Source organism: Myxine glutinosa, chromosome 3, assembly GCF_964187855.1.
Source record: "Myxine glutinosa chromosome 3, kmMyxGlut1.1, whole genome shotgun sequence".
Classification (NCBI taxonomy): Eukaryota; Metazoa; Chordata; class Myxini; order Myxiniformes; family Myxinidae; genus Myxine; species Myxine glutinosa.
This window is the reverse complement of record NC_136263.1, coordinates 94,157,007-94,229,095: the sequence shown is the minus strand read 5'-3', so window position 1 is coordinate 94,229,095 and position 72,089 is coordinate 94,157,007. Positions and strand designations below refer to the sequence as shown.

The 72,089-nt window shown below is 43.0% G+C and overlaps 3 protein-coding genes across 11 annotated transcripts in view; 1 reads left to right on the top strand and 2 right to left on the bottom strand.

Moving 5' to 3' along the window:
- Window positions 1–5,430, top strand: part of POLR3K (RNA polymerase III subunit K) — a 14,600-nt gene extending 9,170 nt beyond the window's left edge. Inside the window, exons 2-3 of the mRNA XM_068110448.2 lie at window positions 876–963; window positions 4,599–5,430. Of these exons, the coding sequence (XP_067966549.1) occupies window positions 876–963; window positions 4,599–4,726 (216 nt within the window). The 3' untranslated portion in view covers window positions 4,727–5,430. The remainder of the gene's footprint in view (window positions 1–875; window positions 964–4,598) is intronic.
- Window positions 5,431–13,330: 7,900 nt separating this feature from the next.
- Window positions 13,331–46,342, bottom strand: SLC16A6 (solute carrier family 16 member 6). 9 transcript variants are annotated; one of them, XM_078774267.1, is made up of 7 exons: window positions 46,031–46,209; window positions 36,657–36,723; window positions 27,874–28,126; window positions 26,667–26,829; window positions 22,523–22,651; window positions 16,211–17,125; window positions 13,331–14,347 (listed from the first exon to the last, which is right to left on the bottom strand). In XM_078774267.1, exons 4-7 carry the CDS (start codon window positions 26,797–26,799, stop codon window positions 14,112–14,114), a joined length of 1,413 nt encoding a protein of 470 aa, XP_078630393.1. In that variant the 5' UTR covers window positions 26,800–26,829; window positions 27,874–28,126; window positions 36,657–36,723; window positions 46,031–46,209; the 3' UTR covers window positions 13,331–14,111. The 9 variants fall into 9 exon arrangements, with proteins under 9 accessions (XP_078630393.1, XP_078630388.1, XP_078630389.1 ...); XM_078774262.1 differs by having other exon boundaries at window positions 26,667–26,810; window positions 46,031–46,203; XM_078774263.1 differs by having other exon boundaries at window positions 26,667–26,810; window positions 36,668–36,723; window positions 46,031–46,168.
- On the bottom strand, window positions 34,629–36,587 carry LOC144891145 (uncharacterized). The gene is made up of 2 exons (XM_078773516.1): window positions 36,167–36,587; window positions 34,629–36,021 (listed from the first exon to the last, which is right to left on the bottom strand). The coding sequence occupies exon 2, from the start codon at window positions 36,008–36,010 to the stop codon at window positions 34,637–34,639; it is 1,374 nt and encodes a 457-aa protein (XP_078629642.1). The 5' UTR covers window positions 36,011–36,021; window positions 36,167–36,587; the 3' UTR covers window positions 34,629–34,636.
- Window positions 46,343–72,089: the final 25,747 nt, after the last annotated feature.

Genomic DNA, 72,089 nt, shown 5'->3' with positions numbered 1-72,089 from the left:
GCGGCAGAGTTTTGAACCTTTTGTAACTTATCCAAGAGAAACTGAGGGCAGCCAGCATACAAAGAATTACAATAGTCTCGCCTTGAGAGGACAAGGGCACAGACCAGAGTTAGAGCAGCTTGAGGAGTAAGAAAGTGGCGAATGGATGCGATCTTTCGCAGCTGAAAGTATGCTGATTTGCAAGTTTGAAGTACTTGCTTGGAAAATGTCATGTTACAGTCGAAAACCACATAACACCATGTACTTGTTCTACCTGTTCTTGGCCGAGGAAACAAAGTTTACATCGGTTTCACCAACATGAATAGTGGTAGGAAGTGAACATTGTAGAGGACATCTGTGCGATCTTACAATCATAGACTCTGTTTTAGCATCGTTCAGCTGAAGTTTGTTTTGGGTCATCCACGCCTTCACGTCGGCAATACAGCCTTCTAACACTTCAACAGTGGGCACACAGATATTAATAGGAAATGATAGTAATTTGACACCTCACATCCACGGATATTTCATTTGTCGTATTTCCCAAGTTTCCATGAGTCCGTTTTGCATTCAGGAACACAACAATTATGCTTAACCACATTGGAATTGCCACTCTTTCATTTAAATGCTGAAAATTATGTTAAAAAGACTATTTGACACAGATTTCACGATGGAAACGGCAGGTTAAAATTGCGCGCTAAGAAGTCATTTTGAAAGTCCCGTATTACTTCTCCTTATATTACACGGAATTTGAGCGTCTTGCAGATTGGACTTTTTATGTTTCATGTACTCAAACATAAGGTTGCCATTTCTAATGGTTAGATATGGTCGTAATAATCTGTATCAATTATTCTGGATTGTGCTACAAGTCTTGAAAAACCTTTGCCTTTATTTTCAAGTTGGTGTTCAGGAAGTATCCAAAACTGAAGGAGGTTGACGATGTGCTGGGAGGTGCAGCAGCCTGGGAAAATGTGGACTCGACGCAAGGTTGGTTCGGGCTTGGTCAATACGAACATCAACCAGGGATGTTCACCCCACTGAAGTGCGGACTATCTGATTTTGTTTGCTATGGTTTTCATTTTTTCACCTAAACACCCATTCTTTGCAAACCCCCCCATCCCCTGTTTTTACAGCATATTATGACTTTCATTGTGTCATGCTTATTATGAATCTATTATTATTGGTGGAATGTAATGTTAAGTTTCACACTTGAGCGTATAGAAAGTTAACTTTCACTCAAGATTTAGAAAAGGAACTTGTGGCATATCTTTTAACACCAGGTAGTTAAAGGTTGGGGGACATTTTCTTATTTTTTTACAAACTAAAGGTGCACCCGGCGTTGCCTGGTGATGTTATAATCGTGTTGGCATTGTGAAGAATTACAATTTCGTTTTTTTTCCTATTTTTTATTGGGGCCTAAAACTTCCATACACCCACTAAGGAATGGGGTCGGGGATCATTTAATATCACTTTTCACAGAGCTACAAAGGCTTAGGCATTATCGAGCGATAATCCATCTTTAAAAAATATTTTTGGCCTAAAACACTCCTCAACACTCACTGATGAACCTCTGAAGGTTTGACGAAGATCCGTTTGGCCATCTCTGGAAAAAAAAAAAGGTGACACACACACACAACACATGCAAATGGCCCTCTTATAGTATAGATGCCAACAGGTAAGCTTGGTAAAATTCAATTTTAAAAATTTTTTAACAGGTAAAATTGATGTTTACTTTTTGAGTGTTCACATTTTTATCGATTTAAATTTTAAGGATTACGTAAAACTATGGGGCGGGGTCCTGCGAGGGACAGAGACTTATTTAATGACTATACAGTACACATTGTATCAAAATCTTTAACGATTTTTAAAACATTTAAACACAAACATTCTACATAACATGTCAAACTAGAACGCCACTCAGTAGAGTGCATACTCCCGCCGTGGGTCAAGTTGGAATAGTACGATTTCATAAAAGTTTGAGGGAGTAGTTCAGTGACAACACAAGACAGACACTGCACAGATATATATTTAGAATATATAGAAGATAATGTTAAAAAAAACAAGGCAATTTCACTTACATTTTCGAATTCAGCGTTCAATTCCAAATAAGTGAGTGTATTTTGAGGCATGTGTCACTTCAAATAAAATTGTAAGCCAGGAAAAACGTTCGTTTCATTCCTTGGGGATACAACATGTAAAACTGGCCCAAACGTGAAAACAAAACTTGCTCATTTTAAGTCGTACAAGCTAATGCGACCACTCATTCTTCTGGGAAGAATCCCGTGCACATGCTTGTCACACTTATAACTCACCTAAGTCTTTATAAGCTCATCAAATACTGACACCGCGATTGACATTCGCTGAGGTAAAACTAAATGTTGATATCTTGTTGGAATAGTACGATCGTTTGATACGAACGTAAATGATACGTTACGTTTGATACGTAATGATACGTTTGATACGTTACTTCTGAGGTAAATTTAAAAAAATAAAAAAACAGTTTTAAAGCATTATACGTTCGTATCAAACGATACATTTTATGAAACGGGGAAACCTAATACACACTTTGGTGGTTTTAAAATGACAGAATATGTCTTTATTAGAAAGAAAAAAAAATGAACATTGAAGACGACGCTGCTAAAAAAAATACACCGCTCTAACGCATCACCACGAGTTTAAACTACATTTACAAACAAATATGAAAACTATTTTCATATCACAATGTTAAATATAGAATATATAGAAGATAATGTTTAAAAAAAATGAGCGCTATCTTCCAATGGTAAAAAAAATCCTTCAAAAAATTCCTGGATCGGGAATAATATCCTGAGCTTCACCAAAAACTAATCAATTCTTCCTCATCCCAAGGGCTATCATCCCACCAACTTTCATCCAAATCCGTTCAGAACTTTTCCAGATATCTTGTTCACAAACACACGAACATACACACACACACACACACGGACGGACACGATCGAATGCATTACTCCCTAGCGGGAGTAAATATCAAAGTAAGTATCCTTAAATTACAAACCTGCTTTAAATCACTCTGTTGATTAGTTTTTGGCAAAAATAAAACAAAGTACGAAATTTAAAAAATGGAAAAGTGAAAAATAAATCTTGGGTTTTTTCTTGCAGCTTCTGTGGTGTTTGTTTGCTACGGGCAGCACTGCTGATTCGTGTACCATGCTCCCTCCATACAGAGCGTTGGTTCTGTCGAAACAGTTTATTGGCTAGCGTTACAATCCTGAACAGGTTGCCACACCAACACAGGAAGACAGGGTAGAAATTACGAATTTGTTCATTGTGCCCTCGATAGCTCACCTACTCTTCGTGAAGACCCCAGGGATCTTTAACGTGCACCAACTAATGCCAGCGTGTGGGATTCCCAGTTTAACGTCCATCTGAGGGACGGCGTACACATTGATGAATCCCCTGCCTGCGTCACTGCCGGCTGCAGACTAATCCAGTTTTCCTGATTTAACCACCCATGAAAAACCGAGCTGCACATGGTCTTTCTCACCTTTAACCCCACGTGCTCACTGTACACTGATTGCTTTCTCCAAGAGCCAGCGGTTTCACAGAGATATATGTGTACCTGCTTCCCTCATCACAATTTTCACACATTAATGGAACTCCAATAAGTTTTTCATTCCATCATTTTAAATCCCTTTTCTATCAATTTTACCTATTAATCATGGAAATGTATTTTCATCGGTCTGAGTGGGATCTGAAATCGGCGTTTATCAATATTGACTGATGAAAATTGAATCCTGCAAGGCCAACCTGTCGGGCTAAATTTGAACTCTCTCACCTTTTGCCAAAGCCTGGTGTTGGGCTAGCGGCTAGGGTGCCGGCTTAGGATCCTAGGATCCTGGGTTCGAATCCCGGTCAATCGCTGAATTAACGCCAGGGGGGTTGACTCAGCCTGTCATCCTTCCGAGGTCGGCAATTTGAGTACCAGTTCACTGGTAATTCCCTGCTTGTCGTTAAAGGCGGCAAAAAGGGTTGGCGTCAGGAAGGGCATCCGGCCGTAAAACATTGCTTCAAAAAGGGGACCGAAAAACAACAACAACCACAGTTCCCGAAAAAGGCCAACCCCCGCTTGCGGGGAAAAATGGCCTCTAAAGGTGGTTTTTTTTTTTTTTTCACCTTTTGCCAAGTGTGCTCTGTACATACACCCCGACCTTCTTTCCCCTGACTACCCACTTTTCCCAATATTCTTTCCCTTCTATCACCACTCACTTACTCTCTTTTCCCTCCCTCCTGGCATTCTTCATTTTCTCACTTTTCTCAATTTTAATTTTCTCAATTTAACCATCTCCAACACCATGCGTACAAAATAAATAGATAACCCTTTTTAAATGGATGTTTTATGTTTGTTTTAAATGGATGTTTTATGTTTGTTTTAAATGGATGTTTTATGTGATCCACAAATCTGAAATGCCAAATAGAATGTCTGAATAGGTTGTGGTACAGCATTTGAAAATATTCACTCCATCTTGTCACCTCTAAATCTGTCACCACCATCTGTGACACCATCCATCTGTCACCCATTTTACCATCCATCTGTCACCCATTTTACCTTAACCTTTCACTTCCATCTCGTTTTCCCCACGCAGAGAAATGCCCGCTATGCGAGCACCCCCGTGCATACTTCTTGCAGATGCAGACACGTTCGGCTGATGAGCCAATGACCACATTTTACAAATGCTGCAACCCGCAGTGTGGACACCAATGGCGTGAATGAACTTTGAGCACCGTGCAGCAACGGCCCCTTTCCCCCCATACTCAGTCTGTTTTCATTGGAATCCCAATGAAGTGTTTTTGTTTCAACCTCAATGCAAGTGTTGAACTACTCGCAACATGTTACGGTTTGCATTGTTACATTTTTTGTGACTGCTTTGTTTTTGTTGTAAAGTATATTTCAACGTAATAGCAACGGTACCCGCCCTACCGGCGGGGCTTCAATTGGGAGGCCCAAATGAAAAGGCTAAATATCATAAATTGAAGGCTTTTTTTCTTTTAAACGATTTATATAAACATCCGTTAAATCTCGATTGGTGCAGCCGTTTGTGCGGCACCCTGGAAAATAACGTCATGCGGAAGCAAGTATCAGCAGGATGTGGCAGTGTGGGAGTCCACGTTTCTGATCCTCCTTCATGCCGAAGTAGCCCACCACTTCTCCAAGCATTCCGCTCTTCAGATCCGCCATGACAGATATAAGCTTCATACTGAAGACGCGTGCAGTTAGTCCTCCCGATGTCGTATGTACTCCCGATACATGTTTCCTTCATTGTAAAAACTACCAAATCAACAGTTAAAAGGATTTTGAGCCGATAGGTGTTACGGCCTTGGCAAGATCGACGGAGACAGCGATCTGTTAGCGTATTCACCGCCCAAATAGCTATGTGGAATTCTCTCATGTGGAGATTAAACGTCGTTTGAACTTTGGCCGAGGTCATTATTTACTTTTAAGGATGTTTATATATGAATAATGTTTAATGATGTTTATATTGGTTTTGGGTCGTCCTTTCCGCATATCTCTCCGCATATCTCATGGGATTGTGAGTTGGAGAGACGGCCGTGATGGCGGGGAGGGGGTTGGAATTCTCTCAAGCAGGGATTCAACCCATGTCCTCATAAAAGGTCTTTGTCCGAGGTCACGGAGTCCGATCGGTGCAGCCGTTTGTGCGGCACCCGGGAAAACAACATCGTCACAATGGAATCATCGTCACAATGGAATCATCGTCACAATGAACGTTATGCGAACGCGAATGTTATGCGGGAGTCCAAACCTGAGAATGCTGAAGACCAAAGCTGAAATTGGAAAAACTAAATTGCCTATTTTACTCCTGGAGATCCCAGGATTACCCACCCAAAATATCGTTGCGATCGGTTCAGCAGTTTTTACGGTACCTTCGAACAGATAGACAGACAGACGGATGGACATTTGGTGAATTATAGTAAGATTGCTGAAGTAGCGTGTTAACCAACAGAATGGAGGAGGAGGAGGAGGAGGATCTAGAAGATGGAACAGATCAGGATGTAACAGAACAACTCGGAGCAGTAGAAAAAGAGGAGGGAAACACCAACAACAGCAGGGATTAGGGACAAAATAGAGGGAGACTTGGACAAATTAATGAATGTGGGGAAGGGCACAGGGGGTGGATAAGATGAACACAGAATGAAATACTGGAAATATGAAAGGAGAGGGTTTGGGGGAGGTGATTGATGGGGGTAGAGAAGACCATGGATTAGGAATGATCTGAGATGGTAGTGAAGACCTGGAGGGAAGAATTGAGATTGTTCATAACATTAGTTCCGGTGCAGATGATATACACTTTAATTAACTAATTTACTTTGCAATGGAAAAGCAAGTCTCCAATCTCCGATTAGGGACAATTATCTTACACCATGATCACACCCTGTAGCCTCGATTGAGTCCATCCAGATTCCACATGGATGACTTTCATAGTCACAATTCCAACTTGCTTCTGCATTCATCATTCCCTAACCAGCCTGATATCAAAGCGGAGGCCTTTTCGATCCCCTGATGACGTCAGCTCGTGAAAGACCCCACACGCACTCCAGATTGGTCCAATGATCATCCAAGCATTCTGGATGTATTTCTCACCACACAATGCCCAACCTCTCAATTGAATCGATTTAAAAAAAATTGTGACAGATCTAAACAAAATATCCCATAATGACAAAGTGAAAACGTGTTTTTAGAATTTTTTACAAATTTGTTACCCTCCACCGAAGGTGGATGGACGTTATGTTTTCACCCCTGTCTGTTTGTTTGTTTTGTCCGTTTGTGAACAAAATATCTCAAAAGGTTGTGGACGCATTCGGACGAAATTTGGCAGACAGGTAGCGCATGTGACACCGACGAAATGATTCGATTTTGGTGAAGATCCGGATTCGGATCCGGCTAGTAGAATTTTTAATGTGATTCTTCACCATTGGGAGATAGGGCCAAAAACGATACATAGCAGGATATCTCAAAAAGTTGTGGATGGATTTGGACGAACTTGGGGGACAGGTTGGGTGTCTGACAAGGAAGAATCGATTCGATTTTGGTGAAGATCTGAATATGGATTCGGATATGAGAATTATTTAATTTTTTTAAGTGATCTTCACCATTGGGAGATAGGGCTAAAACCAACATATATCAGGATATATTACTTTGGTTCATCTCCACACAATGTTTACTTTTGGAGTGATACTAATCCACATTATGTTGAAGAAGTGCAAGACCATCCACCACATGTTATTGTTTGGGTGACATTATCTGCCACCTAATTGGTCCTTACTTTTTTGATGTCAGTCAACCAGCACTCATATCTGCATATGTCGGAGAATTACCTCACACCTGAACTTGAACGACATGGACTAGCTCATGAGATTTACTGTATTTCAAGAGTGATGAGACACCTGCGCATGATGCATAGTGTGGTACGAAATTACCTCAATCAAATTGCCCCAACCGTTGGATTGGCAGGTCTTTGCCAACACTTCTGTGGCCACCGCACAGTCCTGACCTGACCACTTGTGACAATGCTATGAGTATGTCGAAGCGAAGGTTGTTGAACATCGCATGCCATCTGTTGATGAACTGAAACAACATATTCAGGAAGAATTTGACACCATAACACGTTGTATTTAGGCACCTTCATACATGGTATTTTGGCACCATAAACACATGGTATCTTGGCACCAATGCATATGGTATTTTGGTACCCTAATACATGGTATTTTGGTACCCTAATACATGGTATTTTGACACCATAAAACATGGTATTTTGGTACCCTAATACATGGTATTTTGGCACCAATACACATGGTATTTTGGCACCCTAATACATGGTATTTTGGTACCCTAATACATGGTATTTTGACACCATAAAACATGGTATTTTGGTACCCTAATACATGGTATTTTGGCACCAATACACATGGTATTTTGGCACCCTAATACATGGTATTTTGGTACCCTAATACATGGTATTTTGACACCATAAAACATGGTATTTTGGTACCCTAATACATGGTATTTTGGCACCAATACACATGGTATTTTGGCACCCTAATACATGGTATTTTGGCACCCTAATACATGGTATTTTGGCACCATAATACATGGTATTTTGGCACCAATACACATGGTATTTTGGTACCCTAATACATGGTATTTTGGTACCCTAACATGGTATTTTGGCACCCTAAATCAGGGGTCGAAATTATCGACGGCAAAAGCCGGCGTGCCCAAGCTATTTGCCGTGCTGCCCCCGAACTTTTCATGATCACTGCGGCAGAGAGTTGCAGTGCCCTTTTTCTTCAGTTGCTGCTGTGCCATTTTTGTCAATAAAGCATAATAATAGAGACCATAAAGTATGAATAAAGTAATGATGAAACCAACAAACTGACTTCGTCGGCTTTCGCCAGGTGGCAATGCCAGGTGGCATTCTATGAGTGCATTTGGACGTAGGCCTGATACTACACCCCTCTCCCCCAAGGGTGATTGAATTGTAATCATGTATACCTGACTCAAGACTGAGTCAGTATTGAGTAAAGATGATGTGTGATGATGATGATGAAAAAAGTTCAACTCTGTCAAACAAAAGTTAAACTTTGTTACATGGACATGATGACAATGCAGTTCTGACTGAGTTGAGTTGAGTTTTGAGAGAAATCAAATCTGAAACTGTTATTGAGATTCAAATTCTAAAAATACATTATTTAAAAGTTTAAGTTGATTTACTTGTTCTGTCAGTAACATTTCCCTGCCTGTTTAAGTTACCGACACACTTTGCCTTTGTGCCCACAAGAATAATTCTAGATTGCCTTGGTGCCCCCCAAACGCAAAATAAAATGCCTTGGTGCCCCCCAAACCCAAAAGAAAATGCCTTGGTGCCCCAAAAAATTTGAAGTTATCAAAGGCAAACATTGCTGTGCCCTCCCCACAGAGTAATTCGACCCCTGCCTAATACATGGTATTTTGGTACCCTAACATGGTAATTTGACACCCTAATACGTGGTATTTTGGTACCCCAACATGGTAATTTGGCACCCTAATACATGGTATTTTGGTGCCCTAACATGGTATTTTGGCACCCTAATACATGGTATTTTGGTACCCTAACATAGTATTTGGGCACCCTAATACATGGTATTTTGGTACCCTAACATGGTATTTGGGCACCATAATACATGGTATTTTGGTGCCCTAACATGGTATTTTGGCACCCTAATACATGGTATTTTGGTACCCTAACATGGTATTTTGGCACCCTAATACATGGTATTTTGGTACCATAACATGGTATTTTGGCACCCTAATACATGGTATTTTGGTACCCTAACATGGTATTTTGGCACCCTAATACATGGTATTTTGGTACCCTAACATGGTATTTTGGCACCCTAATACATGGTATTTTGGCACCCTAATACATGGTATTTTCGTACCCTAACATGGTGTTTTGGCACCCTAATACATGGTATTTTGGTACCCTAACATGGTATTCTGGCACCCTAATACATGGTATTTTGGTACCCTAACATGGTATTTTGGCACCCTAATACATGGTATTTTGGCACCCTAATACATGGTATTTTGGTACCCTAATATGGTATTTTGGCACCAATACACATTGTATTTTGGTACCCTAATACATGGTATTTTGGCACCCTAATACATGGTATTTTGGCACCCTAATACATGGTATTTTGGTACCCTAACACGGTATTTTGGCACCCTAATACATGGTATTTTGGTACCCCAACATGGTATTTTGGCACCCTAGTACATGGTATTTTGGCACCCTAATACATGGTATTTTGGTACCCTAACATGGTATTTTGGTACCCTAACATGGTATTTTGGCACCCTAACACATGGTATTTTGGTACCCTAACATGGTATTTTGGCACCCTAATACATGGTATTTTGGTACCCTAACATGGTACTTTGGCACCCTAATACATGGTATTTTGGTACCCTAACATGGTATTTTGGCACCTTAATACATGGTATTTTGGCACCCTAATACATGGTATTTCGGCACCCTAATACATGGTATTTTGGTACCCTAACATGGTATTTTGGTACCCTAACATGGTATTTTGGTACCCTAACATGGTATTTTGGCACCCTAACACATGGTATTTTGGTACCCTAACATGGTATTTTGACACCCTAATACATGGTATTTTGGTACCCTAACACGGTATTTTGGCACCCTAATACATGGTATTTTGGCACCCTAATACATGGTATTTTGACACCATAAAACATGGTATTTTGGCACCCTAATACATGGTATTTTGGCACCCTAATACATGGTATTTTGGCACCCTAATACATGGTATTTTGGCACCATAATACATGGTATTTTGGCACCCTAATATATGGTATTTTGGCACCCTAATACATGGTATTTTGGCACCCTAATACATGGTATTTTGGCACCTTAATACATGGTATTTTGGCACCCTAATACATGGTATTTTGGCACCCTAATACATGGTATTTTGACACCATAAAACATGTTATTTTGGCACCCTAATACATGGTATTTTGGCACCCTAATACAGGGTATTTTGGCACCCTAATACATGGTATTTTGGCACCCTAATACATGGTATTTTGGCACCCTAATACATGGTATTTTAGCACCCTCATACATGGTATTTTGGCACCCTAATACATGGTATTTTGGCACCCTAATACATGGTATTTTAGCACCCTAATACATGGTATTTTGGTACCCTAACATGGTATTTTGGCACCCTAATACATGGTATTTTGGTACCCTAACATGGTATTTTGGCACCCTAACACATGGTATTTTGGTACCCTAACATGGTATTTTGGCACCCTAATACATGGTATTTTGGCACCCTAATAGATGGTATTTTGGCACCCTAATACATGGTATTTTGGCACCCTAATACATGGTATTTTGGCACCCTAATACATGGTATTTTGGCACCCTAATACATGGTATTTTGACACCATAAAACATGGTATTTTGGCACCCTAATACATGGTATTTTGGCACCCTAATACAGGGTATTTTGGCACCCTAATGCATGGTATTTTGGCACCCTAATACATGGTATTTTAGCACCCTAATGCATGGTATTTTGGCACCAATACACATGGTATTTTGGCACCCTAATACATGGTATTTTGGCACCAATACACATTGTATTTTGGTACCCTAATACATGGTATTTTGACAACATAATGCATGGTATTTTGGTACCCTAATACATGGTATTTTGCATCGTGTTTTGCACCACACATGGAGAAAAATTATCTTGTCATGACAACAGATGACATCATACAGATGCACTCGCTGTCTGAGGAGGTATTGTAATTACTGTTATTACTGTAATATGTTATTAGTCCCCTACCGGTGTACACCGGAGGGGACTATAGGTTTGCACGCCGTCCCTCCGTCCGTCAGTCTGTCAGTCTGTCAGTCCGTCAGTCCGTCACGCAATGAAGAGTTTTCCGGCCTTTTTTTCTAAACGCTTAATGCTAATGATTTCAAACTTGGCACATCGTTTCCAAATGATAAGTTACAGATCAAGTTCGAACTTCACGACGTTTCGATCATTTTTGACAAAGTTATGGCACTTTGAACTTTGGGAATTCTGATAATTCTGATGATCCTTAACTCAGTGCCATTTTAAGTTTTAATTTCCTTTAAAAACCAATTTCTCTGCAATAATAGGACCGATTGAGATCAAATTTTCACCATAGGAGGGACTCGGTCTGTAGAATATTTTAATGGTAATTATGACGTCACAGGTCACGTGGTTCGGGCGCCATATTGTTTTTCGTGAAAACACGAAAACCCCTTTTTCCCTGCAACGGCTGAACAGATCGAGGCCAAACTTTGCAGGCGGAATCGCATACCCATGACGAACAACAAGGTCAGCGAGTATGACGTCATGCATCACATGGTTTCAGAGTTATGACGTTTTTAAGCATGAGCCTTTAAAACCGAGCCCCTCCCTCATTTTTGATCCAATCGAGGGGAAACTTCACACATCTGTTCCGCATGTCAGTCTACTAAAATGTCTTTTTGGGATTTGCGATAGCTCACGTGGTTTGGCAGATATCGCTAATTAAACGAAAATATTTTTTAAAATGGATATCTCTTGAATCGCATTATTGATCGACGTGAAACTTCATACTATAGTAGAAGTCATGAAGAGTAACAAGTGTGCAAAATTTCAAGATGATTGGATGTGCGGTCTGGAAGCTGGAAGTTGTTATTGCGTGAAGAAGAAGAGGCATCAAGTGTGCGGATTTAATTATTTATCACATGTACAGACTGAAAGCATCGTTGGACACGACCTGTCGCGGTCATTTTAACCTCAAATAAACTTCTAATTTAAGATTTGTCAATAGTTGAGGTATATTAACAAACGAATAAAACAGATTTGGTCAAATTCTGACTTTTTTAAACTCGATCGCATTTGACAGAGTTGTGACAAGCTGAGGAAGAAGAAACCTCGCATTGGCTTCTCCAATGTGCCATAAAAAAATGGATATCTCTTGAATCGGTAGTACCTCAGATGTGAGTTGGTAATAATTTATATAATTCACACAGTGCAATACGTGCAGGCCGCTCCACGGAGCGACCTTGGGGGCTTATCAACGAGGCGAGGCGTGACACACGTGTGTCAGCATACCTCAGATCAAGTTTGAAAACCAGCATCAACCGTGCATAAATTTGCATATTCGATCATTTTTGACAAAGTTATGGCACTTTGAACTTTGGTAGGGGACATGTATTGCAGCGCAATACTCAGAATGCTTGTTACTCCTGGGGCTTATGGATCACCCTGGTTGATGGTGTAAACAAATATTGTACAAGCAGCTGTCATGGGACTTATGATTCACCCTGTGGTTTTCATTTACATTCCTGGCCTGATTACCAATCCCAAATCCAGGATATCCACCTGCTACTGGTAGCATACATATAGTACTGCTTGGTTATGTCTGCTCACGAAGGACACCGTGGGATCTTTAATGTCCACCAACTAATACAAGTGGATGGGGATGCCCTTTAAGCATCCATCCGAGGAATCGCCTGATCACCTGAAACTGATGAATCACCTTGCTTGTGAAACATCGAGATGACTGTTATAGGTGGGTCAGGATTCGAACCCAGGTTCGACAGCTTAGTAGTAAGTGTGCATAACTATTGTGCATCCTGCGAGCCCATGAGTGAAATCTGACAATGTAAAAAAAAAAATTAAAAAAAATCAAGAGTAGTGTCTGTACTCGCATTAGAACAAAATGGTAACCAAAGACTCCACAAACAGATAAAAGTTGAGATGCATCTTTATTGTAATGAAAGTCATGATTCAAGTTGCAATATACCCGGAAACACGTGCAAACCCAACGTTGCACAGCATTCAGAAACCCGCAGGCGACAAGGAAAACAAACAAACAAACAAAAAACGAAGTGAAGGAGGACCGCACAAACAGAACTTACCCAGACAATAGCAAGTTACCAATTGGTTGGTACTTCACACGATTAAAACAGGAAGAAAGCGAAAAAAAAATCCCGCTGAGTGGCCTGAAAGTACATTCATCCAGCCAATCACGACGAGGGTGGGGAAAAAGTAGAAATTGCATCTACACGGTCACAAAATCGTTCAACATCACAAATCCAGTGCAAAATGAAAAGCACAATGTCTTAGGGCCAATGAATGTCTGGATATAAATTTCGAGCAGGCATGGTCAGGGTATGAACAAAGCATCGGCCCTTCCTTCATGCTAATGACTCCACAAGTAAGCAGCTCAAGTTCATGTTAGTACAAACCTATCTTCTTTCCTACTCCTTTTTTACAAATTCACGACGATATCAAAATCCTCCTCATATAAGATATTCGCACAACCAGTACTAAACAAGCGAAACGAGTAGAGTTTAAACGTCGTAGACAACCCACCCCCACCCCCTCCAACGAACTTGCAAAAATAAAAAATAAATACAATCAGCAAGTGGTCTCAAGGCTCTGCGGAGACTGTGCGGTTTCAGCGGAAAATTCAATTTGCTCGGATAGTGCTAGGCCTCCACTGCTCATATGACACTCGTGCCCGACTATAAGAAGGCGTCTTCCTTGTCAAAATGTGCGACGACAGGAAGCGTCACCTCGCAAACGTCCCGCCGGTCCACGACGACAGCAGGCTTATGGGAAGTTGTGCACGAGGAGCTATGGCAAATACCCAGTTTACAAGGCCTCACGAGGGCCAGGAATGCGGAGGCAACGATGAGACCCGTGCCAGAACAATAAAACGCCATGAGGTAGTTCCCACCAGCCATGTCCACCAGCCAGCCTGCGGTGCAGAGGTGAAGGTTAGAAAATGATGATACTTACTCGGTTATTTTCATCAACAAGAAAACCAAATCAACCAAAGTTGTAACATTGCATCATGTGTTATTGAGAGTTGTAATAAGAGCCGAGGAGCAGACATTCAGGCCGGTCTGTTTAGCGTTGCTATCTGAATATATATGACTCGATTCTTGGAACTCGGGTTGAAATCCCATCTACACGATACGCATTTGTCTGTGCTGGCAGGATGGCCTAGACTAGAGGTACGCACACTCGCTGCTGAGCAGCCTCGTCCAGCATAGAATCTCGGCCAAGCTATAAACTGTCAACTCGGTGGTTCGCGGACAGGGAAGGCATTCAATGCGTGGTGCCGTCCCTCGGATGGACGTTAAACTGGCAGCATGAATTGCTACATGTTAAAGATCTCACGGTGTCCTTCGCGAAGAAAACGACACTTATCGCCGGCACCGTGGCCAAATACCTACCCGAAAGTGCAAGCAGCAAGTTGTCTGGTCTTATTGGGGGCTCCCTGACATCAGGTTACATTGCTTGCTATCTTGGTGTTGTTGCTGTCTGGGTAACAGCTCATACGCGACAGACAAAATTGACCGGGTAACTCGCACGTTTCATGTGAGCGGCATTCTTCAGATACAAAGACCAACCAATTGTAGGTATTTGCCGACTGTCCTTGTAATTCACACTAGAGTACACTACTAATGGAGACTAGGGAGTCTGTCAGACTCGGAGTCAGGTTCACTGTGTTAACAAATATAATTTCGTTCAAAATTTTGGTAGATTAGCAAAACTATACATTTTTGGAATATTCAGAGCATGAGGAATCCAAAAATTAATGTTTACATTTGCGTAGACACCTTTGCGAAAATGACACTCAGGACAGTGATGAAGATAGTCAGGTTCACTATGTTAACAAATATGATTTCTTTCAAAATTTTGGGATTAGCAAACCTGTACATTTTTGGAATCTTCAGAGCATGGAGAATCTGAAAATCAATGTTGGCATTTGCACAGACACCTGCATGGCCGCCATTTTGGATTTTGAAAATGCCGCCATAAAATACATATTTTGCGCTATCTCAGCTTCTAGTCAACCTAAAACTTAATTAAATATGCTAATCCTATGTTTTATGGGTCAAGGAATCCAATAAAGGCCTCAAAATAGTGCTCAGGATTATAGAAAAGCGACAAACAAAGGTAATTGAAAACCATTGTCTTTATATTTGTGATATAACTCTATTACATAATACATGATATTGCAAGTCCTTTGAAGTTATAGGTATGGGTTTATAAAGCAAGAAAGCAGCCTTGTTAGTATCAGATTGAACTATAAGTCCTATACACAGGATCTACTAGGTCTATACCGTTCAGGAATATGCTTTTACAGATCTTCATCACTATCCTGAGTGTCATTTTCGGCATTACAGTCTGCGTCATTTTCACAGTCACTTCCACACAAACAAAGCTCTGTGCAAGCCAAGTTGTTTCTCCTGCATAGGATTAGCATATTTAAATAAGATTCCAGGTTGACTAGAAGCCGAGATAGCGCAAATTATGTATTTTATGGCGGCCATTGTGAAAATTCAAAATGGCGGCCATGCAGGTGTCTACGCAAATGCCAACATTAATTTTTGGATTCCTCATGCTCTGAATATTCCAAAAATGTATAGTTTTGCTAATCTCCAAAAATTTTGAACGAAAAAACAGTAAACCTGACTATAGGGTCTTCATATCCCACATGTGATTTATGTACAAGCTCCACTACAAGCCTTAAATTAATGCAAATATATATATTATTTAATAAGTGATAGCAAAATATCTCAGCATGTTAGAACAACCATGTCATACCTACCAGCCAGCGGTGGACCAATAAGGCAGGAGAAGCTCTGGATGCAGATGTAGACACCAACACCAGAGGCCATCCTCAGAGGTCCTATGATGTCATCTTCTGCAAGCAGTGGGATGTGTGTACTTGCTACAGCCCCAAAAACCAGACCAAATAGGATGCTGCAGGCCATGAGTCCGGTAAAGGTCGTGTGCGCAATAGGAAAAGCAAAAAGGATCAACACCAAACTACCAGTGCAGATAAGCTCAAGATGTACCCGAGAGAAGGCAGGCCGATTAAAGACCAAGCCAGCGGCAAAGCGACCGAGCAACTCGGCCCCAGCCATGCCAGCCAAGAGGTAGGTTGCAATTTTTGAAGGAACCCCAGAGGCTACTGCAAGTGGCACAACAAACATGCCCGGTGAGAAAAAGCCGAGTGTGGCAAAAAGTCCAAAGAGCGAGTAGCAGATAAAGCTTGGCTCACGTAACACTGAAAGGTCCAGAAACTTTGACATTTTGCCTTCTGTAGGTTTCGGCTCATTCGACGGTACTTCATAATCTGGGTCCTCCGCCTTTTTGGACTGTGGTTTTAATGACAAATCTGTTACATATAATGCATGGGCCTCAAGAGATTCGTCATCATTCATTTGTGCGTCGACATCTTTGCTTTCCAAATCATCACTATCCGTAATATCCTTGCACACATCTATGACAAAGCGGCCCTCTGCTTGCTCAAAGATGCCAGAATCCATAGATAGCAGTGTGTGCTCGTTCTCCTTCGTACATTTCTCTTCATTTTTCTTCTCAAAGATCAACGGTTCCTTCTTGGGGAGAATTGAGATTGGTCGAAGTAGAGCTCCACAAACAACAATCGTTAGCTGTCCCGCAGCTACGACACGAATTGCTCCCCGCCAGCCGATGTGCTGTTTCAGTATTTCAAGTCCTGAAAGATGAGGCAGGGTAGGAGAGGTTGCAATGCATTAAGGCATATACCAGCTAAAATATTTGCCTCATGTAGTTCATATAACAAAGATGAAGTTGACAGGCTTCAGTCAGAGCCTATTGTTCAACTTTGAAGGATGATATATTTAATTTTTTAATCTCGATAAAAACTACAAAAGACAGATGTGAGACAAGTACAATGGAGTTCAAAACAGACTATAAAAGCAGCTACTAGAACGCCATTCAGAAGAGAGCATACCTCCGCCTGGTTGGCCATATCACTCAATGGTGAAGAATCACTTACAAAATGCTACCAGCTGAATCTGGATCTGGAATTTCACCAAAATTGAATCGATTCTTCCTCGTCACGTAAACAACCTGTTCAACAAGTTTTGTCCAAATCCATACATAATCTTTTGAGATATCCTGCAATGTATCAGTTTTAACCCTATCTCCCAACGGTGAAGAATAACCTATAAATTAAATAATTATCGTATCCGAATCCATATTCAGATCTTCACAAAAATCAAATCGATTCTTCCTTGTCAGACACCCAACCGGTCCACCAAGTTTAGTCCAAATCCATCCACAACTGTTTGAGATATCCTGCTATGTATCGTTTTTGTCCCCCGTCGCACAGCGTAGCGAAAGGGGGACTATGGCTTTCCCCTCCGTCCGTGTGTCCGTCCGTCCGTGCGTGCGTGCGGGCGTGTGTGTGTGCGTGCGGGCATGCGTGCGTGCGTGCGTAAGCGAAGGACCGCATTCAAATTTGGTGTGTGGGTGCAACCCACGTCAAAATCCAAGATGGCCACCGCCATGTATGTCTGAACCTTGTGAGATGGATATCTTGAAAAATAAGCGAAGTACCAACTTCTAATCTGTTGTGTGGGTGTATCTCGGCATAAGGACGAACGCTGTTGACAATTGGGTCGCCACGTCAAAATCCAAGATGGCCGCCACCATATATATGTCTGAAACTTGTGAGCGAAATATCTCGAAAAATAAGCGAAGTACCAACGTCTAATCTGGTGTGTGGGTGTATCCAGGCACAAGGAAGAACGCTGTTTAAAATCGGGTCGCCACGTCAAAAGCCAAGATGGCCACCACCATGTATGTCTGGTTCCAGACTTCCAGCAAGTCTGGAACCTTGTGAGATGAATATCTTGAAAAATAAGCGAAGTACCAACTTCTAATTTGGTGCATCGGTGTATCTCGGCATAAGGAAGAACGCTATTGAAAATTGGGCCGCCACGTCAAAATCCAAGATGGCCGCCACCATATATATGTCTGAACCTTGTGAGCGAAATATCTTGGAACAATAAGCGAAGTACTAACTTCTAATCTGGTGTGTGGGTGTATCTAGGCACAAGCAAGAACGCTGTTTAAAATTGGGTCGCCACGTCAAAAGCCAAGATGGCCGCCGCCATGTATGTCTGAACCTTGTGAGATGAATATCTTGAAAAATAAGCGAAGTACCAACTTCTAATTTGGTGTGTGGGTGTATCTAGGCACAAACAAGAACGATGTTTAAAATTGGGTCGCCACGTCAAAATCCAAGATGGCCGCCGCCATGTATGTCTGATGCCATGTATGTCTGAACCTTGTAACCTGCATATCTTGAAAAATAAGCGAAGTACCAACTTCTAATCTCGTGTGTGGGTGTATCTAGGCATAAGGAAGAACGCTATTGTAAATTGGGTCGCCACGTCAAAATCCAAGATGGCCGCCGCCATGTATGTCTGAACCTTGTGAGATGAATATCTTGAAAAATAAGCGAAGTACCAACTTCTAATTTGGTGTGTGCGTGTATCTCGGCATAAGGACGAACACTATTGAAAATTGGGTCGCCACGTCAAAATCCAAGATGGCCGCCACCATATATATGTCTGAAACATGTGAGCGAAATATCTCGAACAATAAGTGAAGTACCAACGTCTAATCTGGTGTGTGGGTGTATCTATTGGGTCGCCACGTCAAAATCCAAGATGGCCACCGCCATGTATGTCCGAACCTTGTGAGATGAATATCTTGAAAAATAAGCGAAGTACCAACTTCTAATTTGGTGTGTGGGTGTATCTCGCCATAAGGAAGAACGCTATTGAAAATTGGGTCGCCAAGTCAAAATCCAAGATGGCCGCCGCCATGTATGTCTGAATCCTGTGAGATGAATATCTTGAAAGATAAGCGAAGTACCAACTTCTAATTTGGTGTGTGGGTGTATCTCGGCATAAGGAAGAACGCTATTGAAAATTGGGTCGCCACGTCAAAATCCAAGATGGCCGCCTCCATGTATGTCTGAACCATGCGAGCGAAATATCATATCATAGCATGTTTTCTGCGTGTTCTACTTTGTCAACTCACATCACTTCCCCGACGGGGGACCTAGGCGTAACGCTTGTTGGCCCTATCTCCCAATGGTGAATAATCACTTTAAAATTATAGTAGCCGAATCCAGATCTTCACCAAAATAGAATCATTTTGTCCTTGTCACATGCGCTACATCTCTGCCAAATTTCGTCCGAATCCGTCCACACCTTTTTGAGATATTTTGTTCACAAACGGACAGACACACAAACAGACAGACAGACAAGGGTGAAAACATAACCTCCATCCACCTTTGATGGAGGTAAATATTCTTCATTTCAGGACCTTGATGAGGAAGCTAGCAAAACAAAACAGGCATCTTCTCATAACATTTTTGTTTTGTATTCTGATGGATTATGTGGTTGACATCACTAAGTTTTCTTTAAATCCCAAGTCACTCTGGTTTTTCATTTGGTAACAGTTTGGGAAATGACTTGGATACGGGTTTAGAACCAGTCTTCTTTTTAGTCTCGCCAAAGGGGTTGCAAGACTTTTAACGTGTGTCTGTCTGTGTTTGCGTGTGTGTCCTTGGTTGTTATCTCTATATGCGGGTTTCAGAATGTCTCAAACTTGTCTCCCTCCCCCAAATCCTGGTGGCGTCCGGTCAAGTCTATGTCTGGTGTTTGTTCCCCTTCCATCCCCCCCCCCTATTTCAAACGGCTCCACAGCTGACACTGCACGTGAAAAAGCTGAATGCCTAAACTCTGTGTTTGCCTCAAAATCTTGTGTCCCAAACCCATCGCTCTCTGTACCCACCTTACCCAGTTGTACCCAGCTGCTCCTGGACTCTGGGTACTTCTCTCCTGACAAGGTGGAAAAGTTTCTGTCAAACCTCGACTCTGATTCTGCAACTTGACCAGACGGCATCAGCCCAAGGGTCCTAAAATCCTGCTCTGCCGCTCTATCTCACCCTCTCTCTGTTCTTTTCACCCTTTCTTTTGCTCAAGGTCATCTACCATCTGCTTGGAAATTAGCCAACATTAGCACTTTACACAAAAAAATGTGCAAAAACAGTTCAATCTTGGTTTCATCAGACCACAGAATCTGGTTTCTCAGTCTGAGAGACCTTTAGGTGTTTTTTTGCAAACTCCAAGCAGGCTTCATGTGTCTTTCACTGAGAGGCTTCCGTCTGGCCACTCTGCCATAAAGCCCAGATCGGTTGAGTGTTGCAGTGATGGTTGTCCTTCTGGAAGTTTCAACCATCTCCTCACAGGATCTCTGGAGCTCAGCCAGAGTGACCATCGGGTTCTTGGTCCCCTAATTTACCAAGGCCCTTCTCCCCCGATTGCTCAGTTTAGCCGGGCGGCCAGCTCTAGGAAGAGTCCTGGTTGTTCCAAACATCTTCCATTTAAGAATTATGGAGGCCACTGTGCTCTTGGGAACCTTCAATGCAGCAGAGATTTTTTGGTAGGCTTCCCCAGATCTGTGCTTCGACACAATCCTGTCTCTGAACTCTGCAGGCTCTGCAGGAGTGTAGATTGATGAGGGAAAAAATGAATTTAAACGATTTCAGCATAAGGCTGAAACATAAAATGTGAAAAAAGTGAAGGGGTCTGAATACTTTCTGAATGCACTGTATATAGGGTGATAACATCATCAGTGAAGTGATATTCCTGCCATAATTGGTTGACTCAAAATCCTTATCTGAAAAATCTGAAACTTCATATCACTTCATATGATCTATGACCCGATGTGAGTGAAGAATTAAATTTATGACATCATCGGTCACGTGGTCTGGAGGCCATATTGGATTGAAAATAAAAACGTGAAAAAATCTTCATCTCCAGAGCTGCTTAACAGATCAATGCGAAGCTTTATACACATGATCAACTAGCCATGGGGAATATAGTTTGAATTGTTTTTTTCATATCCATCTTCATTGAAGCAATTTAGCCTTAATGTGCACAAACGTGGTCGTTAAATACCCGAATAATCCATCAATATAATCAATCAATAATCAATAAAGCTATGGATAATGGCAATGTACATGACATAATATAGTGCAGGGATGATATGGGTATATGAGTCATTATAGCAGTGGACCATAATAGTAGGATGTTCACTGGTTCAGCTAACGATGGTACTTTTGTTCAGAATGGGCACACAAGGTGAGACTAGGTGTTCTCCCAAGTGCCGTTCTAGTTTTTTCTGAACACCTGATCTGAAAATTATCTCGTCTGTTGATTTCTGCTCGACTAATAATCCTACTGAATTGACAACAAAAATTCATAACGTCGACGCTCATCAATTGAGGTTAACTGCGGCAACAATTTGATTTTGTAAAGAAAGCATTAGATCAGACTCTAACACTCCCAATGACACTGCCTTGAGACACTCTAATTCCATATTAAATGTTACGTGTTGATTTTCTATGGATACGCACGATCAATTCGCTAATTCTGTTTACGGTGTCTGAAGATTGAATATTCATCGGATGTCCAGCGTGTCCTGCAATACTGTTCTTCGCAGTGCCAGGCACTCTCCACCTTGGAACTGTACAATGTAAAGTCTTCGAGGATCGTTAACATCCACCAACTAATGCTGGCAGATGGGATGCCCGGTTTAACGTCCATCAGAGAGACGGGACACACACATTGGTGAATTATCCTGCCTGTGAAACATCAGGATGACAGTTTATAGCTGGGTCGGGATTCAAACCTAGGCTAGACAGCTTGGTGGTGAGTGTGCGTACATCTAGGCCATCCCACCGTGCCCTTCAACCATCCAAGATTTTTAAACGAATTTTTTCAAAGCGGGTTCATTTCTGTGGCTCGCCCTGTACTTTTATTTGCAACACCAGACCTGGATATTTTCAATTTTCAAAGGGAAGCCATTTTTATCAGCAAGCTAGTCACTGACTGGCTCCAAAAATTAAATCACGTGTGTGTGTGTATGTGCGTGCGTGCGTATGTATGTATGTATGTATGTATATATATATGTGTATGTATACATATATATATATATATAACCTTTCATTCCACATTCCAGGATCTTTTTTTTTTTGAGATACAAAAAGAAAGATGCTTATTGTTACCTGGAGCAAAGATCAGCATTGCGAAGCATTCTCCAGTGGAGGCCACGGCCATTACCAGTGAGCGTCGCTTGTCAAAGTACTTTGAAAGTGAGGTGAGGCAAGGAAAAAGGCTGAAAGAGAAGCCCAGACCTGCAAGCAGACACCCAGCACCGTTTCACAAATACACCGAAAATATCCAAGCCACACAATTTACATCACCGTCACATTTGCACACAGGTTATGTGAAATGCAAGACAACAAACGTTATGCCTTGGTCCCCCGTCGGTGAAGTGATGTGAGTTGACAAAGTGGAAGACGCAAGGCGGCCATCTTGAATTTTGACGTGGCGACCCAATTTTCAATAGCGTTCTCCCTTATGCATAGATACACCCACACACCAGATTAGAAGTTGGTACTTCGCTTATTTTTCAAGATATTCCGCTCACAAGGTTCAGACATACATGGTGTCAGACATACATGGCGGCGGCCATCTTGGATTTTGACGTGGGTTGCACCCACACACCAAATTAGAATTCGGTCCTTCGCTTATGCACGCACGTACACACGCACGTCCGCACGCACGCACACACACACGGACGGAGGGGAAAACCATTGTCCCCCTTTCGCTCCGCGGTGCGACGGGGGACAATAAGAGGGTCATCACATGGAAATCAGGAACGAAGGTCTGGAAATACCAAAATTCAGAAATGGGAACAATGCAAACAACATCAAAATTTTAAATAAATCTATGCAACAGTTGGATTCTACCCTTGCGAATTGCAAAATGATGAACATCAACAATTGCATTTAGAGCAATTCACGCTGGCTTGTGTTCGCCCAAAATATAAATAAAAAAACAAAACAAGGAAGCTGTCTGTTGACGTGTGTTTAAAGCAAACAACAACAATAGAACCCAACAAACTGTGGGAAGTCTGCGCCATGTCCTGACCCTTGAGATCGAGTTACCATTTTACATCAGGGATAGATGAATAAAAGGCCTAGTGCCGTCCATCTTATTCCTCCCAGATTAAACATGGTGGGCCCCAGTGACTATACTTACCAAAGGGTTGACAATTTTGACTCAAATTTAATGCACACTTCTTGTGTTTGTGTACAGTATACTATACTTAACAAGAGCGAAAAAAGTGAGCGGGAAAAAAATTTACACAGGGAAATATGATATTTTTACAGGAAGTAAAGGCCAAAGCAATACAGATTTATTTTGTCAAGGGCACATGTGTTGAGAAGATCGATTTACTGGTATTGCCTGTTGGACTTTGTCATATGTAATATTAACATTGTTATTCTTACACGCTATAAAAGAGATAAACAGCAGGGGTGGTTTTCATTGCATTATGCTGCAACACAGACAACACGCCACTTAAAACTTTGATGCAACATTGCATAAGCATTATGCCTTTCAAAATAGCAACTATAGAGTCTAAAGCAAATTCAAATATTGTCCAAGTTTCAACTTTTTGAATTATGGTTGCAACTATTTGTTATAGGTACAACATGAAATAATCCACCAGATGGCCATGTCACATTTTTTTTCTCGTCATCATGCTTATCTCTAAGCAAGAAAGACAAGACGCTGAGTGCCAATGCGAATAGGCCCTGATAAAGCTGTGGTCCGAGGAGTCTGCACACTATTCATTAGAGCAAGAGCACACCATCACAAATCCCCACGCTTCCTACCAAAATCAAAGTTGACCCCTGTGGCCATAAGTCCCCACCCCCTGGGGCATATGCATTGGGATCAAATCCAAAATATCATTACATATTTCATGTGCCCCCAATGTTGATTGCCCATACAAAGTTTCATTTAAAAATGTTTTAAAATGTGCCCGTAATTGCATTTTTTGGTATTTGACCTTTTGACCCCATCCCAAAAGGCAGGGCCCAAAACGACTGTCATTGCACCTTCTTGACATGTTGTGATCACAACTACCAAGTTTGGTGAATTTCTGCACACCTGTGTAGGACAGTGTTTCTCAGCCGGATTTAGCAGACGACCAACCTGTCCTGGTATTTGGTCACCGCAACCCGCTGTTTGTTATCCCCTACAAGGGTTGAAACAAAAAAAAGACCGGAATAGGGATTTTGAAAAAAACCCACTTTACTGAGAAAGTACTGGGTTTATTCAAGTGGGGGTTTTTAACCCAGGTGGGGAAAACTGGGCTGGGCCCAATATTGCCAACCCTGACTACAGGAGTAACTAAAAGGCTGGAAGCTGGGCCATTTTTTATTTCCATTTTGCACACGTGTCAATTTGGGAAATAGTCTTACTCAGTGAACATTGTAGCTTGATCTCGACATCAAACAGCCTGATTCTGCCTTTAGTCTTGATCACTACCAAGCCTGAGAATGTAAGTTCACATGGGTAAGTCATTGGTAACATCACTAGGATTTGAGTAACTACTTAGAGCAGAGAGCTCGTGACCCACCCGGAATCCCACTCATGGCCACCTTGGGGGTCACAAACCACCGTTTGGAAAACACTGGTTTTGGAGATAGCCCGGCGGACGGACAGACAGATGGAGCCAACTACAATATCCCCACCTTATTTATTAATTTTTTTAACATGGGGATAATGAAGATCAAGTAAACATAATGCAGCTGCGTCTTTCAAAGTGTCTCAAGAATTGCGCCTTCAACTCTTTTCATGGGGACAGGCTTATTTATGTCAGTGGGAGCGGTTGGCAGCATCAGGAGTAGGATTTCCCCTCGGTGGTCATGGGTAAGCAGACTGTGCTTTCCTGGCAGGATATTGATCAAGTTCATCAAATATTGTCTTTGCAGGAACGCGTGTAAAAGACAAAAGTAAAGAGACCATGGACTAGTCTGTCGGAAGCCAATGCTTATAAACCAATGGCATCTTTCAAATTAACATCATTGTCAGAGAACAACACTGTTAAGATCTCAATGCAACCTTACCATGACAGGAATCACACAGATGTATCGTGCAGTTGTGCATAAACATGTCAAATACCATTTTGACATGATTTGCAACGACTGTGAACAGGAATTGCTGAGACATTTTGATACAACTTGTAACAAAGAAGACTTCCACTGCAATCTGCTCACCATTGGCACCAAATGTTTGAGTGACTGAAAGTCACTTCATCATATATATTTGCGCTATTTGGTTGAATCGGCCCTGTTCCACGCCTGCATGCAGTAATCCTAATCCTGATGAAGCATCACTGACACGGAAGGAAGGAAGTTCAGTCACTCAAACCTTTGGGCTTCACCCAAAGCTATGATCTTTCTTGGGCAAACCATATATCTAAGTTGGCCTTCAAAACCAGTCACCGACTGGGCATACTCCACCGTACAAAAACTTTCCTTGGCACATCTGAACTTTTATCCATCTTCACGTCCTTCATTTGCAGCTTGATGGAGTGCTGCTCCCACCTCTGGGCTGGCACCCCTGCCTCACACATCGACGCCATTGAAATCAAGGTCTTTAAAATCATTGGTATCTCCCACAATAAAACTGAGTCTCTGGGCCTATCACTTTGACATCACAGACAGGTCAGTGGTCTCTCTGTCTTCTATCACCTCCTTTTGTCTTGAACCCTCCACCCTTTCCGTGCCTTGGCTCCCCCCACCCATGTTTCCACAGGACACACAAAATTCTGCCAGTAACCCACTTCTCATGAAATTCCTAAAATCCAGACTCTCTGCTCACCCTCACTCATTCATTCTTCTTGCTTCTCACATGTAGAACCAACTTACTCAGACTGTTCAATCTCATTAATCCCTCCAGAGGTTCAATACAGTTGTTCACCACCATCACCCTTTCTACTCCCATCAAATCCACCATCCCCCGCCCCCCACCCCCCCACCACCCCAAGCCAACCTATTTCTGTGTTTCCAGCCTTTCCTTTCACTTCTGTGACTGAGTTTGCAGATGTATCCAACTTGTTCACCCCCTATTGCTTTCGTTCTTCCCAATGTCCCTTATCCCTCCAAGTCTCTCTGTATTATTGGTGTGCTCCCCTCCCCTCTGTCTACTGTTCTTTTTGTTCCAGTAAAAAAAGAATGAATGTATTACATTAACATACAGTCAAGGCAACTTGACAAATGGCAAAAGTAAAAAAGGAAAGAAAGAAAATCAAGACCAAAAGGCATTCGGAAGATGAATGATAAAAGCTCTCACCAGTGACAAGTCCCAGTGAGAAGTACATAGCAACAATACTCGTTGAGAAGGAAGCTGCGAGCGTGCCGGCGCTGCTCAGGATCCCTCCAAGCATAACGATGGGACGGCACGTGAATCGGGTGCTTAGCACCATCGACAAGGGGGCTGCACACACAACAGCAAGCTGTACCAGGCAAAGCAAACAACGATAAAAAATGTGGGTGAGAGCCTTGTAGGTAGAGAGGCGTGTCAAGAAACACCAAGAAACCAGTCCGCCATTGAAATGAAAGCCAAGAGTCAATCGTGTCCCATTTCTGTTGCTGTGACAAGATGCTCGTGTGACAAGATGCTGATGAGGGGAGTGTCGTTGAAGCCGAAGGGAAAGGTGTATGCTGCATGTGTGAGAAGTGTTATGATTTATGGGAGTGAGACATGGGTAATGAATGTAGCGCAGCAACGAAGGCTGGAAAGGGTGGAAATGCGAATGGTTCGGTGGATGTGCGGAGTATCGTTGAGAGAGAGGAAGACAAATGATGAATGGCGAAAGATGATGGGAATAGAGCCTGTGATCGATGCTGTGAAAAGGAACAGGTTGAGATGGTTTGGTCATGTGTTGAGGAAGGATGAAAGTGACTGGATGAGAAGAGTGATGGAAATGAATGTAGAAGGAAGTAGAGGACGGGGCAGACCGAGAAAGACTTGGCTAAAGATGGTGGAAGAAGAAATGCGGGCAAGGGGGTTAAGGAGAGATGCAGAGAATATGGCAAAATGGAGAAGATTGTCATGGGGACCGCAAGGCTAACACCCGCTCTAGCAGGGAAAATGGCCTTAAAATGCATGTTGTTGTTGTTTGTTGACAAGATGCTCGTGTGCACACCTTGCGTTGTGTACAAAACGTGGTCATAGCAGGCTCATAGGGTGAAACAGGCACATATGAACAAAGCTACAAAATATAATGTGTTCATGATGTGATAACCATGCATTCAGTATATTTTACAAACTGCATTGAAAGAATAAATGCAAATTACATTTCCACATTTACATGCATTTATCATTTCCACATTTGGATAAAGGCTTTCATTTTAACTCAGCTTTGGATTTACATCAGCTGTTTATTTATTATCAACAAACTGAAAATGACAAAAGTTTTATCCCAGAAAAAAACCCCAAAACAAATACAAGTGTCGTTTTACTCGAAATAAATGTCCAAATCTAGCTGATGACGCACCTGTAAATGTCATGCAAAATATACAGATGGAGGCTGCCCAGGAAATGGAGCTCGCGTTGGTTTCAAAATGCTTCATCAGGTCCTCAAAGAAGACCCCGAACGATTTGATCACACCGTAGGTGAATGCCTCGATGAAGAAAAATGCTGCCATCACCACGAATCCCCAGCCTCCATCGGGGACTTTGGAGTACTCTTTGGGAGATGTAAGCTTGAGGCAAGCAGCTGCCATGGCTGCAGCTACTCAAAATGGTACCTGTCATCAAAAATAAAATGAAATAAAAAAAAATATAGGTCAGACTATGAAGTGGAAATGTTCCACTCAAAACCACATAAGAGACCATGCATATAATACATATGCATACCTCTGCCAGGCTGAACAGTTTACGTTTTGTATCCCACTGATAGGCCAGATCTGGATTCGGACTTGAACCACCCAACCTGTTCACCAAATTCGTTCATAACTTTGGGATATCCAGCTCACAGACAAACACACAAGTAGGGGTGAAAACATAACCTAAAACATAGCCTTTAGTGGCGGAGGCAACAATGGAGAAAATTTGAGTCGTCATTGTGTGCGTTTCACAAATCCTCGCTCCCTCCCTTTACCTAGGTCTCCCCAAAAACTTCCCTTTTCTTCCTTTCCACTACCAAACTCAGAAACTTCTCTTTTCCTTGTGTCAACCGCTCTTTTCAACATTGTATTCTTTTAAATTTACACGAATCCTCCACGAATCCAAAATTTAGTGCATAAATATGCAGATGACCCATGAGGTGTACGAAGGGCATTTATCAATTCAGATATCTGAAAATACTTTAATAAAGGGCCGTGAGCTTCTTCAACTAAAATCAGATCAGTTTTGGGAAGATAAACGAGCGAGAACTTATGGTGAAAGGGCAAGGGAATGCGCGTCAACATTTTAATCCACCTTTGCGTAGGTAATACGGTTGCGAGAGGACGCTGGCGTTGCATATTCGCCGCTTCTCCGACTGGATGGATGTACAGGGTCTGCTTCTACTTTTCTGACCTGACATCTCACACCTGTCCTGCCTTTTCACACCCGCACGTGCCGCGTGTTCTCCGGCTGGATAACGGAATCTGCTTTTGATGGTACGGAATACGGAATCGAAAGGCCCGCTCCCGTTGTTTGTGGCCGTGGCCTTGTTTGCCGGTGGCCTTGTGGTCTTGGTGGCCTTGTGGCCTTGTTTGCCGCTGTGGTCTTGATTAGCGGCTGCAGTCGTTTGCCGCTGCGTTTGCCGCTGCGTTTGCCGCTTTGCCTCCTCGACCTTGGCCTCGTACTCGTCCCTTCGCTCCTGCCTGGCATGGCTCTGAAGTACTCCGCCGCAAGGCTTCTTCTGCTCAATACCCGCTCCACCCCATCATGCATCTCTGCCATCAAATCAAATGGACTCCTCCGACGACCCAGGTACATTCACCGTGGCTCCGGTCGCAAGTTTGTTTATTTGCAATCAGGTCACTCCATCCCCGTCCTCTGGTCGGCTCAGCGCACTCTCACTCTTCGTCCCAGCGCACCTGGTCACAGCAACCCACACGATCGCACCTCTTGCCTACGAACCCTGGCTAAATCACCTGAATTCATCCCTGCTGTTCAAAACAACATCAAGCTCACCCTGTTCAACACCCGGTCCCTCAACAATAAATGCCTCATCCTGAACGAATACATCCTGGATAACAAACTGGACTTTCTCTGTCTCACCGAAACCTGGCAACAACCTCTGGACTACTACACACTCAACCTCACCACACCCAATGGATATTCCTACGTCAATAAACCACGCTCGGAGGGCCGAGGTGGTGGAATTGCCGTTATCCACCGTCAAGACATCAAGACCAACCTCATCTCCATCTCATCTGCTCCATCATTTGAACACCTGGCTTTAAAACTCTCTGGTCACACGCAGTCAGTCATGGCTGTCGTCTACCGCCCTCCCAAACCACACCCATCATTCCTGTCTGACTTCTCCTACTTTCTGACCCAGCTATGTTCCCTCTCCCCCTCAATCCTCCTCCTTGGTGATTTCAATATCCACATGGACTCCACTGACTCCACAATAACCACTGACTTCACTGATTTACTCACCTGCTTTAACCTCACTCAACATGTCGACTTTCCTACCCATATCCGTGGTCACATTTTGGACCTTGTCTGCTCCACTGGATTAAATTTGCACCATCTCTATGGCTCCGACCTCACCTTCTCTGACCACTTAGCCATCACTCTGACCATCAACATCCCCGCCCCAACACCAAGGCATTATCGCACAATCAACTTCCGTAAGCTAAACGCTCTTTCACCTACCTCATTCTCATCCACCCTCTCTGAAAAAATGTCCACTTCTCCCTTCATTGACCTCCACACCCCTTCCGACCTCACTGACTACTACAACCACACTCTCTCCTCCTGCCTTGACCAGCTTGCGCCTGTAAAAACCAAAACAGTTTCTTTCACCCATTCTGCTCCCTGGTTTACCCCTGAACTCCACCTGATGAAAACTCGTGCTCGCCAACTTGAAAGACTCCGCAATAAAACGGGTCTCACAGTTCACTCCCAAGCCTACAAGGACCACATACAACACTACAAAGATGCCCTCTCCCGCGCCCGCTCTGCCTACTACTCTCAAATTATCCACTCTGGCTCCGGAAACCCAAAAGCACTCTTCTCGACAATAAACAAACTCCTCCGCCCCCTGAACACCACCACCCAGTCATTCACAGTAGACAACTGCATCTCCTTCCTCTCTTTCTTCCAACGCAAAATTGACAACATCTACAACAGCTTGACCACCGCCGCACCCGCTCCCCCTCCAACCACCTGCCCCCCCTTGTCCTGCCATCCCCTGTCTCGGTTCTCCCCAATCTCTCCTACTGACCTCTCTGAACTCCTCATAGGAATGAAAACTGCCACCTGCACTCTTGACCCCATCCCCTCCAGCTTTGTCAAAGCCTCCCTCCCTGCTCTCTCTCCACTTATCATTGCAACAATAAACTCCTCCCTGTCTACAGGCATCGTCCCACCTTCCCTCAAAATTGCTGCTGTTACCCCCATTCTAAAAAAACCTGGTCTAAACCCTGACACCCTAAACAACTTCAGACCCATCTCCAACCTACCCTTTCTGTCAAAAGTTTTGGAACGCGCTGTAGCCACTCAACTCAAACATCATCTCTCTGCCAATAACTTGTATGAAACATTCCAATCCGGATTCCGCTCCAACCACAGTACTGAAACTGCTCTCCTCAAAATCACCAACGACCTTCTCCTCTCCTCTGACGCTGGCAACCTCAACATTCTCGTCCTCCTCGACCTCAGCGCTGCCTTTGACACCATCGATCACACTATCCTCCTCACCCGACTTGAATCCACCTTTAACGTCACCGGCACTGCCCTCTCTTGGATTAAATCATACCTCTCTGACAGATGCCAGTTCATCTCCATCAATAACTGCAAATCCCCCACTGCTCCCCTCCCCCAAGGTGTCCCCCAAGGTTCAGTTCTTGGCCCCCTCCTCTTCATCCTTTACCTGTCCCCGCTCGGTCACTTAATCCGCCGTCATGGTCTCCAATTCCACTGCTTCGCCGATGACATCCAGCTTTTCATCTCCACCAAGTCCGTCTCCACCGACACCCACTCTATCCTGACAAACTGCATCACTGAAATAAAATCCTGGCTTCAAATCAACTTCCTCAAGCTTAACTGTGATAAATCTGAAATAATCATCATTGGCCCAAAAACGCTCACAAAATCCACCCATAACTTTGCCCTCAACATCGACGGTATCCCAGTATCCACCTCCCCTCACATCCGGAATCTTGGCGTCATCTTTGACCAAACCCTTTCCTTCGACAAATACACTAAACAGATCACAAAGTCAGCCTTCTTTCACCTGAAAAACATTGCCCGTCTCCGCTCATCCCTCTCCTCCACGGCTGCAGAAACCCTCATCCACGCCTTCATCACCTCCCGTCTGGACTACTGCAATAGCCTCCTCTATGGTTCACCCTCAAAAATCACCAATAAACTCCAATACATTCAGAACTCCGCTGCCCGTCTACTCACTCATTCCCGGACCCGTGACCACATCACCCCCGTCCTTTACAAGCTTCACTGGCTCCCCATCCCCCAGAGAATCCAGTACAAAATCCTCCTCCTGACATACAAAGCCCTCCATAACCTGGCCCCATCCTACCTGGCTGACCTCCTCTCCAGACACACTCCCACCCGCAACCTCCGCTCTGCTGGTACCAACCTCCTGACCCCCTCCATCCGGACCAAATTCAGATCCTGGGGGGACAGGGCCTTCTCCATCGCTGCTCCCACCCTCTGGAACTCACTACCTCACACCATCAGAGACTCCTCCTCACTCACCACATTCAAAACATCACTAAAGACCCACCTGTTCAACGCTGCATTCAACATTCAACCCACAGCATTTAACCCCTGACTATCTCTTCTCCTTCTCCCTCCTTTTGCTTTAAATATTTCCCTATTGATTCTTGTCTTGTCTTTTTGATTCTTGTCTTATATATATGCCGTATATCGCTGCTGTTTGTTTTCTTGATTCTTGTCTTTTTGCAATTGTTGTTTTCATGTATTGTTATGCATTATGTTTTCCACTCTGTCAAAGCGCCTTTGGGCTTCTGGAAAAGCGCTATACAAAATAAATGAATTATTATTATTATTATTATTAATACACCTTGCTCCAAGTGGCATGTGTGACATGCAACACTGAAGGTCAGGGTTTTACGACATTAAACATGAACATGTAACAGTAAGCCGGAGACAGGGCAACCTTGCCTTACCCCCCTTTGAACCTGTATGGGAGAACAAAGCTCATTGTTCACCTTAACTAAACTGAATATATTGTTGTACAATAAAGCAATATAAGTTCTGAAATTATCTCCAAATCCACAGGCTTCAAGCACACGATTCAAAAAGACATGATCGATGCTATCAAAAGCCTTTTCTAAATCAAGAAAAATTATACCAAAGTCATTCTGCACACAGTTGCCATCTATGAGATCTCTAATGAAAATATGTTATCATACATAGATCTACCTGGAATACAATAACTCTGATCAGGGTGAACCAAATCGCAAATTACCCTTTTAGCTCGATTCGCCAAAACTTTTGAAAGGATTTTATAATCAGTGCATAGATGAGAAACAGGTCTCCAATTCTTCATGTGTCGCAAATCACCAGCCTTTGGAAGAAGGGACATCACCGCTCTTCTCAAACTTAAAGGCAATTCTCCATGAGTCAGTGATGATTCAAGAACATGCATCAGTTCTGTACCTAATAGTTCCCAAAATTCCACATAAAATTCAGCCGGCAGACCATCGATTCCAGGGGCTCTTCCCGAGTCCATTCCAGCCAGGGCTTGCGTTAACTCCTCGAGCGTAATTGGCGAGTCCATATCCAGCCGCTGGGACTCAGTTAACGAGGATAGGTGAGAGGTTAAAAGTCTCATTGTTTCATCACAAACAACCTGTTTTGAAAACAGTTTGGAAAAGAAGTCTTGAACACATAACCGTCTGTCTCTGGGATTTACAACAACAGCTCCGCCAGGATTAATTACAGAAAAAATGTTCTTGGGTGCTTTACTGACAGAGTCCAGACGAAAAAAAGCTTTACTAGGGGTATCTAAAACCTTTAAGTTCTTAACCCTCAGTCTGAGCAACAACCCTGCTGCTTTCTCCTGGATTAACTCTCTCAGCTGAGTCTTCTTTTCTAGTAATAACTGGAAGTTTCTTGCATTATTCTTTTTAGCAAGTTTACCTTCGAGCTGTACAATGTCAGCTTCCAAACAAGTCATTGTTATATTCTTAACATTTGTAATGTTTGCTCTAAACTGTTGACAAAACACCCGAATCTGGGCTTTCGTATTGTCCCACCAAAGATTAACTGAAGAAAAAGAGGGCTCTTTGGATTTGATTAGCCCAGAAAACTTGGAAGACTTCTTTAAATAGACCATCTTCTGGAAGACTGGTATTAAATTTCCAGTATGCACTTTTATTTATTGACTGAGGAAAAAGAAACCCCATGGTTACTAAATTATGGTCTGAGAATATTGACGGAAAATAATCTGGAGAGACTATAGCGTTTCTAAAAGGTGAGTTTATATACCATCGGTCGAGTCTCGCAAAGGACACTTCCTCTGGTGATACGGCTCCAGGTAAACTGAGGTTCATTGGGGAAAAGTACCCTCCATACATATAGCAAACCAACCCGAGAAAGGAAAAGGGATAAATCAGTACATGATTCGGGATGAGGTTCTGCCGAGTTCCTGTCCATTACAGGTTCAAAGGTACAGTTGAAATCACCCCCGATACACACATATTGGTTTAGATCAACTGTCTGCAGGTGATTAATCACAGACGCAAAGAAAGCTTTCCGTTCTGTGCTCTCACTTGGTGCGTACACATTGAATAATGTGAAATGGAAATTATTAACCTCCAGTTCAAGAGAGCTGAATCGGCCTTTAATGATCTCCTGGAAGAGGATTGACTCAGGTACTAGCCCTGGTCGAAGTACGAAAGCAACACCTGCCAAAAGGGAAGACAGGTTGCTAAAAAAGCACTGTCCCCCAAAAACGCGACACCAATCATATGCTACGTTTTGGGTGATGTGCGTTTCCTGCAATAAAAGTACATCGACATTTTTGTGCCGAAACAAACTTTGCACTTGAGTTTGGCGGTTTGGGTTTGCACCTCCACCGTTAATGTTCAAGGTGCCAAAGGTAATTTGCTTCATTCTTTATCAAAAGGCTTGATTGGGTGTTGCGAAATCTCAAGACTGGCTTTTGTAATAATTTTCCTGAGTCGGTGAAATTGTGACCTTGTTAGTGGAAATTCTTTGCCCTTTCTTGTTATTTCCTTTGCTGATTGAATAAATGGACCTAAATCAGGAAATGTATCCCTGATAACTACATTCCGCTGTCTGTAGGTTTCATTCAGAAAGGAGAGTACGAGTTGAGGAGATATCATTGGCTGACTCAACTGAGACTGAGACAACTCGGGCACCTCGTCATCCTCATCAGATTCCGACAAGTCTGACAAGGTCCCTCCAGGATCGAGGATGTCGGCCACTATGATGGTCACTATGGGAATTGTCAGTATCTCTGGGGATTCGCTGGAGAGCTCCACTGTGCGATCCACGATGCCATGGTGATATTTGTGCTCGTCAGAAGTTGAAGCCTCGGTTTCATCCTCTTGTGGAGCACAATCTACCGAATCGATGAGCGACTCGGTAACACAGTTTTGAATCTGCATCGGTAGAGCAGCACTGTAGAGGGATGAGTCAGTCACTGTCTGCTCGTTCACAGTGACTGATGTCAATGATCGTAATGGTTCGTTCGAGGGTTTATCAACGTATTCAGCGTTGCAACTTATTTCACCCATATAGCAATTTGCGTCCACAGAGTTTGTACACAAACTTTCAGACATATTATCCTCAATTGCAGCACCCGATTCACCATCCTTTTTTTCAAACCCGATGGAAGCATGAGGAACACAATGAGGTGTGTGTTCAGCTACACAGGCCTTCTCCAATACCACCTTTTTTGGATTACTGGTAGAAAAATTATCAACCGACGCCCTTCGTTTTTTAGAACCAATAATAGGGTCCTCCTCCATTCCTTCACTACATGAGGGAATCGCAGCAAAGGTTGTGCGAGTTGGGGTCGCTTCGGTTTCTGTGACAGGAAGTGAAGTGCGATCGTTTTCTAGACTCGGGATATGCGCATCGATGCTGCTATTGTTCGTCTCACTGCAGGAGGGAACAGCAGGAACCGGTAAACTCACAGGATTAACTCCAGTCGGTTGAATAGGAACACGAGTATTATCATTTTTACAATCGGTGTATGCGTGGCCATTTTCCCCACACTTTGAACACGAAACCTTGGGACAAAAACGTTTAACGTGACCAAAGGCTCCACAGTGAAAGCACGTTAGTGAGGCTGACGAGGCGTACATTTGATACTCCCGATTGTCGGATTTTACTTTTAATGAAATATTTAACCCTGTATCATCACCACGATCGAGAAGTACCATGTAAACTTGGCGACGGAAACTCATAACGTGTTTTATCCTCTTGTCTCGGCTCTTCAGAGGGATCATGGACATTCTCGACACAGCTGTTCCATAACGAGAAAGGACTGACATTAGTTTGTCATTTGATATAAATGGTGGTACGTTTGATACAACGATTTTCATCGCTGGAGTATCCATGGGGGACGCTAACATAAAAACACCACCTTCTGTGGTTAAACCTGCACTCACGACATCGTGAACAAAGTTTTCTTCGGACACGAAAATAACAACTTTTTCATTCATTCGTGAGGCAGCTCAGACATGCTCGCACCCGATTATTTTCCCCACTGCGAGTACCACATCCTCAGTGAGGACTCCTTCTGGTGGAACACACACAAATGCATGCTTCCTCGTTAGGCTATCGAACGCCTCTAACCGAGCGCATGCATTCGCCATACCAGCGAATTTAACACCCCCCACTTGTCCGAACCGGACAAGAAGGTATCAAACCTAAATAATCGAACTAAAGTAAGTAATAAACGTGCATTATAAGCACAAAAATGGCTTACAAAACGCCGTCAAAGCCAGTAGGCCGCACCCAAAATGGGCCCGCTCTCAATCCTCTCTCTCTCAAAGACAAAGGTGTAGAACGGATGAAAACAAAATGCCAAAGTACACAGGATGGGAAGGAGAGGGGGGGGGGGGGGGCAGGGGAGGGCAGGAGAGGAGGAAAACTCACAAAGAACTCACTACAACACAGAGCAGTTGCTCACAGCCGCCATGACGCCACGCCCACCACAAACGGCCTGCAGGGGGCGACAGAGAGAGAGAGATAGAGTTAGAGGCAGAGTCAGAGGCAGAGTCAGCGACAGAGTCAGCGGCAGAGTCAGCGGCAGAGTCAGCGACAGAGAGAGAATTACTTAATTCTAAAGGGTTATTCTAAAGGGCAATTCTAAAGGGTTATTCTAAAGGGCAATTCTAAAAGGTTATTCTAAAGGGTAATTCTAGAGGGTAAATTCCATAGGGTAATTTTAAAGGGCAATTCTAAAGGGTTATTCTAAAGGGTAATTTTAAAGGGTAATTCTAAAGGGTAATTCTAAAGGGTAATTCTCATGGGTAATTCAAAAGGATAATTCTAAAGGGTAATTGTAAAGGGTAATTCTAAAGGGTAATTCTAAAGGGTAATTCTAAAGAGTAATTCTAAAAGTTAATTGTAAAGGGTAATTTTAAAGGGTAATTCTAAAGGGTAATTCTAAAGGGTAATTCTCATGGGTAATTCTAAAGGGTAATTCTCATGGGTAATTCTAAAGGGTAATTCTAAAGGGTAATTCTGAAGCGTAATTCTAAAGGGTTATTCTAAAGGGCAATTCTAAAGGGTAATTCTAAAGGGTAATTCTAAAGGGTAATTCTAAAGGGTAATTCTAAAGGGTAATTCTAAAGGGTAATTCTAAAGGGTAATTCTAAAGGGTAATTCTAAAGGGTAATTCTGAAGGGTAATTCTAAAGGTTAATTCTAAAGGGTAATTCTAAAGTGTAATTCGAAAGAGTAATTCTAAAGGGTAATTCTAAAGGGTAATTCTAAAGGGTAATTCTAAAGGGTAATTCTAAAGGGAAATTCTAAAGGGTAATTCTAAAGGGTAATTCTAAAGGGTAATTCTAAAGGTTAATTGTAAAGGGTAATTTTAAAGGGTAATTGTCATGGGTAATTCTAAAGGGTAGTTCTAAAGGGTAATTCTAAAGGGTAATTTTAAAGGGTGATTCTAAAGGGTAATTCTAAAGGGTGATTCTAAAGGGTGATTCTAAAGGGTAATTCTAAAGGTTAATTGTAAAGGGTAATTCTAAAGGGTGATTCTAAAGGGTAATTCTAAAGGGTGATTCTAAAGGGTAATTCTAAAGGGTAATTCTAAAGGTTAATTGTAAAGGGTAATTTTAAAGGGTAATTCTAAAGGGTAATTCTCATGGGTAATTCTAAAGGGTAATTGTCATGGGTAATTCTAAAGGGTGATTCTAAAGGGTAATTCTAAAGGGTAATTCTAAAGGGTAATTCTAAAGGGTAATTCAAAAGGGTAATTCAAAAGGGTAATTCTCATGGGTAATTCCAAAGGGTAATTCTAAAGGGTAATTCTCATGGGTAATTCTAAAGGGTAATTCTAAAGGGTAATTCTAAAGGTTAATTCTAAAGGGTAATTTTAAAGGGTAATTCTAAAGGGTAATTCTAAAGAGTAATTCTAAAGGGTAATTCTAAAGGGTAATTCTCAAGGGTAATTCTAAAGGGTAATTCTAAAGAGTAATTCAAAAGGGTAATTCAAAAGGGTAATTCTCATGGGTAATTCCAAAGGGTAATTCGAAAGCGTAATTCTCATGGGTAATTCTAAAGGGTAATTCTCATGGGTAATTCTCATGGGTAATTCTAAAGGGTAATTCTAAAGGGTAATTCTAAAGGGTTATTTTCAAGGGTTATTCCAAAGGGTAATTCTAAAGGATATTTCTCAAGGGTAAATTCTAAAGGATTATTCCAAAGGGTAATTCCAAAGGGTAATTCTAAAGGGTAATTCTAAAGGGTAATTCTAAAGGGTAATTCTAAAGTGTAATTCAAAAGAGTAATTCTAAAGGGTAATTCTAAAGGGTAATTCTAAAGGGTAATTCTAAAGGGTAATTCTAAAGGGTAATTCTAAAGGGAAATTCTAAAGGGAAATTCTAAAGGGTAATTCTAAAGGGTAATTCTAAAGGGTAATTCTAAAGGGTAATTCTAAAGGGTAATTCTAAAGGGTAATTGCAAAGGGTAATTTTAAAGGGTAATTCTAAAGGGTAATTCTCATGGGTAATTCTCATGGGTAATTCTCATGGGTAATTCTAAAGGGTAGTTCTAAAGCGTAATTCTAAAGGGTAATTTTAAAGGATAATTCTAAAGGGTAATTCTAAAGGGTGATTCTAAAGGGTAATTCTAAAGGGTGATTCTAAAGGATAATTCTAAAGGGTGATTCTAAAGGGTGATTCTAAAGGGTAATTCTAAAGGGTAATTCTAAAGGGTAATTCTAAAGGGTAATTCTAAAGGGTAATTCTGAAGGGTAATTCTAAGGGGTAATTCTAAAAGGTAATTGTAAAGGGTAATTCTAAAGGGTAATTCTAAAGGTTAATTGTAAAGGGTAATTTTAAAGGGTAATTTTAAAGGGTAATTCTAAAGGGTAATTGTCATGGGTAATTCTAAAGGGTAATTCTAAAGGGTAATTCTAAAGGGTAATTCTCATGGGTAATTCTAAAGGGTAATTCTCATGGGTAATTCTAAAGGGTAATTCTAAAGGGTAATTCTCATGGGTAATTCTAAAGGGTAATTCTAAAGGGTAATTCTCATGGGTAATTCTAAAGGGTAATTCTCATGGGTAATTCTAAAGGGTAATTCTAAAGGGTAATTCCAAAGGGTCATTCTAAAGGGTTATTCTCAAGGGTAATTCTAAAGGGTAATTCTGAAGGGTAATTCTGAAGGGTTATTCTGAAGGGTTATTCTGAAGGGTAATTCTAAAGGATATTTCTCAAGGGTAAATTCTAAAGGGTTATTCCAAAGGGTAATTCTAACGGGTAATTCTGAAGGGTTATTCTGAAGGGTAATTCTAAAGGGTCATTCTAAAGGGTTATTCAAAAGGGTAATTCTAAAGGGTAATTCTAAAGGGTAATTCTAAAGGGTAATTCTAAAGGGTAATTCTAAAGGGTAATTCTAAAGGGTAATTGTAAAGGGTAATTGTGAAGGGTAATTCTCAAGGGTAATTCAAAAGGATAATTCTAAAGGGTAATTCTAAAGGGTTATTCTCAAGGGTAATTCTAAAGGGTAATTCGATTACCCATGAAAATTACCCTTTTGAATTACCCTTTAGAATTACCCTTCGGAATTACCCTTTAGAATTACCCTTTAGAATTACCCTTTAGCATTACCCTTTGGAAATACCCTTTAGAATTACCCTTTAGAATTACCCATGAGAATTACCCTTTAGAATTACCCATGAGAATTACCCTTTAGAATTACGCTTTACAATTACCCTTTAGAATTACCCTTTAGAATTACCCTTCACAATTACCCTTTAAAATTACCCTTTACAATTACCCTTTAGAATTACCCTTCACAATTACCATTCAGAATTACCCTTTGGAATTACATTTCAGAATTACCCTTTACAATTACCCTTTAGAATTACCCTTTAGAATTACTCTTTAGAATTACCGTTTACAATTACCATTTACAATTAACCTTTAGAATTACCCTTTACAATTACCCTTTACAATGACCCTTTAGAATTAACCTTTAGAATTACCCTTTAAAATTACCATTTAGAATTTCCCTTTAGAATAACCCTTTAGAATTACCCTTTAGAATTACCCTTTGAAATTACCCTTCAAAATTACCCTTTACAATTACCCTTTACAATTACCCTTTACAATTACCCTTTAAAATTACCCTTTACAATTACCCTTTACAATTACCCTTTACAATACCCCTTTAGAATTACCCTTTAGAATTACCCTTCACAATTACCGTTTAGAATTACCCTTCACAATTACCCTTTAGAATTACCCTTGAGAATTACCCTTTGGAATTACCCTTTACAATTACCCTTTACAATTACCCTTTACAATTACCCTTTACAATTACCCTTCACAATTACCCTTTACAATTACCCTTTACAATTACCCTTTAGAATTACCCTTGAGAATTACCCTTTGGAATTACCCTTTACAATTACCCTTTAGAATTTACCCTTGAGAAATATCCTTTAGAATTACCCTTTGTAATAACCCTTCAGAAAAACCCTTCAGAATAACCCTTCAGAATTCCAGGGGTCAAAATTATCGACGGCATCGACGGCAAAAGCCGGCGTGCCCAAGCTATTTGCCGTGCTGCCCCCGAACTTTTCATGATCACTAAGGCAGAGAGTTGCAGTGCCCTTTTTCTTCAGTTGCTGCTGTGCCCTTTTTGTCAATAAAGCATAATAGTAGAGACCAAAGTATGAATAAAGTAATGATGAAAACAACAAACTGACTTCGTCGGCTTTCGTTTTCTCAGTGCATGTCGGCACATTAGCGTAGTAAGCATATACATTGTCTAGGCTACCTCGTTTCCCGTTAGCTTACTGAATACAGAATGTTGCAGTCCTACTATCGTCCTTGGGTACGGGAAACGAGGTTCAAGGGCATCCCATAATTTATATTGGCCCCGCCTATGACCATTCGTCATCCCATACGTCATCCAGCATCATCAATGAAACGCAATGCATTATGGGCTACTATGAGCGCATAAATTACAGCGTGGCTATTATTGCCGATGTTTGCACACCCACGTCGTTGCCTACCAACCGCGCTGTATTAGCGGGGGTAATACTCATGGTTGGGACGGCCTTCCGATTGCTTCCGTACCGACTATAGGTATGTTACACCCTCCGTACACCCTCCGGGACGCTCCGTATGCTTTTTGATGACCTGGACTCTGGTGAGAGAGAGGATACAACTGCCACCATGAAGGGGCGCATCAAAGACTTGAAAACCCATAAATTTGCATTGTATCTGGCAGTGTATCAGGACTTGTTGCAAGAACTTTCAGTTCTGTCGAATAGATTCCAGGCAGAGGACATCCGAATCACCTCTGTGAGAGCCAGTGTTGAGGTTGCTGCTCTTGCCCTGAAGGCACAACTGGAAACTCCAGGCACTCATGTACAGAAGTTTGAGAGGGAAGTGCAGGAAGCCAACACTGACTCTGACACTGAGGATGGGGACAATCAGACCAAGAGGCTGAAGTACAGGGATCTGGAGCTTTATGGTCCTAGAGTACCATCTGTTGAGGAGTTTCAGGCTGGACCCTTGAAAACTGTAGTTGACAAAGTGATTGATTGTTTGGACAAGAGATTTAACGAGTTCTATGAGAATGAGGTCCTGATTGCGTTTGGGGTGTTTGACCCCAGCAACATGCCAAAGGGCAAGGACACCCTTGCTGCCTATGGCAATGCCAAAGTCACTTACCTTAGCAATCACTTTCAGCAAATCATTGAAAGAAATGGTTGTGATCCAAGTCAATTACAAAAAGAATGGCTGTCCTTGAAGCTTGACATCAGCAGAAATCATGGAGAGGAGTCCAATTTCCTAGGTCTATGGAAGACCATTCTGACAGAAAAGGGCCACAAATACCCTAATATACTTCATCTTGTGCAGATCTGCCTTGTGTGCCCAGTGGCCACATCACATGTAGAGAGGCAGTTCTCAGCAGTGAAGCGTATTCTTGGGGATTGGAGGCTAAAACTGGGGTTGGGTATGCAGGAACACCTTCTGCGCATCAGCACAGAAGGGCCCGACCCCGACGACTTTGATCCTACACGTAGCGTTGCCAGGTGGCATTCTATAAGTGCATTTGGACGTAGGCCTGATACAACACACCTCTCCCCCAAGGGTGTTTGAATTGTAATCATGTATACCTGACTCAAGACTGAGTCAGTATTGAGTAAAGATGATGTGCGATGACGATGAAAAAAGTTCAACTCTGTCAAACAAAAGTTAAACTTTGTTACATGGACATGATGACAATGCAGTTCTGAGTTGAGTTGAGTTTTCTGAAACTGTTTATATTCTAAAAATACATTATTAAAAAGTTTATGTTGATTTACTTGTTCTGTCAGTAACATTTCCCTGCCTGTTTAAGTTACCGACACACTTTGCCTTTGTGCCCACAAGAATAATTCTAGATTGCCTTGGTGCCCCCCAAACCCAAAAGAAAATGCCTTGGTGCCCCCCAAACCCAAAAGAAAATGCCTTGGTGCCCCAAAAAATTTGAAGTCATCAAAGGTAAACATTGCTGTGCCCTCCCTACAGAGTAATTCGACCCCTGGTAATTCTAAAGGCTAATTGTAAAGGGTAATTGTAAAGGGTAATTCTAAATGGGTAATTCTAAAGGTTAATTGTAAAGGTTAATTTTAAAGGGTAATTCTAAAGGGTAATTCTCATGGGTAATTCTAAAGGGTAATTCTAAAGGGTAATTCTAAAGGGTTATTCTAAAGGGTTATTCTAAAGGGTAATTCTAAAGGGTAATTCTAAAGGGTAATTCTAAAGGGTAATTCTAAAGGGTAATTCTAAAGGGTTATTCCAAATGGTAATTCTAAAGGGTAATTCTAAAGGGTAATTCGAAAGGGTAATTCAAAAGGGTAATTCAAAAGGGTAATTCAAAAGGGTAATTCTCATGGGTAATTCTAAAGGGTAATTCTAAAGGGTTATTCTAAAGGGTAATTCTCATGGGTAATTCTCATGGGTAATTCTCATGGGTAATTCTAAAGGGTAATTCTAAAGGGTAATTCTAAAGGGTTATTCTAAAGGGTTATTCTAAAGGGTAATTCTCATGGGTAATTCTAAAGGGTAATTCTCATGGGTAATTCTAAAGGGTAATTCTAAAGGGTGATTCTAAAGGGTAATTCTAAAGGGTAATTCTAAAGGGTAATTCTAAAGGGTAATTCTAAAGGGTAATTGTAAAGGGTAATTCTAAAGGTTAATTGTAAAGGGTAATTTTAAAGGGTAATTCGAAAGGGTAATTCTCATGGGTAATTCTAAAGGGTAATTGTCATGGGTAATTCTAAAGGGTAGTTCTAAAGGGTAATTCTAAAGGGTAATTTTAAAGGGTAATTCTAAAGGGTGATTCTAAAGGGTAATTCTAAAGGGTAATTCTCATGGGTAATTCTCATGGGTAATTCTAAAGGGTAATTCTCATGGGTAATTCCAAAGGGTAATTTTAAAGGGTAATTCTAAAGGGTAATTCTAAAGGGTTAATCTAAAGGGTAATTCTATAGTGTAATTCTAAAGGTTAATTTTAAAGGGTAATTCTAAAGGGTAATTCTAAAGGTTAATTGTAAAGGGTAATTTTAAAGGGTAATTCTAAAGGGTAATTCTCATGGGTAATTCTCAAGGGTACTTCTCATGGGTAATTCTAAAGGGTAATTCTAAAGGGTTATTCTAAAGGGTAATTCTCATGGGTAATTCTAAAGGGTAATTCTCATGAGTAATTCTAAAGGGTAATTTTAAAGGGTAATTCTAAAGGGTAATTCTAAAGGGTAATTCTAAAGGGTAATTTTAAAGGGTAATTTTAAAGGGTAATTTTAAAGGGTAATTTTAAAGGGTAATTCTAAAGGGTAATTCTAAAGGTTAATTATAAAGGGTAATTCTAAAGGGTAATTCTCATGGGTAATTCTAAAGGGTAATTTTAAAGGGTAATTCTAAAGGGTAATTCTAAAGGGTAATTCTAAAGGGTAATTTTAAAGGGTAATTCTAAAGGGTAATTCTAAAGGGTAATTTTAAAGGTTAATTCTAAAGGTAAATTCTAAAGGGTAATTCTAAAGGTTAATTATAAAGGGTAATTCTAAAGGGTAATTCTCATGGGTAATTCTAAAGGGTAATTTTAAAGGGTAATTCTAAAGGGTAATTCTAAAGGGTAATTTTAAAGGGTAATTCTAAAGGGTAATTCTAAAGGGTAATTTTAAAGGTTAATTCTAAAGGTAAATTCTAAAGGGTAATTCTTCAGGGTTCATTTTAAAATTACCAAATTGAACTGCTCCCTTCGGACATGGTTTAGTCAGGTTCACTATGTTAACAAATATAATTTCTTTCAAAATTTTGGGATTAGCAAACCTGTACATTTTTGGAATCTTCAGAGCATGGAGAATCTGAAAATCAATGTTGGCATTTGCACAGACACCTGCATGGCCGCCATTTTGGATTTTGAAAATGGCCGCCATAAAATACATATTTTGCGAGATCTCAGCTTCTAGTCAACCTAGAGACTTAATTAAATATGCTAATCCTATGTTTTCTGGGTCAAGGAATCCAATAAAGGCCTCAAAATAGTGCTCAGGATTATAGAAAAGCAACAAACAAAGGTAATTGTAAACCATTGTCTTTATATTTGTGATATAACTGTATTACATAATACATGATATTGCAAGTCCTTTGAAGTTATAGGTTGTTATAGGAAGTTATAGGTAGTATCAGATTGAACTACAAGTCCTATACACAGGATCTACTAGGTCTATACCGTTCAGGAATATGCTTTTACAGATCTTCATCACTGTCCTGAGTGTCATTTTCGCAAAGGTGTCTACGCAAATGTAAACATTAATTTTTGGATTCCTCATGCTCTGAATATTCCAAAAATGTATAGTTTTGCTAATCTACCAAAATTTTGAACGAAAAAACATAGTGAACCTGACTAGTTGTGATTTCTAACCACGTTTCGATCTTCGATTCAAAATGCCTTCGAGCCAGCAATGGAGCCCAACGGTTTTAAGTCGCCACTCGTCGGGGATACAAAAGTTATTTTTCATTTAATATTGCAATCACCACTTGGCTCACGACCGATCACTGCACAATGTGCCCAATTTTCCAGCGAATCGCCATGATGATCATCCATCACTGTCGGGACATCACCTGGCGTGCGCTGCGCTGTCGGGACAGGTGAAACACGATAAAGGTTTGAAAAGACAAAATGGTCGTTTCGGCCTCAATATGGGGATACAAGGTTGGCTGGGTTCAAGACCTCGGTATTCCAGTGTCGAGGATCCTCCGAAACACACCAAGGACAGGTGACTCATAAAAACCAATGCCGCATTCATGACTGCTTTCCGGGCAAGCGGCCATTTCGTGATGGAAAAGATCCATTCAGCAGGAGGGATGCAGGATGTTAGCAGAACGTAACATAAGTCACGTTTACCTATCGAGGGCACACCTTTCATTGGCGACCGACATGGATGTTGCGGGAAATGGGGAAATAACGTACGAATTCATTATTTGGCCAAAAAACAATATAATTAAAATAATATAGTTAAAATAATATAATTAAACAACAATGCTGTGTGAGACCTGCACGGACTCTTCTTCTTTTCTGAAACAAAAATAATCATTTAATGAACAATAAAACGAGTACTCGCCAAGACGATCCCGATACGGTCGTCCCGCGTTTTTAAACCCATTCCGGTGTCATCCGCCTCCGCACATCCGAAATGGAACGCCGAACCGGCCGAGACGCCGGGAAAGAGCGTAAAGATGGCGACACTCGTGCCGGTCATACCGAATTCCTTCGTCGGGTCACAAGGTACCTTACCGGGCACTCGCACACCTTGTTGGGCCTCCCTGTCCAGCAGAAGCGAGCCGAGCCCTTTGGCTGCGGCACCGCCTCGATCACCTCGGTGTTCCTCGAGCATGGAACCGCCAAGCGAAGGTAGCTGAAGCAGAATGAACCGAGGAAGAGAAATGAGAATGAGTCATGCTCTTGACGAGAAGGATGGGGGAGGAGAGGAGGAGAACGTGAACAGAAGGGGGGGGGGGGGGAGGGGGTGAAGCCACGAACGAATATCCCGTGCGTGGCAACTAAGACCGGCGAAAACTGGTTCCCATTTGCGGTTCCTATTGTTCTAAAATATTTGTTTTTTTTGGGATGACGGAGAAGAGATACATACAGCCATACACATATATGCAAATAAACATCCAGATAACTGACGAAGAATGTGTGTGTGTGACTGTGTGTGTGTGTGTGTGTGTGTGTGTGTGTGTGTGTGTGTGTGTGTGTGTGTGTGTGTGTGTGTGTGTGTGTGTGTGTGTGTACACACGTACGTACTTGTGTGTATATGTATTTGTGTGTGTGAATTTGTGTGTGTGAATGTATTTATGTGTGTTTGTGTATGTGTGTGTATGTATTTGTATGTGTGTGTGTGTATGTATTTGTGTGTATATGTATTTGTATGTGAATGTATTTATGTGTGTTTGTGTATGTGTGTGTTTGTGTGTGTGTATGTATTTGTGTGTGTGTATATATGCGTGTGTGTGTGTGTATGTATGTATTTGTGTGTGTGTGTGTATACTGTGTGTGTGTTTGTGTATACTGTGTGTGTGTTTGTGTATAGTGTGTGTATATATATGTGTGTGTGTGTGTGTGTATATATATATGTGTGTGTGTGTGTGTGTATATATATGTGTGTGTGTGTGTGTGTGTGTGTGTGTATACTGCGTGTGTGTGTGTGTGTGTGTGTGTGTGTGTGTGTGTGTGTGTTTGTGTGTGTGTGGTCAGAAATATTGACCATGCAAACACTTTACTGTAAAATTATCAAAGCTGTAACAAGGTGAATCATTCAGAAAAAGTGATTTTGAGAGAATTTTCTCTCGTTTTTATGAGGCTGTACCTGCCTCAAGTATTGATACAAATGTGGCGTCGTGATTGGGAGGGGGGGGGGGGGGGGAGGGTGCACCAGGCGCGAAGTGGATAGGGCACCAAATGACACCCTCAAAAAAACGTTTTCATGCTCCATTTGTTTGTATTGTATATAGATTATAAATAATACGACGAACTCGTGAGATCACGCGAAGCAACTTTCAGAACCAGGTTTGACAGCGCGAGTTAGCTTATATATCCCTCATCGTGTTCTCACTCCTTCGGATCACACCCAACACGCCGTTTCTGGGAATAGATCGAGCTTTAGTGGGAGCTCACGCAAAACACATCAAGCTCAAGCAAGGAAATCAGTGAGCGAAGAGGAAGAAGATCATCACTGCGACAAAAAGGCACAACTGAGCATGCGCGGGACGGCGCCAGAAGACATCACGTCCTATGTACTAAACCAACAACAACCAATACTGGCGTGGGCACTTTCTTTCCTTGAAAAAAAAAAACGTAACTTTACTAACTAATATTTCTTGTTACCTAGTACAAGTCAGCATGCACACGTGATATATCAAGATGTAGATAAAATGTACAATAATGGGAATACACACCAGCAAAAATTCAGTCAAACCATTAAATACTGCATTGCCAGGACGTCACAAAACTGAAAACCACAACAGTATTTGCACATGTGCCTGAAGACAGTAGACTGATGATGCCAGGTTAAGAGGAAAAGCGCCATCACTGGATTGGCTGTCCTCAGGTGCCCAGGGATTATACTGCCCCATTGACACATATGCAACCACTCATCCACCAATAACGTAATCATCCAAGTGTTTGGGGCGTGAACGTAGACGTCCTGACCTCCTGATAGGAGGTGACGCGGTTGCCGTGCTGTCAACACCATGTCGTTGGAACTGGGAATCACAGGGATGGTCAAGCATAGAGGGTAGAACCGCAGGAGGAGGACTTGGGGGCAGAACACGTTCAGCTGGAGTCGAGAGAATGGGAGGTATGTGAGGTGGATCGGGGGGAGGGGGAAGGGGGGACAAAAGGTGGCCCATCCGAGTCGTCTTCATCACCGAGAGAGTCATCACAGGAACCACTGTGCGGATGCGGGATGGTAAGTGTAGTCCACGTGGGCACGATGGAACATTCCGATTGTAGTACACGATACGACGTGCGTCGGAGTTGAGAGCCAGCAAACTCGCAGATGTCGCACCATTTCCCGTCCACAGACACAACCAGGTAACGATCCCGTGCTCGAGACTTGGATCCATCTGAGTGTAAGTACACCAGGTCTCCAACATGAACTGTTGGAGTAGCAGAGCGTTTTGTTGATGGGGACTTGGACTTCTCACTATAAGTATGGTTCCTGGAGTGTTGGGCATGCTGCTCTCGGATAAGGTTCTGATCCAAGATTGGAATCTGATGGTTAGTGAACTGGTCACGTTGTGTCCACATTTCCCATGCAGACGTACCGCGAGATCTGATACGTGAGTTTAATCGGGCAGTAGCCGTGGAAAGCTGACGAGGTGACACTGGACCTCCTAATGGGTCTTGGTGTAATAATTCAGCTTCTAATTCCTGAATGGCTTTCTCGGCGACAGGATTTTTGTTGGGGTTTTTGACGCGACCAAGCTCGAAGGAGACGCGGTGATCTTGTAAGAGCTTGTCATTAGTGAGAGACTTGAATGCAGAGGCTTGGTCAGTCCGGATGACAGCAGGTGGCCCCTCCATCAGATGAAGTTCACTGATGAGTTCTAGCAGGCCGTCACGTAGGGTGTCGTGGCGTTCATCATAAATGAGAGAGGAACGGGTGTAGGAAGTGATGCACTCACGCAAGACCAAGATCAGTTGTCGCCCACGCTTTCGGACATCTGCTGCAAAAGTCCCACCAACTGTATAGGGAGGATCATCGGATGATTGAGGAATGGCACGCGGAGTGATTTTTCGCAGGGAAGCACAGTTGTGGCAACTGGTAGTTACATGGTTGATGGACCTATCCATGTCAAGGGCAAAGAAGTGATGATGCATCACTTGCTTAAGTTGGTGGCAAGATGGGTGATCAAGTTTGATGTGGAGAGCCGTGACAAGGCCATCTAGGACCAGGCGAGGAATAACGATGCATTCACGGGAAGGTTGGAATGGGTCGTGATATCGGACAACCAATAACCCGTCTTTTGAAATAGTGACTGAATTCAAGTACCTTTTCACGTCTTTAATATTGGTCAGCTTTTTCGATGGTCGGGTACCTTGTTTGAGATGGGCATGTGTTCTGCGTAAATCTGTGCACTCAGACTGTAGGGCTAGCCAGGTGGAACGGTTTGTAAACAGTAATTTGGAGTAACCGCTGATGATGTCTTGGATGGAGGAATGACATACGACACAGTTTTCTGTCCGCTCTACAAATGAGCAAATTTGGCAATCGGGATTGTCACAATCGAGGGCATTCCGGCTGGCGAAATCCGAGGATACATTGGCAGAGCCCGCAAGATGGCGGATTGAGGCCTGGAACCGGCTGACCGTCGACAGAAAGGTTGAAATGCAGGGACTAGCCGAAATCTCTCCTCGGCATAGCTTTTCAAAGGCTTGTACACATGGCTTACTATCGGTCAGTATGCAAGCTTTATGATTGGATTGAATGATGAATGGTCCAAAGTGTTTAGTAGCCATAGCGATTGAGAGTGCTTCAATTTTGCAGGGAAGCCAGGTGACCTGGTGTCCTCGCAACTTGGCGCTAAAAACCCCCGCAAGTCGTTGGGTCCCATTGTGAGTGACATACATCGTAGCTCCTATGCCATTTTTCTTCACTGATACATCAGTGATAATCCACAATTGGTCTTCAGGGCATGGAAGGATAATGGTTCTGTTTGAAGAAAGGGCTTTTTGGGCAGAGTGGAATGCTTCAATGAGGTCGGAGGTCCAAGCGATTTTCTCTTGAGATAGGCGGCCAGCCACAGCATCGTCTAATGGCGAGAGTAAGCTCGAACAGCCAGAGATAACACGAGCTAGGACTTTGCAAGTGCCAATAAAGGGTCGAAGGCCAGAGACCTTTTCAGGGGGGGCACACATAGATAATGTGGAGATGCGATGGGGGCTGGTTGATATAGTGCCTTGATGTCACAACTACCCTGGATAGTGATGGAAGATGGGCCAATGACAGTCTTGGATGCTGACAAATTTAAGCAGTTGGCTTGAAGTGCATCAAGCCATCGTTTCCAGTTGACTAACAGTTCGTCTACGCTTGCTCCACCGCAATAGAGATCATCGGCGAGTTTGGCCACAACACCCTCCTCCACTAGGTCTCCAAGGACGTGACAAGTTAGTTCTTCTAGTGCCGTTTCAGAGCCAAGCATACCCATGGCGGATCGGGCGTAGACTCCAACACCACGAAATGGAGTTGCAACACCGCACTACTTCATTGACCCTTTAGATAGTGGGATTTGATAAAAGGCATTCGTCAAGTCAGTGGTGATATTGTGCTTCCATCTCCCGATTTGTCGAAGAATGGAATCGACGTTGGGCATCAAGGAAGGCTGGGATTTGCTCTATCGGCCAACATGGGCAAATGCCGTGACCAGTCGGAACCCGCCACTGGACTTTTTCAACCAAGAAAGACGGGTTTAGGTACTCGACGTTGACTCCTGCTTCTTCTGGTTTGACAAAGACACCCGGAGGCGGGAAACTTGCGTTGTAGTTCTGCAAGGTTGCTGTGAGAATATAAAGGTATGCGACCCTTACATTGAGGGGGATGGACAGGACCCATGTTAACTACCGATTGGAATGGACCAGACACACCATTGTACCCTTTGGGCCTAAAGTCAAAGACATCGTCATACTCATGGAGAAGGGTCTGACATTTTCGTCTAATGTCAAGGGGATGGGAATTGTCCGGGTCGAGTGCGACACTAGCAGAGTAAAGGCTTGGGGCAGTTTTTTTGGGGTTTGGATTGAATCTTCTTGGGTTGGGGGGAGGGGGGGTGGGTGACAAGTCTCACCGGTGAGGCTTGAAGGCATGAAGATGGGGTGGATTTGACAAAAGTGTTCATGTGATCAAATAATTTGAGGATCACCGGTCAAGTTGGCAATGCAAATCTTGCCAGATACGCTCGATATGAGACGTGGGGAAGGCCATATTTCAGTTGAAGGACGATGAGCCCGATAGTCACTGCGAGGTTCAAGGGCGTATGTCGAATCAGACAAATTGTCAGGGAGGTTTAGCTCAATGTACTCGCCAGGCCATACAATTGTACTTCATGGAGGGGCACGTAACAAATGGGCATGACGGACTGCATGGTGAGTGGGAGAGAAATCAGATGAACCGTATTGGTATATGGACCTATCATTGAGAATGATGTGGCGTTTAGTCGGGCGATCAGAAATGTCATCCAGCTCCATGAAAGATGTTCCTGCCAGGACATCAACATCCAGGTTTTCAACAACAAGGCCTTTGAAGGTAAACTATCAGTCGTCACGGATGATGATAAAACTGACTTCACCAAGCACTGTGAGTGGAGAGGAGACATCAGCCTGTTGAGCTGACTGAGAACTATTTGTCATGGGTAGACAGAGACGTTTGGCAGTCGGTGGGTTCATCATGTTTCCAGTGGCTCCACTGTCAATTATGGCATAGTGTGGTGACGGTAAAATGTGTCCAAGTAAGGTGACTGGCGTACTTGAATTCTATACGCAGGGGTGGAGGACTTGTCAGAGTCATCTGGAGAGTCGACGGTGGGGTCTGCCACTTCCTCCTCATCATCAGAGGGGTCCAAGATGTTGGATATCTGCCTCACCTTGGCCATATATTTACGATCTTGTTCAGGGAGGTAGCCACACTCGCTGAGAAAATGGCAGTTCGCACGCCCCGCTTGGTGACATAATGGGCAGGATCTTTGGGAGCGCTGAGGTTTGTATGTTTATTTAGGAGTAGATGTTATAGGTGGAAAGACAGGTCTCTTTTGACTTCTTTTTTTTTTTGAATACAAGATCGAGGCTCGTGTAAAAGCTAACATCAATCACAAAAAAAAAAAAACGGACACACAAAACATACAATAAAGGGAGTGGGAGGCAAGATGGGGGGGAGAGAGGGAAGCACACAAGTACAACAGCAGAGAACAGGGACAACGGAAGATCCGTGGGAGGGAGAGGGCTTGGGGGGAGGAGGCATGGGAAGGCGGAGGAGGCATGGGAAGGTGGGGGGGGGGGGGGGGTTGGGAAAGGTATAAAACACATGGACACTGCTCCAGGAAAGAAAGAAGTCGGGATTTCAAACAAACAGTGGATCTGGGGTGAATTAACGGGGGTAGAAAAGATCAAGGTTTTCGATGGGGGAAGATAAGAGATGGTGGTGAACAGCTGTTTTAAAGACCTGGAGGGAGGAGTGGGATTGAAGAGAGTGAGGGAGTTTGTTCCAGAGGCGGGAGAAAAGAGGAATGAAAGAGTGACAGGTGAGCAGAGAGCCGAGATTTTGGCAGTTTCACCATAAGAGGGTTGCTGGCAGATCTTGTGTGACCTGTAGGAATATTTGGGGGACAGTGTAGTAAGTTCAGGAATCTCCTTTAATCAAGTGGTTTATTAAAGACGATACCAAGCTCTCACAGAGCACACAGCCATCATGACGAGCCGCCATTAACCACTGAAGCCACACCCCCAGACGTCACTACGCAGTACGTAGTACCAATCACAACATCTCCCTTTCATTGAAATTATTATGTTTGTATGCAACAAAACACTACTAAACTAAATCAAAATAATAAACACAATCAGACACAACTTGAACCACACATAGATGGGATATGGGGTTACTGTTATAACTCTTAACCAAAATGTAATTACTGCTCAGTATGATTAGCTAAAACAGAGAAAACACAGAATCATTCCAATCAACGCATTGTCTCTGCACCAATATTACAAGGGCTGATTTCTGGTGGTCGTTATTCACTATCACGATATCTCAATGGTTTTCGAATCACACGGCCTGATCTGGTCGAGTACGGAGAGTTGTCCGGCCTTGTTGTCTCAGCACTCTCGTCATCCTTGGAGCTGGAGCAGTCATTAGTTTCCATTGCTGAAGCGTCGTTGTTGAAATGTACGTGTCGAGCAGTTGGTAGACTTTGATGTGTTGGTTGGGTCGGTTCGTCCTTCCACTTGGCGCCACAATCGGGTGGATGAAGTTCACGCAAGTGTGCCCTGGTTCTTCGAAGATGCGTCCCGTTAGGCGTCTGTACTATATACGAGCGGGGTTCATTACAGCGAGCCACAACTTTCCCGGGTACCATTGGTGCGTGTCCTTGTTCAGAATCCGAACCCGATGTCCAATAGCCAATTCAGGTAATTGCGGCTCAGCCGTTCTGTTGTATTGCTTCGCCATCCGGTCTCCATGTTCCTTCAATCGTTCCTGAATTTCCTGATGCCTTTGTTGTGCAGGAACCAACAGACGACTTGGTAGGTTTTTTTTTTTTTTTTTTTTTTTTTTTGTATACAAGATCGAGGCTCGTGAAAGAGCGAACATTAATCACACAGAAAGACAAACAGACACACAAAACAAATAACATCGGGAGCGGTAGACAAGATGGGGAGAGAGGGGGAAGGACACAAACACAACATTTGAGAGCAGGGACCGAGAGACATGGAGACATCGAGAGAACTGTGGGAGGGAGAGGGCTTTGGGGGGGAGGCATGGGAAGGGGATGGGGGGGTGGGAGAGGTATAAAACATATGGACACTGCCAAGACTTCCAGGAAAGAAGTTGGAATTTCAAACAAGGTGGATCTGGGGTGAATTAGTGGGGGTACAAAAGATCAAGGTTTTGGATGGGGGAAGATAAGAGATGGTGGTGAACAGCTGTTTTGAAGACCTGGAGGGAGGAGTGTGATTGAAGTGAGTGTGGGAGTTTGTTCCAGAGGCGGGAGAAAAGAGGAATGAAAGAGTGAAGGTGAGCAGAGCCGAGATTTCGGCAGTTTAACCATCAGAGGGTGGCTGGCAGATCTTGTGTGACCTGTAGGAATATTTTGGGGACAGAGCACAGAGAGAGAGCTGGGGGAGCAAGGCCGGAGAGGAGTCGGTAGAAGACAGAAAGACCACCTACCTGCCTGCGGTGAGTGAGTGAAAGGCCCTCAGAGATAGCTTCATCGCGGGAGATTCCAATGATTCTGAAAGCTTTGGATTCAACAGCGTGAAGCCGAGCCAGGTGTGAGGCAGGAGCACCAGCCCATAGGGGAGAACAGTATTCCATTGAGCTGCGGATGAAAGCCTTGTATGTGGTGAGGAGCTCAGGTGTGCCTAGGAAGGACTTCGCACGACGGAGGATGCCCAGTCGGCGACTGGCTTTAACGGAGGATGCCCAGGTTGGTGCGTATGGGCCGGTTGAACAGCATTTCGCTTGGACTTGGGAGGTGGAATCTACAGGTGTGCACCTCAGGTGTTGTAGTGCAATATCTATGTAACTCCCTAATCTAATACACTTTTTGATCATGTTCTTCACTGTTTGAACTTGGCTCTCAACCAATCCATTACTGCGTGGATACCTCGGTGATGTTGTCGTGCGTTTTACATTCCATTTGGTACACATATCACGGTACGGCTTACCCACATATTGAGGTCCATTGTCCGATATGATCTCCAGAGGTGGGCTGAACATACTGAAACATTCAGATGTGGCCTTGGCTACTGCACCGCTCGTCGTGTATTCCATTCTCTTCAAAACTGGGTACTTGGTGTAATAATCCATCACCAAGAGGTAGGTCTGCCCGTGTAGCTCACACATATCACTGGCTACCTTTGTCCATGGTACCGCTGGTATCTCATGAGCTATCATAGCCTCACGCCTTTGTTCTGGTTGGTTCTCTTGACATGCCTTACATGTTCTGACAGCTCTCTCAATGTCCAGATATATACTTGGCCAGTAAACACATTCGCGTGCTAGACGTTTTGTCTTTTCGATCCCCATGTGCGCCTCATGGAGCTGGTCGAGGATATCCTCCCGTAGCTGCTCTGGAATTAGTACCTGTCGACCTTTGAAGAGAACACCGTCACAAATACCAATTTCATCATGGTATGGCCAGTACGGACGTAGGTCCACAGGCAGCTCTGTAATCCTAGCAGGCCACCCTCGATGAACAACCTGCTGCAATGCTCGAAAGGTTCTATCAGCCTTTCCACACTCTCCGAGTTGGTCCTGTTTCCTTGAGCTGAAATCAATGAGGTCAAAGCGATGATGATCATCCACATCATCAAGCTCAATACCATCTACACGTGTTTCCAACTGCAGTTCCTGATTGTTCTCTGGGTTCGGTAGCCTCGACAGCGTGTCTGATAGCATCATCTCACGGCCGGCCTTATACTCCAGATCAAAATCGTAGCCTTGGATTTTCACAAGAAGGCACTGAAGCCGTGGAGGGGCGCTTGTAAGCGGTTTGCTGATGATCATGACCAATGGTTTGTGGTCTGTGTATACCTTGAAGCATTTCCCAAACACATAAGTATGGAACTTCTGTATGCCAGCAACAAGGGCCAGGGTTTCTCGTTCAATGTTTGAATATGCAGACTGAGTGGGTGTCAGAGTACGTGATGCAAAAGCAACAGGCTTGTCATCCTGCAAAAGGCATGCACCCAGTCCCTTCTGTGACGCATCTACTTCCAAAACTGTCTCCTTGTCATGATGATAGTATGTTAGACAGGCGTCTGCATCAACACTCTGTTTCCGTTGCTCAAATGCAAACTGATGGTCTTCCTGCCACATGAATGGCACTCCATTCTTCAGTAAATCTCAGAGGGGTGCCACTTTATCCGCAAAGTGGGGAATATGTGGTGACAGATTGTTCATCAGTCCAATGAATTGGCTCAAGTCTCCCTTATCCTGCGGTGACGGCATCTTCCGGATGTCGCAGATCTTCCCAGGATCAGGTGAGATTCCTTGTTTGCTGTAGATCGAGCCGAAGAAGTTGATACGGTCGGTCTTGATGATACATTTCAAAGAGTTGAAAACCAGACCCTCTCTTTTTTTTCTTTTTTTTCTTTTTTCTTGTTGTTGTTGTATACAAGATCGAGGCTCGTGAAAGAGCTAACATTAATCACACAAAAAGACAAACCGACACACAAAACACAAAAAACAAGGGGAGCGGCAGACAAGATGGGGAGAGAGGGGGAAACTTTCATCAGGAAACTTTTCATCAAACTTTCTCTTCGTGCTACTTTCATCAGGTTCAGAAGATTACGATCATGCTCCTCTTCAGTTCGTCCTGATACTGCCACATCATCGGAGATACCAATACAGCCTGGTGCTTGCTCGAGTATGCGGTCCATGGCTTGCTGGAACAGATCCTGGCTGACACATAACCCAAAAGGCAATCTCTTGAAGCACCAGCGCCCAAAAGGTGTGTGGAATGTGGTCAAATCCTGGCTTTCCTCATCCAGATGCACAGCCCAATAACCAGTCCGAGCATCTAATTTTGAGAATATTGTGGCGTCAGCAAATTCTGGGTTCAGCTCGTCTAATGTCGGTATTTTATGTGGACACCTCTTCAGCCAAGAGTTCAGGCGTTTCGGATCGAGACATACTCTTAAGCTCCCATCTTTCTTTACACTATTACAGATGGAAAGAGCACCAATCCGTATGATAGTCCACTTTCCTGATGATACCCTGTTTTTCCATTTTCATTAGTTCCTCCTTCAACTTCCCTTTGATGTGAACACTACACTTCCTTGGTGCATCACTCGATGCCTTTGCATCAGGCTTTAGATGAAGCCTCACTTTTCCTTTAAAATTCCCAATGCAGTCAAACCTGTCTGGGAACAGCCTTTTCAAATCATCCATGGAATTCACCTTGTAGGCCTGTTCCTCATGGCGCATTGGTTTTGGAATCCTTGATGCTGGAGGTGCAGCCTTCAGCAATGTCCTCCGTTGCCCAGAAATGCTGTTTATGGTGACGATGTTGAGCCGTTCACACGCTGGTAGTCCAAGTACTGCAGGTCCAGGTACTTCAACCACATAGAACCTGTACTTGAACCAATCTGAGTCTTTATATCGAAACAAAAGCTTGAGGATTCCATAACACTTGATCTCACTGCCATTGTAAGCAGTGAGCTTGGTCCCACCATGCGGAGTCAGTTTTGACATCCATTTGTTTCCATACATGTCCTTCACAATACACATTGGCAAAGTATTCCCTGACGCACCTGTATCCACTTTCAACTGCAGTTTGTATACACCTTTCATGTCAGGGCATACAATGTTCAACAATGTGTACACTTCATCCCTCGTCTCCTTCATACACAGTGTGGATACCCTGATCACGTGAAACGGCTTGGTGTGTTCATATGCGTCAGTGTCACTTTCGTAACTGTCTTCATCGCCTTCAGTACAATACCCCGACACTTCATTCACCGAGGTCCCATTATTGTTACTTCTCTGAAGCATACCTCTCAACTTGCTTCTGCTGACTCGACGGCCTCTTCCACCCATTGCAGGACGGCGGCTCCACTCGTATCCATCAGCATATCTCGTGCTTCGTTTGGGATTTTCACAACAACGGGCCCAGTGTCCCAGTTCACCACAATACTTACAATAATCATTGTATGCTGGGCAGTTCCGTGGTGGATGTGATAGTCCACACTTTTTGCACTTTTGTCGATGTGTCATGGCATTCACAGACGATGAAGGCCCTTCCATCTTCTGGAAGGCCTGCTTTCCGATTACCATTGCTTCGTACTTGCGTCCCTCACTTAAAACCAGGTCCATGTCGTACCCGACCTCCTGGTCGAGCAGATGCTTTTGAAAATCATCATGTGGGGTGCTCGCAACAATCAACTCGATAATCCGTTCCGAGAGTTCTGCTTCGGAGAAATTGCACAACCTTCCCTTCCGTCGGCATCGGTTGACGAAATCATCAATGGACTCTCCTTCTTGCTGCCGAAATCTCATCATTTCCAGCCGGTGAATCCAAAAGTTTACATGAATGTCCAACTGATCCTCGAATAATTTATATAATTTATCCGGATCCTTTTTATCAGCCTCACTCAGAGTCGATGCATTGATCCGCCTCAGTCCTTCGTCTCCCACAGCAATCTGAATCTTGATGGCCTGTCTGGATTTAGTATCGATGCCCTCGTCCGACAGCACCAAGTTCATTCGTTGCTTGAATAACTTGAAGGTCTCCACCAGGTCCGAGCTGGACCAGTCCATTGTCGGGAGCTTCGTCATGTTGAAAAAAAACACGGAACGTGCTGCCGTGGTAATCCGCAAAGAAAAACAAGACTAAACGTCAAACTGCTTGTTGATCTTCACGATCCCGCGCTGCCACCGTGTAGTAAGTTCAGGAATCTCCTTTAATCAAGTGGTTTATTAAAGACGATACCAAGCTCTCACAGAGCACACAGCCATCATGACGAGCCGCCATTAACCACTGAAGCCACGCCCCCAGACATCACTACGCAGTACGTAGTACCAATCACAACACAGAGCACAGATAGAGCTGAGGGAGCTAGGCCGGATAGGAGTCGGTAGAAGACAGAAAGACCAGAAAAAAACCCAGAAAAAAATCAGGGAAAAACAGAAAGAAAAAAAAAGAAGACTTTTAGAAAAACGGGCCGCATGACTGTTGTATCTTGACCAGACCGTATTTCATCTATCAAGGACGGCAGGGCCAGCGAGATTTTCGGTTTAATGGAAGCCAATGTACGAAAACGTAGTTCAGTACCATAACGTTGTTTGACTATTTTCAGTGGCGTCCAGTGGATTAGTTGAAGCCAGCTGAGGACGACGACATTTTCGAGGGATTGAGTTAACTCCTCCGCATCTGCAGGAACTACACCATGGTGCGAGATACCTCCGTCATGGCGTAACAGATTGTCGTCGATAAAAGCTGCCAAGCGCTGGTACAGGTCTTCTGGGCATTCTTGTGGTTCTAAACGGATATCAGACAAATCTAGAAAATGTGCGCCGGTCGACTGAAAACCGAAATGCAGGCGGATGACTTGCCATATATGATCTAAAGACATGATCTAAGGACATAGAATCACGGACGATCGTGTTGCGTGCAATGACTGGGCAATAATAATTGGCTATTTGACCAAGCATCATCTCAAATGCGTTGACTTTTAGCTGAGCTGTGCGGCGATTGCCTTGAATAACATCTTCACCATCGTCGGTGAAGCCCCGGAGAGGTGTTGTCCTCGTTTCCTTGAGCCAATGTGTACTTGTATATAACTGTCATTAATTTTAAAAGGCTTAGGCACTATCAAGCGATTTTCTTTAACTCCAAAAAAAAACGAACATTTTTTTTTCCATTATTATTATTATTATTATTATTCTTTTTGGCCTAAAACATTCCCAGGCACTCACTGATGAAACTCTGAAAGTTTGACGAAGATCCGTGCAGCCATATCTGAGAAAAATGGCGACACACAGACAGACAGACATCTCTCTTATATAGTAGATAGATGATGAGGTTTAATAATTAGGCACTCGGTAACATGGAGATCGCCCAGTGGCCCAAGGGATGGAGGGGTGTAATTGTTGGGCAGTTTGTTATGTGATTACGTCGATCAAATCGAGATATCTCACTGTGTATGTCCCAATCAGCAACGGCCAGGATCACGTGTCAAGTGAGTTCTTTAAATTCCTTGCCTTCCTCTGCTGCTCTGTCTCATCAGCTCTTGTCTCTAGGCCATAGAAATACTTCACCTTGCTGCATGCATGTTTGATGTAGTTTTTGTTAACTACATTGGAGCATATCTACCTGCTGTACTGCTCCAGCATTAGTTTACCTTTCACCAGGCCCAGGTCTGCTTGGTATTATACGTTCGTTTTATTATTAACAAATGGTACTAATATTATTATTGTTGTTAATATTATTAGTATGAATAAATGCTTTCTCACAATGTAATCATTGTTTTTGGTAGTTATTTTGTAATAGGAATACAATGCCATGGAAGGACCTATTAAACTGCTCGATACACCTTAACATGGCGCATGTTTAGAAACACAGGAATTTTTCCGCATTCTTTGTAGTTGATGAGCCGAATCATCTCAGGAGATCATATCTAAATCTATTCTCATTTTAACAGGTTCCAGGGCTCTGCTGCTGATCCCGCTGGGGAAGCTTAGAGCTCTTTCATATGGCCCATCAATAGGAATTTCTGACTATGTTAGTACCTGCAGGGGGCGGTATTTCTGACCTTCACCCTGAGCTCCACAAACCATCACGACACCACGGGTCATGACAACAGGGCGTTGTGATTTCTTACACATGACAACAGGGCATAGTGCTATCTTACACATGATAACAGGGCGTAGTGCTTTCTCACACATGACAACAGGGCATAGTGCTTTCTTACACATGACAGCAGGGTGTAGTGCTTTCTTACATATGATAGCAGGGTGCAGTGCTTTCTTACACATGACAGCAGGGTGTAGTGCTTTCTTACACATGCCAACAGGGCGTAGTGCTTTCTTACACATGACAGCAGGGTGTAGTGCTTTCTTACATATGATAGCAGGGTGCAGTGCTTTCTTACACATGACAGCAGGGTATAGTGCTTTCTTACACATGACAACAGGGCGTAGTGCTTTCTTACACATGACAACAGGGTGTAGTGCTTTCTTACACATGACAGCAGGGTGTAGTGCTTTCTTACACATGACAACAGGGTGTAGTGCTTTCTTACACATGACATCAGGGTGTAGTGCTTTCTTACACATGATAGCAGGGTGTAGTGCTTTCTTACACATGACAGCAGGGTGTTGTGCTATGTTAAACATGACAGCAGGTTGTAGTGCTTTCTTACACATGACAGCAGGGTGTAGTGCTTTCTTACACATGACAGCAGGGTGTAGTGCTTTCTTACACATGACAGCAGGGTTTAGTGCTATGTTACACATGACAGCAGGGTGTCGTGCTTTCTTACACATGACAGCAGGGTGTAGTGCTATCTTGCACATGACAGCAGGGTGTAGTGCTGTCTTACACATGACAACAGGGTGCCGTGCTTTCTTACACATGACAGCAGGGTGTAGTGCTATCTTACACATGACAACAGGGCATCGTGAGTAGGGAATAAATGTTGTTCCTGGACCACCCCTCATTTCCCCATTCACTTACATGTTAATTTTCCTCTCACCCTCATTTCCCCTAAACACCTCTATTTCTCTCACCCTGGTCTTTACGAACCTTTTGGCCTTTTGACATACCAGCTATAGCACCCATCCTTAATGTTGTTCATTAGACCACTCAAACAATGACCCTACAAATATTTGTTTACGTGTGGGAAATAATTTAATTCTCTTACCACTTCCATCACCATCTAATATATTAACAAAGTATATGTTTGAGTTTGGTTCTTTATCAAGATATTTTAACTGAGCTAAGATAAAATGATAAACCTCCCTCAATGTTCTTGTTTGAGCGCCTCCAGTGCCACGCACCATTTTTTCATTATATACAGAGACTCAACGAACATGAATGTTTCACCAGAGAAACCAGTTTTACTCTTCTCTTGCCTGAAGCAAAAATATTATGTCTTAGTCAAGTGATATTTTAAAACATTAAATCCTATGAAGAATGTTAATCCCCTTCCTTGAAGGGACATACCCAGAATTTTCGAGAAACTAATTGCCTCCATAATGTACAGATGTCCTCCACAATGTTCACTTCCTACCACTATTCATGTTGGTGAAACCGATGTAAACGTTGTTTCGTCAGCCAAGAACCTTGGTGTGGTTTTCGACTGTAACATGACATTTTCCAAGCAAGTACTTCAAACTTGCAAATCAGCATACTTTCAGCTGCGAAAGATCGCATCCATTCGCCACTTTCTTACTCCTCAAGCTGCTCTAACTCTGGTCTGTGCCCTTGTCCTCTCAAGGCGAGACTATTGTAATTCTTTGTATGCTGGCTGCCCTCAGTTTCTCTTGGATAAGTTACAAAAGGTTCAAAACTCTGCCGCTCGTCTTGTCTGTAAGGCGAAGAAGTCTGACCATGTTACTCCGCTTCTTGAATCTTTACACTGGCTGCCTGTCTCTGCTCGTGTGCAATACAAAATTTGCACAGTATGTTATAAATCATTGTGTGGAGCGGGACCTCACTATCTCTCCGATTTGCTCACTCTCTATGAACCTCGGCGACGGCTTCGTTCAAGCGACGACTCTATGACCTTAGAGCCGCCGCGCACCAGCACCAAGTCATTTGGCGAGAAATCCTTTTCCTTTGCTGCACCTCTGCTCTGGAATGACTTGCCTTCCTCTGTTCGACATGTTGACTCTCTTCCTGCCTTTAAAACCTCCCTCAAAACCTATCTGTTTCACAAGTCTTTCAAAGTCACATGTTTTCCCTTTGTTTTCCTGTTTTCCTGTTTTCCCTTTGGTTTGAGGTGGGACAGAGATCGAGAGTATGTCTGTGTACATGTGCGGGGGAGGGAGGGGAGGAGGAGGGGGAGTACACATCTGTGGGTTTTGAATGGGGAGGGAGAGGTGTGCAACTTTGATACTGTGTGTATGTGTGTTATTAACTTTAACTAACTGTTTGTTTTATTCCAGCATTAAAAACCAACCAAACAACATGAAGTTTGATGAAACCAACGAATTTCACAACCTTGAAGTTCCGAGGAGTGCTAATTCATTCCCTGCCCATGTGAGTTTAAAATTTCCATCTTGATAAACCTGAGGTAAGATTCAACTTTACTTATTACAAATTTTATAGTTTCTCGCTTTGTTTTCCAACAGAACATTACTTCAATAGCAGAGATGATAGTTGAGATTGATGACCACAACTCTGATTGGGATTATTTCGAGGTCCCAAAGAGTGGTTATTTACTACCAACCTGTGATACCTTAAATTTTCATCTCGATGGTCTTGACACCAAACTCAATTTTTTAGAGGTATGTGTGCATAATGCTCATTATTTAAAATCGTTGTTGTAATCTCAATTCACAATGCTCATATCAATTCATAATCACAATGCTCATATCCTCTCCTTGCTTCACCTCCCCCCCCCCCCCCCTCTTGTCTTTAACAGAAAGAGATTCAGAATTTGGAGACATCTGGTGCCTTTGACTTGTGCTGGGAAGAAGCTGAATATATATCTCAAGAAAAATGGTTTAATAATATAAAGATTTTAATGTTTTCAATATTTATACATATTTGTTTTGTCTACAATTATTTAATTCTTAATTACAAAAAGAGAATAAAGGAAAAGGGAACGGGGAGGTGCGCCCCCACCCTTGATTCCCCCCTCATCCCAACCCTCCCCTCCCCTTGTGTGTGTGGGGAAGGTGGGGGTGGGATGAGGGGGGTGGAGGGTCAAGGGTTGGGGCGCACAGAGGGGTGGGGGATGATGGGTGTGGTCTGTGTGGGCGGGGTCTGTGTGGGCGTGGCTTTTTTTTCTTTTTTTTTTATTACTACTAATTAAATTAGCTAATCTGGGTGGGGTGGATGAAAGTATGGATGGTTGTTGTTTAATGAATTATCAGTTTTGTTTTTTGTAATTCTTGTGAGTAAAATGAACCCAAGAGTTCTTCCCCATTCATATCATATAATTTGTAGGTCCAAGGGACTGTATCCATTACATCAACGATTTTAAATAATTCATTAGTCCATTTTTTGGTATAACCTTTCTCAAAATGACTTTTCCATCTGTATATTCTTATAATATCACCACCTTTGAACTTCGGTTTTCTTAAATTAATCTCCTTTTCATATTCTAATTTTGTAAATGATTCTGATGGTTTTGATTTTGTTGATGAATGAACAGTATTATTGTAATTATCTACAATATCCTGAATTAAATACACCCATTTTTGAGAACCGAGTTGTGTGAATTTTTTATATAGTCTCTCTTTCAAAGTACGATTAAAACGCTCAATAACAACTGCTTTTCCTTCATTAAAGGTGCTGTATAATTTAATACCCTCCCCCTTAAGAAATTTCATAAATATTTTGTTATAGAACTCTGTTCCCTCATCAGTCCATAACTTCTTTGGTTTTCTTTTATCCCTATCAAATATTAGCTTAAAGGCTAACATTAAAGTACCACCCTTTTTATTTTTTAAAGGAACAACCCAGGCAAATATACTCCTCAAATCAATAATGGTTAAAGCATACCTGTATCCCCTGTCATTATTCAATTCAATTCAATCAGCGGACCATATGTGGTCAGTGTCTTTGGAATAAACCTTCCTTCTTTTAAACTTGGTGATTATAGGTTTGTGTAATTCTTCAGCCAAAAGCTCCTCAGTCTTGATAACATCATTAGAGCTTAATAGTTTTTTTGAGGGTGAATAACCAAGACCAAGTTTCAATTTGACACTTATCATTTTTTTCACAATAAACCTATCAACTTTCTCTCTCAATGTAGGATTTCGTATCAAAGACAAATTATCCAACATTTCTCTGTCTGCTTCATGTTTTTCATCCAATGTGGTGGTATTCCCATAAGCAATATCATGCTTCATACAAACTTCATCAACCCTATTTATAGGCTTAGACCAAGGTTTAGGATTGTCAGCCTCATCTAATCTTTTATCCAGGTTTGTTCCAGGACCACAGAAAGAATATCCAGGTAGATGTAATTCCCCTGGAATTCCAGTTGTTGTGAATTTACTTCCTGACAGAAACTTTTGTATGTCTTCTCCACTCTTAGGAGAGATGAATTGGCACTTTGTAGAGCCACACAATTGACATATTCCTTTTTGATAAACTCAATTATTTTTAGCTTTAACATGAGATATTTGTAGATTTAGTTTTCTTTTTACATTTGAGACAATAACTCATATTTACTTATGAGAAAAAGTCCTACATAGTGTCAAAACCTTTTTGGTTTTCAACATACACATTTCTATCTTAATTTTTAAAACATAAAGAATCCTTAGGAATGCCTTCACTCTCTCTGCCATTTATTTACAAATAAAACTAATTAAAGTCAATAACACCAACATCATCAACTATATGACCTTTCTCTTCTTAATGTATAACTCATCTGTCATTTTTGAAAATAATATTTCCATTAGACTTTTCATTTCTTTATTTTCCTCTTCGGTGCGTTGAGATTGACTTATTTGTCGTAATACATTCAATCTTTTATGAATCTCAATGATTTCCCTCTTTTTCTCTCTTTCCTCCCTCTCCTCCTTCTCCTTTTTCTCCCTTTCCTCCTTCTCCTTTTTCTCCCTCTCCTCCTTCTCCTTTTTCTCCCTTTCCTCCTCCTTTTTCTCTCTTTCCTCCTTCTCTTCTTCAACTCCTTCCTCATCCCTTGCTACCCTTGAGTTTCAGCCCCAAAGAATATTATACATAATATACTCATCTGGATTTTGAGATATTCTTGTATCTATAATTATTTTTCTCATAATAGGATACCAATAAGATATGTTGATGATTTCTAAAAGAGTTTTATATTTCATAACTTTGAGAAGTTCATTTGTATTTAATATTTTAAACAAGTCTCTATTAGTGGGGTTTGCAATATCAGTATAAGGCCAGTTTTTAATCACAAAATTTCCATGTATATGCTCCAAATCATAAGGTATGTAATACCGAGCACCCTTTTCTTGTAGGTATCCCTGAATACAAAAATTATAATTCTCTTGTAGTCTTCTTCCTGCCATTTATGTATCAGAAATATATGTGAGATTAATATTATGACAGGTAATACCACCCCATCTTCCCACTACCAAATCGGTTTGTATTCCTCAGCTTTCTATCCTTATCTCATTACCTTCCTTCTTTGTCATGCTAACCATCGCTATACTATCATATATTTTTCTTTTCTTAAAATCATGTATTTGTTGTTTACGAATTGTACTTCCACATAAATCCTTATCCTCACCAAGCGGATAATATTCTTCTTTACGAGACTGATTAAAATCATGTAGGTCTTCTAAGTTTGTTGAAAAGGACCAATTATACCCTAAATCAGGCATATCATACCCCCATTTATTAATTCGCATATTAACGATATGTCCTTCTTTATAAAATTCAATTGTAAGCAGATAGTTAAATTGAATGAGGAAAGGTGTATGGTCAGTATAACCAGGTGTTGTGGTTGTAAATTTTACTTGTTTAACAAAACGTCCTGTTTTATTTAAAGATATATTGTGATAAATCACTGAATCTAATTAAGTCTTTCGGTGTGTGAAGTTATTGTGTGCAACTTTGGTTGTTTCTCGGTGTTTATCTTTCATAAATTGATCGTCTGTTTGCCGCGTCGCGAGCAAGGCCTTTGCCGCGTCGCGAACGATTTGAAATCGAAGTTAAGTGATTGTTCCCATTTGCATTTTCGTTAAAACTGTATTTATTTATGGTGTTGTACGTATATTGTGTCCCGACGAAGATTTTTCGGTGCAAATCTTTCATACCTGTATTGAAAATCGTGTTAATTCGTGTCGTGTCTTGAGGCCTTGTACAGTGTACACTGTACAACCTTGAGGCTTTGTTTTTCTCTCAGCGGTCTGTCGTTTGTGATCCAATAACTTTCGTTCTCTGTATTCCCAGTCTTTTCACCCAGAGCCTACTTCCTTGTGTGAATCTCAACTAAAAAAAAAACAAAAAAAAAACATTTCCTTCTCTGTTCTCATTCGTTTATTCATTCTTATTCGTTCGTTCGTTCTTCGACCACGTGTTTCTCCCCCATTTCCCCAGATAGTTTTCACTGTTATTAACCTTCAATGTTTACACTTTCCCCTCAAGTTATGTATTCCGTCATATATTATAACACCTTTTTCTTCTTCTTTAAAAGGCTGCTTTCGACTTGCTCACCAAATCAATTCATCCCAAAAAAAATATCCATCTCCTATAGTGCCTTTTTTCTACATTCCCTAAACTCTCCTGCACTCCATCCTCCATCCAGCGTCCTTAAACGTATTTTTAACTCGAAGGTCACAAGAAACTCATTTTGCAATAAATGTTCGTTTCCCATAAATCGTACACTTTCTAAAATCCAATCTCACCCCTCCCCTCCAAATCTTCCCCATAACCCCTCCCATCCAAATCTTCCCCATCACCCCTCCCCTCCAAATCTTCCCCATCACCCATTCCTTTCAAATCTCCCCCCTTGCCCCCTCCCTCCTAAACTACCCCCTCACCCCTCCCCGCCAAGACGCCCCCTCGCCCCTCCCCTCCTAGACTCCTCCCTCACCCCTCCCCTCCAAATCTCCCCCATATCCCATCCCTTTCAAATCCCTCCCCTTGTCCCTTCCCTCCCAAACTCCCCCCTCGCCCCTCCCCTTCAAATCTCCCCACCCTCATTGCTTCTCAATTTCCCCCCTCTCACTCCCCCTCCTCAAAGCGTCCTCCCCGCTTCTTCCCCCTTCCAACTCTCACCTCCATCTCCCCCAACCTTCTGCCTCGCTCTTCCCCCTCCTCAAATAACACCTCATTGTGCCTCACCCAATCACCATCAAACCTTTTGTCCGCCCCATCCTTCCCTTTCTCCGAGCTATTCTGAAATCTCTGACACACCTTCAACAGCTCTCCCTACCTCTTCCACCTCTTCCACATCTTACCCTACCCCTCCTCCCCCCTGTTCTGTATCTGATGCTCCCCCTTCCTCTTCATTAACGGTATGGACCTCAAACATCCGGGGCCTTCGTTCAAACTTAACTGATCTCTCCATACAGGTTGCTTCTGTCAAACCAGACGTGATCTGCTTAACAGGAACTTTCCTCCATTATGATGTCTCTGATTCCTTAGTATCTCTCCCGGGCTACTCCCTCCTCCGGTATGATAGACCTGAGCCTCGTCCTGGAGGTGGGGTTGCTATCTTTATCAAAAACTCTCCTCCTCACTCGCCCTGCACTGCACTATCTCCACCTCACCCCCAGGAATACCTCTGGCTACGGCTTCCCCTTCGCTCCCACCTCTTGTTCATATGTGTGTTGTACCGTCCACCAAACAGTGATGACTCAATCTACATCTCACTGTCTGATAATATGGACCAACTTCTATCTACTCATCCCAACTCCCTCTTCCTCATATGTGGTGATTTCAACTGTCATCATGCCAGTTGGCTGGGTGTGGGTACCTCTCTCACCAGCCATGGCTCCTCAGCAAAGGACTTCTGCGACTCACTGGGACTGACACAATCTGTCAATTTCCCGACCCGGATCTCAGTCAACGGAACATCTTCTCTTCTGGACTTGGTTATGACTAACTTCCCTGAAAATGTCTGCTGCTCTTCTTCTGCTCCAATCGGATCATCTGATCATGTCCTTGTTAAAGTGGACATCTCTCTGACCATCCTCAGGGAGCCTGCTCAGCGTCGACGAGTCTGGCATTTCACTCAGGCCAACTGGCACGGTCTTCAAGCAGCCATCAATCATCTGGACTGGTCTCCCATCTCTACCACCTCTGACATCAACTCATCCTGGGAATTCTTCCAAAGTAAATTGCTCTCTCTCATGCACAGATTTATCCCATCTCGTCTTCAGTTGTCATACCCTTCCTCCCGTCCATGGTACACGGAATCTTGTGGTGAGGCTGTTGCCCAGAAACAACTTGCCTTCGTCTCCTGGAAAGCAAATCCAACGGAAGGAAATCTCATTTCCTTTCACAAAGCCCGAAACAAGTGTGTGTCCACCCTCAGGAGAGTCAGGAAACAATATCTCTCCGTTCTCAAGACTGAACTCTCTTATCTCTCTCCCTCTTCCAAATCCTGGTGGCGTCTGGTCAAATCTGTTTCTGGTGTTTGTTCCCCCTCCATCCCCTCCCTCACCTCAAACGGCTACACAGCTGACTCCGCACGTGAAAAAGCTGAATGCCTCAACTCTGTGTTTGCCTCTAAATCTTGTGTCCCAAACCCATCCCTCTCTGTACCCACCATACCCAGTCGTACCCTGCTGCTCCTGGACTCCGTGTCCTTTCCTCCTGACAAGGTGGAAAAGTTTCTGTCAACCCTCGACTCTGATTCTGCAACTGGACCCGACGGCATCAGCCCACGGGTCCTAAAATCCTGCTCTGCCGCTCTATCTCACCCTCTCTCTGTTCTCTTCACCCTCTCTTTTGCTCAAGGTCAACTGCCATCTGCTTGGAAATCAGCCAACATCACCGCTTTGCACAAAAAATGTGCAAAAACAGATCCTTGCAACTACAGACCAATCAGCCTTCTCCCAATTATCAGCAAAGTCATGGAATCCATCATTGCTTCGGATATGAAATCTTTCCTCTTCTCCAATGGCTTGATCTCTGATCATCAATTTGGTTTCAGACCAGGTCACTCTACTCTGGACATGCTGCTTCTGCTGTCTCAACAATGGATGGAGGTCCTCAATGCCAAACAGGAAATTAGAGCTGTCTCCCTCGACATATCACGTGCCTTCGACACAGTCTGGCACCCTGCTCTGCTCACCAAACTCTCCTCCTTTGGTATCCATGGAAATCTCCACGCATGGCTGGCGGACTTCCTCTCTAGTCGTCGTCAACGTGTGGCCCTGAATGGGTTTCTCTCATCTCCTCTTCCTGTTCAGGCTGGAGTTCCCCAAGGCAGTGTTCTGGGCCCCGTGCTTTTTCTGGTCTTCATCAATGATCTCTCTGACTCTCTTGAAAATCCTCTCTATCTCTTTGCTGATGACTCCACTCTCTGCCGCTCCATTCCTCTTCCCTCAGATCGGCAGTCTGCAGCCTCCTCACTCTCTGAAGACTTGGACAAAATCACAGACTGGTCAAACAAGTGGAACATGTCTTTCAATCCTGACAAATCTCACACTCTTACTATGTCTCTCCGAAAATATCGACTGGACAACCCTCCCATCTACTTTCTCAACAATCCTCTCCAAGAAGTTCTGTCGCTCAAGCTTTTGGGTCTCACTATCTGCCATGATCTTTCTTGGGAAAACCACATTTCCAAGCTGGCCTCCAAAGCCAGTCGCCGACTGGGCATCCTCCGTCGTGCGAAGTCCTTCCTCGGCATACCTGAGCTCCTCACCACATACAAGGCTTTCATCCGCAGCTCAATGGAATACTGTTCTCCCCTATGGGCTGGTGCTCCTGCCTCACACCTAGCTCGGCTTCACGCTGTTGAAACCAAAGCTTTCAGAATTATTGGAATCTCCCGCGATGAAGCTATCTCTGAGGGCCTTTCACTCACTCACCGCAGGCAGGTAGGTGGTCTTTCTGTCTTCTACCGACTCCTCTCCGGCCTTGCACCCCCAGCTCTCTCTGTGCTCTGTCCCCCAAATATTCCTACAGGTCGCACAAGATCTGCCAGCAACCCTCTGATTGTTAAACTGCCGAAATCTCGGCTCTCTACTCACCTTCACTCTTTCATTCCTCTTTTCTCCCGCCTCTGGAACAAACTCCCTCACTCCCTTCAATCCCACTCCTCCCTCCAGGTCTTTAAAACAGCTGTTCACCACCATCTCTTTTCTTCCCCCATCCAAAACCTTGATCTTTTCTACCCCCGCTAATTCACCCCAGATCCACCTTGTTTGAAATTCCAACTTCTTTCCTGGAAGTCCTGGCAGTGTCCATATGTTTTATACCTCTCCCACCGCCCCCTTCCCATGCCCCCCCCCAAAGCCCTCGCCCTCTCTCAGATCTCTCGATGTCTCCATGTCTCTCGGTCCCTGCTCTCAAATGTTGTGTTTGTGTCCTTCCCCCTCTCTCCCTATCTTGTCTACCGCTCCTGATGTTATATGTTTTATGTGTCGGTTTGTCTTTCTGTGTGATTAATGTTCGCTCTTTCATGAGCCTCCAGCTCAACTCAACTCCTCCTCAACTCCTCCTCAACTGAGGTGGGGGCTCTGCGCGACGGGTTATATAACCACGCCCATGGAACTTTCACGAACCTCCTCGATCGTTCTCTCTCCGCCCTCTCAGGCCAAACCCCTCATTCTTGGTTGGTTGATCGGGGCTGGCTCACTCCTCCTCCTGATGACGAGGTGGGGCCACACCCTTCTTCCCCGAGTTGACCGCGTGCGTAATGGAGGGCGAATGCAGTTGGCAATGGAGGTTTTTGGGCAATTGAAAGGGGATCTATCTTATTTGATTTGGTGCAGCGCAAGGTCAACTAGTGGAAAACAGAGCCTTGACTGATACACATAATAAAGAAATAACTATAGAGAGGTTCTATGATTGGCTACGTGCTTGTACATGGACTAACGAAGGTGCAACAATTAACAGCCAATTAACTGGAAATGTACACGGTGGGGTTATTAGGGATTTTAATACTAAATTTGATAAAGTGAAGGTTCTAAAAACCGCAACACAGCACCCTCATTCCTCACGGCACGTCTCGGGCCGATAAAACTTTAACTTAGTGTGACACGCAGGTGTAACACCCTCTACTATTAATCTGACCCTGAGTGCGACAATTTGAAAACACAAATAAATATGTCCCCCTGTTGCGTTGCACCCTACCTAACAGATTCACACCCACAATTAACCGAATTGCGGAATGGTTTCCAAACTATACATGAACGGTGGGGAGCATTATTTACAAGTTACAATATTTCATTATTTACAAAACGCAACCCAGGACCTGTGATTTTTCCTTTAGGGAAACAAAAAGAAAATCCTGTGGGAGGGGGGGAGACAGCATGCATTGCATCGACGCACCAACCCACGGGTGCTCCGAGGCACGCATTGATATGCAGCGCAACCTCAGAGCACCTATAAAAGCACCATAAGCACCAATGAAGAGCACAGTCACCACAATAATAAAACAAACACACTGATGATCTGTTCTTCTCTGCTCCCTCTGCTGGCCGATGTTCTTGATGTTGTCTTCTTCATGTTGTTCTTTGCTTACGGCCTATTTGGACATAATAAAACAAAAAGCACAACCGTGTCCACTGTTTTTATTTATCGCCAACAGGGGCCCAGCTATGGGTGGTTCACCTGTGGGCTTGGTGCCACCTCACCGAGGTCCGCAAGCAACTACCTGGGCCATCGTGGCCGGTCCCAGCAGAGGGGCCAGGCCCCACACATGGGGTCCATAAGTGGTGCTCGGCCACAATAACATGGTCCATAAGGTGGTGCATCGATGCAAGCAGATGGCAGCGAGAATTCGGGTACACAGA

What these genes read in the sequence shown, in the direction of transcription:
- LOC144891145 (XM_078773516.1), bottom strand. Translation starts at nt 36,010, where the DNA reads ATGTCCATGATCCCTCTGAAGAGCCGAGACAAGAGGATAAAACACGTT.
- SLC16A6 (XM_068110450.2), bottom strand. Translation starts at nt 28,102, where the DNA reads ATGGCAGCTGCTTGCCTCAAGCTTACATCTCCCAAAGAGTACTCCAAA. An exon ending in ATTTTGCATGACATTTACAG is followed by an intron (nt 26,811 to 27,873) that starts GTGCGTCATCAG and finishes TTGTGTGTGCAG; the next exon opens with CCCCCTTGTCGATGGTGCTA. An exon ending in CTCACTGGGACTTGTCACTG is followed by an intron (nt 22,652 to 26,666) that starts GTGAGAGCTTTT and finishes GTCTGCTTGCAG; the next exon opens with GTCTGGGCTTCTCTTTCAGC.